At 39.8% G+C, this 70277-nt stretch overlaps 6 protein-coding genes and 2 long non-coding RNA genes across 16 annotated transcripts in view; 4 read left to right on the plus strand and 4 right to left on the minus strand.

The window, feature by feature from the left end:
• mbd2 (methyl-CpG binding domain protein 2) overlaps positions 1 to 9074 on the minus strand; it is a 32339-nt gene extending 23265 nt beyond the window's left edge. For all 3 annotated transcript variants that reach the window (XR_007485254.2, XM_049737231.2, XM_049737232.2), the window contains exons 1-3: positions 8637 to 9074; positions 5783 to 5942; positions 266 to 406 (exon numbers count right to left, since the gene is read on the minus strand). Coding sequence is in view for 2 of the 3 variants with exons in the window: in XM_049737231.2 (XP_049593188.1) it covers positions 266 to 406; positions 5783 to 5942; positions 8637 to 8746 (411 nt within the window). In the remaining variant the exon portion in view is untranslated. The remainder of the gene's footprint in view (positions 1 to 265; positions 407 to 5782; positions 5943 to 8636) is intronic.
• A 5018-nt stretch (positions 9075 to 14092) lies between these two features.
• c13h18orf54 (chromosome 13 C18orf54 homolog) lies at positions 14093 to 22327 on the plus strand. Of its 4 annotated transcripts, none has more exons than XM_049737207.2 (15): positions 14093 to 14233; positions 14852 to 14987; positions 16457 to 16607; positions 16852 to 17019; positions 17166 to 17289; positions 17363 to 17426; positions 17510 to 17696; positions 17820 to 17887; positions 18162 to 18258; positions 18345 to 18437; positions 18548 to 18599; positions 18686 to 18743; positions 19534 to 19683; positions 20416 to 20468; positions 21316 to 22327. In XM_049737207.2, the coding sequence occupies exons 2-15, from the start codon at positions 14853 to 14855 to the stop codon at positions 21497 to 21499; spliced, it is 1584 nt and encodes a 527-aa protein (XP_049593164.1). In that variant the 5' UTR covers positions 14093 to 14233; position 14852; the 3' UTR covers positions 21500 to 22327. The 4 variants fall into 4 exon arrangements, with proteins under 4 accessions (XP_049593164.1, XP_049593163.1, XP_049593165.1 ...); XM_049737206.2 differs by having other exon boundaries at positions 14146 to 14307; XM_049737208.2 differs by having other exon boundaries at positions 14146 to 14307; positions 18189 to 18258.
• An 814-nt stretch (positions 22328 to 23141) lies between these two features.
• On the minus strand, positions 23142 to 26900 carry LOC125979207 (sperm-associated antigen 16 protein). The gene is made up of 3 exons (XM_049737205.2): positions 25702 to 26900; positions 24269 to 24373; positions 23142 to 23976 (listed from the first exon to the last, which is right to left on the minus strand). Exons 1-3 carry the CDS (start codon positions 26626 to 26628, stop codon positions 23329 to 23331), a joined length of 1680 nt encoding a protein of 559 aa, XP_049593162.1. The 5' UTR covers positions 26629 to 26900; the 3' UTR covers positions 23142 to 23328.
• Positions 26901 to 27134: 234 nt separating this feature from the next.
• Positions 27135 to 41567, plus strand: wdr91 (WD repeat domain 91). The gene is made up of 18 exons (XM_049737196.2): positions 27135 to 27398; positions 28307 to 28442; positions 29239 to 29418; positions 29500 to 29706; positions 30020 to 30103; positions 30586 to 30695; positions 32981 to 33155; positions 33246 to 33440; positions 33580 to 33767; positions 34971 to 35025; positions 37010 to 37105; positions 37301 to 37395; positions 38027 to 38180; positions 38596 to 38704; positions 39529 to 39641; positions 39728 to 39835; positions 40979 to 41068; positions 41222 to 41567. The coding sequence occupies exons 2-18, from the start codon at positions 28320 to 28322 to the stop codon at positions 41384 to 41386; spliced, it is 2247 nt and encodes a 748-aa protein (XP_049593153.1). The 5' UTR covers positions 27135 to 27398; positions 28307 to 28319; the 3' UTR covers positions 41387 to 41567.
• Positions 33402 to 40979, minus strand: LOC125979234 (uncharacterized). Of its 3 annotated transcripts, XR_007485257.1 has the most exons (5): positions 40423 to 40979; positions 37973 to 38150; positions 35637 to 37102; positions 34770 to 34877; positions 33402 to 34356 (listed from the first exon to the last, which is right to left on the minus strand). It is a non-coding gene; the product is annotated as an uncharacterized lncRNA (long non-coding RNA). The 3 variants fall into 3 exon arrangements; XR_007485258.1 differs by lacking the exons at positions 33402 to 34356; positions 34770 to 34877 and adding an exon at positions 35385 to 35562; XR_007485256.1 differs by lacking the exons at positions 33402 to 34356; positions 34770 to 34877 and having other exon boundaries at positions 35385 to 37102.
• A 562-nt stretch (positions 41568 to 42129) lies between the features above and the next one.
• ccdc82 (coiled-coil domain containing 82) lies at positions 42130 to 45448 on the plus strand. Its single transcript, XM_049737236.1, has 2 exons — positions 42130 to 42969; positions 43099 to 45448. The coding sequence occupies exons 1-2, from the start codon at positions 42394 to 42396 to the stop codon at positions 43276 to 43278; spliced, it is 756 nt and encodes a 251-aa protein (XP_049593193.1). The 5' UTR covers positions 42130 to 42393; the 3' UTR covers positions 43279 to 45448.
• A 435-nt stretch (positions 45449 to 45883) lies between these two features.
• Positions 45884 to 50752, plus strand: thap1 (THAP domain containing, apoptosis associated protein 1). 2 transcript variants are annotated; one of them, XM_049737237.2, is made up of 3 exons: positions 45884 to 46097; positions 46841 to 47042; positions 49070 to 50752. In XM_049737237.2, the coding sequence occupies exons 1-3, from the start codon at positions 46027 to 46029 to the stop codon at positions 49466 to 49468; spliced, it is 672 nt and encodes a 223-aa protein (XP_049593194.1). In that variant the 5' UTR covers positions 45884 to 46026; the 3' UTR covers positions 49469 to 50752. The 2 variants fall into 2 exon arrangements, with proteins under 2 accessions (XP_049593194.1, XP_049593195.1); XM_049737238.1 differs by having other exon boundaries at positions 45886 to 46097; positions 46841 to 47033.
• Positions 47781 to 51925, minus strand: LOC125979238 (uncharacterized). The gene is made up of 3 exons (XR_007485262.2): positions 51700 to 51925; positions 50629 to 50714; positions 47781 to 48149 (listed from the first exon to the last, which is right to left on the minus strand). It is a non-coding gene; the product is annotated as an uncharacterized lncRNA (long non-coding RNA).
• Between the last annotated feature and the right edge of the window lie 18352 nt (positions 51926 to 70277).

A 70277-nucleotide genomic window follows, 5' to 3' on the forward strand; every position in this document is an offset into this window, starting at 1 on the left:
TTTACCAGACAACTTTCAGGGAGGGCGAAATATGTCTATAAAATGATAATCAAATGCAGGGAAAATTATGCATTGTGATGATTATTAGCGTTTCCATACATAACATTCTGGATGAGGAATAAGAAACATATACGGGTAGTCATGCAGTCAATAAAAAAAGATTTTTTTGATTTTTTTTTTATTCATGTTAACACATGCAGAAACTCGAATATGCCCTTAAACAAGTTTTTAAAATGAGTGAGCAAGTGCGTGTGTGCATTCTTACCTGTCTGGGCTGCTCAGACGCTCTCTGTAGGTCTGTCTTTACCTTGTTTCCTGGGTGATTTGTAATCTTGGTAACGGGCTGTTTAAAGATGGATGCCGTCTGTCTGATGGGCAAACTCGTGTTCAGGTCAGGCTTACCTCCCTATAGAGAATGAGGCAATGTTGATGTCTCTGAGAGTGTTACTTTACTTGCACATTTCCTGTTCTTCTTAAATCTATTTGGTTCTACCATCCTCACTCATCTAGATTTACACATCAAGTATCGGATCAGATCAACAATAAGTAAGACTATAAACCAACACTCAAGGTATAATAAACCAAAATATGCCCTATTGTTAGTTTTGCATTCTCAAAAAAATAATCCTGAAATTACATTAAGTAACTAAATACACATTTAATCATTAAATCAATAATATGGCACCTTAAAGCCTCTGTGCTTTTTTTTTGTTCTTTTTCTGCTCCTAAAATTTGACAGTGCGAGTCAATTTATCAACTTAAAAATATTGACAAGTAAATTTGCAGATTTTTTTTTTAATGTAATATTTGTGTGTGTGTGTGTGTGTGGGGGGGGGGGGGGGGTGCAGCAGACAAATTTCTGCTCGACAACATCGCCCATTTATTAGCAATACAATGAATATTCACTTTGCAATTTCAACTTAAAATTTACAGCCCCAAATTTTCTATTTTCTAAAATTTCAGGTCAGGGGCCACTGCGCTCCAAGTACAACTTAGTTTGGAGCCCTGCACCTATACCCCTGATGTAGTTTGTTAAACTAACTTCTGGACATAGATGATCTGCTCAACATCCAATGAGCAAGGAAAAATCCTTAAGTGCACAGTGGAGTAGTGCTGAGGTTATACCTAGAATAAAAACAATGATTTAAGTGTTCGTGTTTGATGTTTCTTTTTTCCTGAGGTGTCATATGTTACATATAACATAACGCATGTATAAACAACTCAATGTGGTCAGAATATGTTCTGAATGATATACTGTGCAAGTCCTTGCATTCCATGCGTGGCTCTCCTCTCAGTAGCGTACATTTTTTATTGTTGAGAATCTGTATCGACAGAGATAAATACACCATCGGGAAAAGTGCTCATGATTACCAAGCAAACTATAACTATAAAATATAAGATATAATCATATCTTGATGGGTGTCAGAAACATACTCATTTCCGTTTTTTAAGTTTTCAACTCCCTTATTGCTCATGTTTTGTTTCTGTGTGTGCATGTATACACACAAACACACACACACAGAGTCACACTGTGGTGCAGACAGAAAACAAAACACACCCAAAGCGTACGTGTTTAAAAGCACGTCAGCACACATGCCTGACATCAAAGTTGGAACCGGAAAAAAGTGACAGGAAGGCTGCTCTATAACCTTGTGTAATAACTTCTCAAGCAAGTAGAATGACCCCCAAGACAATCGTTTGGAACTTATACAATCAATTCCTGGACAATTTGTTTCGCTTGTTAAACCGTAAAGGCAATTTGCTTTTGAGCAATTGTTTTACATGGTTACTGTAACTCCTATACGAGTGTACCGTTTTTTCTATAAAACTATAAGCCGCTACTTTTTGCACAAGCTTTGAACCCTGCAGCTTGTAGTCCGGTGCGGCATATCTATGGATTTTTCGTGATTTTTGTGATATTGTACATACATACATCCATTTGCTATACCGCTTGTCCCCACAGGGGTCACGGGCGTGCAAGAGCCGATGCCTGCAGTCATTGAGCAGGCGGGGGGGGAACCCTGAACCGGTTGCCAGCCAATCGCAGGGCACACAGAGACGACCAAACATCCGCACTCGTACTCACACCTTCGGGTAATTTGGAGTGCTCGATCAGCCTACCAAGCATGTTTTGGGGAAGTGGGAGGAAACCGGAGTGCCCGGTGAAAACCCACGCAGGCACGGGGAGAACATGCAAACTCCACGCAGGGAAGGATATGTAACCAGACACACGATCACTGGGGTGAAAAGTGGTGTGTTGACTGCATGTCCATCCGCCAGGCAAATAGTGCCGCACAATTGACACGAACAAGGGACAGAACGAGATCAAGGTAGACATTCCTGGAGAAAGGAAGCTTTTATACACAAACCCTCATTATGGGGGACAAAAGAAATGCATATGATACCGCTTTTAAGTTAAAGGCAGTCGATTTGGCTCGATTTGGAAATGGACCTGCTACAGCTACTGTAGAGGTTTCCTCCTGCCACTAGAGGGCGCTATGACATTTTACATCCAGCATTACGAGGACAAATCAACAAAGATGTTAAAACAACTTAAAGTTGTGTTTTGTTTGTTTCCAACTAAAACGTACACTTTGGTACATTCAGTGTGCACTTCAAATCTTCTCAAGTAATTTTTGTTTCATAGTTACATTTACAAACTTGTGTATTTATTGCCAGTCTTAATAATAATAAAACATAATGGTGACGGTTGCTCAGGAGAGTTGTTGAAATCAATTACCCAAATCACAAACTTGACCATACTAGATCAGTTGGGGTCAGGGTAAAAAAAAAAGATCATTAAAAAGACTGTTGATCTGAAGGGTGCTGGTAGAAATTGGGCCATTGATGTTCAAACACAAATAAGCAGAGGTAGTAGTGTTGTAACAAAACCAATTTTGTACTTCATTATTATAATTGTATAAAGTATATTTACACCAATACTGAAACAAAACTGCAGCAAAAACCAAAAACCTTAGCAAGAACTACCGTAATTGCCAGACTATAAGGCGCACCGGATTATAAACCGCACCAGCTAAAATTTAGGGATATTTCATTTTTTTTCTTACATAAGCCGCACCAGACTATAAGACACACGTACACACGAGTTTTTTACAAAGAAAGACAGTACATAGAAAGCCTTTTTAACGTTTTAATAACATACTTGAACATGTCTTTCTTAACATTGCCTGTGATGCAGCAGTAGTACCGCAGCAACGCGGAAGTGTGCACGCGAGTTATTAGCGAAGAAAGACTGGACACAAAGTTTTTTTAAAGCTTTAATAACATACTTTAACATTTCTTTCCAAACACTGCCTGTGACGCGGCAGTAATACCGCAGCAACACGGAAGTAACACAGCAGCAACACGGTAGCACAGCACGAACAGGGCTGGTTAAAAAAAACATACCAGTAAAAGTAAAAAAAGAGCCGTCTTCATCTTCCTCCTGTGCACTGAAACTATCGAAGTCTTCCTCCTTAGTGTCCGATTGGAATAGCGTTAGATATCCTTCGCCTCGCACTTTCTCAGTCTCTCTTTCGTCGTCGGTTTTATGCATTTCTTCGAGTGTGAAGAGGTTCTGTTCATGGTAATGTTATTCATGCACGAAGCGCTAAATTATATTAAACTAGCGAGCGACACGTATTGCTTAAAAGCGGCATCATATGCATTTCTTTTATCCCCCATAATGACGGTTTGTGTATAAAAGCTTCCTGTCTTTGTGTGAATGCGGGTGTGTGCGTGATGCGCTCGTCTGTCTCGCTCTTGCTTCCTGCTAGAGCGCCCCCTGGAGAGCGGAGGCCCTAAAAATCCATAAGTACGCTCCAGAGTAGACACAAGATAATGTCATCAACATCGACTGTCTTTGGCTTAAAAGCGGCATCATATGCATTTCTTTTGTCCCCCATGATGACGGTTTGTGTATAAAGGCTTCCTTTCAGTAATGTCCGTCTTGATCGCGTGATGCGCGAAATGTAAACACAAACTAGCGTGTCTTCTTCGGCGCATTATCTCTTCTTCGCCTGTCCCGCTCTTGCTTCCTGCTAGAGCGCCCCCTGGAGGCCGGAGGCCGTAAAAATCCATAAGTACGCCACGCCGCCGTTTAAGGTTCAAAGTAACCTTCTGAATAAAATGCATTAAAAGTTCACATTCATTACAACTTGTTTTTGGTGAGCAAAATGTCAGAAGAATTGAATTTAAATGCTGATTGATTGGGTTTTAATACAATGCAGATTACTTCACTGGTTTCTTTTATTGATTTAAAAGAAACCAGTGAAGTGATTAAAAAAAGGAAAAACAAGATGAACTTAGTACAATTACAATGCAGATTGTCCAAACAGCGCCACTGCTTTGTGTAATCTCTGAGTGATATGGCAGAGTAAGAGAAAGGGTTTAGAGCACAGGTGTCAAACTCAAGGCCCGGGGGCCAGATACGGCCCGCCACATCATTCTATGTGGCCCGCGAAGACAAATTGTGCATCAAATTCGTGTGTCATTACTAGAATTGCAAATTATCTTCACTTTTAATAATAGCTTTTTTTTTTAATATTTGTCCAGTTTTTACTTGTCTGATTTGAAAACGAGTTATTTGTCAGTTTGTTTTGTAGCTTTTACTGCATATAATAGTGTTAAGAGTAAAAGTGATCAAGTCATCACAAAAATCTCGAAAAAAATCTTATATAAGCCACACCTGGCTATAAGCCGCAGGGTCCAAAATTTTGGAAAAAAGTCGCGGCTTATAGTCCGGAAATTACGGTATGTAATCATCCCTGACCCATCTGACACCATGGGGCAAATGGGTGTGAATGCCAAGCTGTCAACGATGCTGAACAAAGCGAGCCACCCTTCAAGGACACTCTGACAGCACTGCACAGCTCTTTCAGCACCAAGACTTTTACACCTGCGCTGTGTAAAGCAGGAATTTTGCTATTCCTTCCTGCCTGCAGCTGTCATGGCAATCAATGGGAATACTGGGATACAGTGCAAGAATAGATTTCACTCTCACATGACTATAAAATGGCTGTTGTGATTATTGTAGTGACGCATTTAAACGGCAGATCAGAATAGGAACATATAAAAGGCATTTTCAGCCTGTTCGGTCAGTTTCATTCTTATCTGAATATAAGGTTCCATGTTAACCATAACAGATTTCATATCAATCAGCTTGAGCGCAACCTTACACAGTTTTATCAGTCCACTGAGACACGTTCGGCAATTACATAAATCAGATGTGATAAAATAATAAGAAAATGTATTGTTGGCATGAGGCTCATGAGTAAAAATTAATGAATTAACAGTGTCACATTTTAAGACGCAGGGTTTAAAGCATGATAAAAGTGTAATGCCTTGTAATGCCGTTTACGGAAAATTATTTGAAATGTCGATTGTTTATGTGTACAATGACGAGTATGTTAATAATTTTGAATGATTTGTGGATTTAAACGGTATATCATTTCACACAGCCTTTTTAATATTGACGAGTCATGACCTTTCACCTGCTTGATGTCCTGGCCATAGATATCCAAAAGCCTTTGGCCACAAACTGCTCTGGGATCAAGCAGCACCTCTCTACAGTTTGAGTTTTATTTCTTTCCTGCAGGTGCGTGTCACACCAGTTGATAAATTTATCCACCAGAGCTTTTTCTTTAGTGTGTTGAGTAAGAATGATGTGTGATCATGTGTGATCAGAGAATGGTTTGGTTCAGCACTAAGAAAGTGCTAATCTGATAATCTGGTGACACGCAGCTATAGAACCACTCACAACAGCCAATTCAATCCGAATTACCTTTGCCAGGCTCAGTTGGTCATGTCGGAGTTTCTGTTTGTTCTTCTGCAGTTTGCCAGGCATCATCTTCCCCGTCCGGAAGTCGAAACACGCCAAATCTACTTTGTTTCCAAGGTAACGGGACAATTGAGGTTTACTCCGGAACTTTTTCCCTGTAGGACTAAATACATAAAGACAAATGGAGAATGTCAGAAGGACATTTTACTGGGTTAACTTTGATCTGGTGAACTGCTGAAATTGAATGGTTCACAAAATGGATATTAGAAACAAATTTCTTGATTATTTGTACGCAAAAATTCAAAAGCTGTAACATTAATAGATGCACAGCCTTCGAGCCTTTTTCTGCTTATTCCTTACAAAAAGGCATCGCCACCATATTGAGGTACCTCATCACATTGCCAACATTTCCCCCTTCAGAAGAGAATTTGGAAGAATGACCTATACGTAAATGCCAAATGTTGGAATGGCTGACCAGACAAATCCTAATGCTCAAGCATGGGACTGCCTTTTCCCACCTTGCAGTGTTTAAAGCACGATCACTGTCCCAACACTATTTTATAAATCACACTAGAGCTTGCGCTGACGTCACAATAAATCGTCTGCTTTCAGCAAAGAGTTGCTGTAATCCTCAATTGCGCTGGGTTCTGTGTAAAAAAAAAAAAAAAAAAAAAAATACAAATAAAAAAATAATGGAAAGGTAGCCTGTTGCCATATCGTATGTTGTGACTCAACACTTTTGTGGAATCTCTGTGTAAAAGAGGCCAGAGAGCCTCAATCATCTGAACTCTATTAAAGAACAAAAAACTCAGATCACAGATTGACATACAAGGTGGGACAATGGAACTCTGGTTAGCATGTCTGCCTCACAGTTCAGGGCGTGCAAGTTCAATTCCAGCTCTGGCCCTGCCTGTGGAGTTTGCATGTTCTCCCTGTGCCTGCCTGGGTTTACTCCGGGTGCTCCGGTTTCCTCCCATGTTTCAAAAACATGCATGGTAGGCCAATTGAACTCTTCAAATTGCCCGTAGGTGAGTGTGGATGTGTTCAATTGGCTGGCAACCACTTCAGGGTGTACAACTGCTGGGATAGGCCCCAACATGCCCGTCACCCCAATGGGGACAAGTGTGGCTCAGTGGTAGTGGGAGTGTTTGCCTCTCAACTCAAAGCTTGTAGAATCGATCCTCAACCCTGGTGACCAAAACACTGAAACCCAATTTGTTTCAAGTGTGGACCGGGTAGGTGCCTTGCATGGCAGCAGCCTCCCATTGGTGTATGAATGGGTGAATGTGAAGCCTTGTAAAGGTCTTTGGGCACCATGTGGTGTGGATAAAAAAAATAAGCGCTATATAAATTCAATTTATTTACAAGTGGTATAGAAAATGGATGGATGGATATCGACATACAAATATTCAAATTCTTATGAATGGCAATTTTGGAGCAGGAGTTACCAGGACCTGCTTTACAGATGGCTCACCAGTTATGTACATTATGGACGCCTAATAAGTGAGAGAAATCATGAACATGATTATTATCTTCACATAAATGATTATTAATAATCACAATAATAACATTAAAACAATAATTTAAACAAATGTGTTAATTCACAGACTTGAGCGTCAAAGCGGTACCCCCTTCGCATTAATCAGTCACTTGGTGACCAATTAGAGTTTCGAATTAACCTAACTTGTGTTCTGGGAAGGAAGCAAGAATCGTAAGCACAGGGAGAATATGGGCAGTGCACATGCCACATAGGAATTCCCGGGCCCAAATTCAACCCCCAAACCTATAAACTGTGAGGCAGACATGCCAGGCATGTCAAACACTGTGTTGCCCCATGTATGTTTCTTTTAAATTCATCAAATTTAACTAACCAATCAACAAGTATTAAAATGTTGCCGCATGTCATAGTTGTTTTTTTTTTGGACAAACTTATCTTCTCAATGAACAAAATAGCCCTAGAGGTAATCTTAACACTAAAACGTGAAAAAAAATCTGCCGACACCATGGGCTGTGGTTGAGTTTCACAGCTCTTCCAGTAAGTCAACCTGCTGACTGGAACTGATGAGTCATATTACAAACCAAACTGAAAGCAAAGCCAAGACACAGCTCATGAGCTACTTCAGGTTACAGGAAGTGACATAGCCCAGATGCTTTCAACTGAGCTGAGTCTGACAGGAAGTGATCGCAGCTGTTCCACACAGCGCTCCTTTGAATTCATTATTGCCCATGATGTTGTCGTTGTTTGGTAAATGTAATTTGTATTTGTATCAAGATCTACTTTTAATATTATAAAAGTAATGTCTAATTATAACTACATTACGTTTAGTTTACCTACAAAATGGTCAGCTGTTTTTGCTTTTTACTTGCTAGTAATACATGAGTGAGGAATTTGACACCACAAAATAATAGTGTTTAAAATAAAACCTTGCTGGATAATTGCAGTAGAGTTTTTGGAATCCATAAAGCTGGAGCAACATTTATGAGCTGGGCAAAAATTGGGTCGAAATGTCAGCAGCAGGAAGTATTCCACTTAGTCAGTGTATGACGCTAATACCAGGGTAGTGTGTACGGACAGTTTATGCAGTCATTCAATGACACCATGATAGGGAGTAGTGTAATACACAGTATATACGTGCATAATACACTCGACACGTGTTGATCCAGAAGGGGCAAGTAATAATATAGTTCAATAGTTACACGACTCATCATCATCCGCTGGGACAGTTCAGAATTTGAAACATTATGATGACTGAGACTTTACAGTAGATGTTAACTCGTAATAGCAGGTCATGGGGACCCAACACTTTGTCCGTGGCTGATAACTGACCAATACTTTAAGAAAGGCAGTCTAGTGTACCTGTAGTAATAGATGTCGCTTTTGCCGGCGCTCAAACCGGACTTCCTGATCACTTCTTCCTTCTTCCAGCCGGGTGGCAGAGCTGGACAGTCCGACCTCCTCTTCTCCATCAGTACACACTTGCAATCTCAGGATTCAGATACGTTCAAGTCAATTGATCTCGCTCAGTGGCCCTCCAGCCTAACTGTGGAGGTAAGACGGCAAACCCGGCGGAACAAGCGCTGACGTCACAGATGTTACGTTATGCCGGCTCGCCCTGCCTCCACCCTGGCTGCTTGTTTTGTGTTATGTGAAAGAAAAGTGCACCGCGTGGTCTGCTGCCGGGAATGAAACGACCTTCTCTCTATAATATACTTCAGTTTGCCTCCTGAAATAATAAATCAACGTCCGGTGAGGTCCGAAATGGGCTAACGGCAAGCTGCGAGCCTGTGACGTCTATCTTGCTCGATCGCTCCCTCTGAGATCTTCTATTGAAAAAGAACAATCACTTTGATCTCTTTCAAAGCAATTGCACAACAACCGCAGGACTTCAAACGCAAAACGGAAGAAAAACTGAGGCCTGCTGTTTTTATTAAAAAAAATACTTTTTTAGCCTATTAAAATGCAAATGCATTAACAGCTCTGAACCTTTTATGCATATATTAGGGGAAACGACAATAATATTACTATATTAAGACAAATTATTTGATGAATCAATAAATTGTAGACTGGCCAATAAGTGAGCATGGCATTAAATACATACATTTTTTGGGGGGGTCAATTGTTATGATTAGAGCAGAGATCAATGGTGCCTGGACAAATAGCCAGAGTGACCACACTTTCTTCATTTTTCTCATCTTTGCTTCAAACCCGTCACATTATGGGAGAGGTTAAAAGGGGCCTACAGCAGCCGAGGAACCTTGACAGGCAGGACTGTCCCATCAAGTTTGTACATGGAAAAATACTGTAAAAGTATGCACTAAAAACAAACAAACACACAAAAACCCCAAACTAAAACAAAATACAAATCCTATGTATTCCTCCACTATCGCAATTGAATAATTTTCATAGACATGATCCCTTAGCATTCATTTTGTAGTAATAAAATGTACTGTCCATAATTCATAGCATTATGTTCATTCTCACTCTCCATTTTTTGGCCTTTTTGTTTCCCTCTGCATAATCTTATTATTATCTCGTCTCCTACCACCCTAAAGGGCTTTGCATTTTGGATGCACCAAAGTATGTTATAGGCAACAAGCATTTTTTTTCCTGCATCGTTTACATGAACTGCCAATCTCTCAATAATTTTTTTATAAGAAAAATCTTATAGTATGGAAAACAATTTGTTTTTAAAAAGAAGGTTACATTGTGCAAAATTGGGCATTGTGAGCCTCCATACCAAACACCGTGCAGGCCACGATTATCAACATTATCTTTCCTGTGAATCCTGCACATGTGTATGACATATTCACGACTGCTCCCCCAAAACAGTCCAAAAGATCCAGTTGCTTCTCTATTGTTGTACTGGAACAACAGAATTTACAATGGAACCCTCGGTCAGCCAAGATGAAAAAAAACATCTACTGGCCAGCTACCTGCCACACGCGGCCAACCAATGGAGACAATAAAGACTGACAGTTGATGGTAACAAAGTAATGAAGTACAATTTCAAGCACCTCATCCCAATAAATCATATTTTATGGATGGCCTGGTTTGTGTATACCCAAAGTGCCAATGACACATGTATCCACAGAGGTTTGAAATCCATTTTCTATCAGGAACAGGTGGCATTCAGAACGCAAGATTGATCTTCATAAGAATGCTTTGAAAGTCCATCCATCCATCCATCCATCCATCTTCTTCCGCTTATCCGGGGTCGGGTCGCGGGGGCAGCAGCTTTAGGAGGGACTCCCAGACTTCCCTCTCCCCAGCCACTTCATCCAGCTCATCCCGGGGGATCCCAAGGCGTTCCCAGGCCAGCTGAGAGACATAGTCTCTCCAGCGCGTCCTGGGTCGTCCCCGGGCTCTCCTACCGGTGGGACATGCCCGGAACACCTCCCCAGGGAGGCGTCCAGGAGGCATCCTGATAAGATGCCCGAGCCACCTCATCTGGCTCCTCTCAACGTGGAGGAGTAGCGACTCTACTCCGAGTCTCTCCCGGATGACCGAGCTTCTCACCCTATCTCTAAGGGAGAGCCCGGACATCCTGCGGAGAAAACTCATTTCGGCCGCTTGTATCCGAGATCTCGTTCTTTCGGTCACGACCCATAGCTCGTGACCATAGGTGAGGGTAGGAGCGTAAATCGACCGGTAAATTGAGAGCTTTGCCTTTTGGCTCAGCTCTCTCTTCACCACAACGGACCGGTACAGGGTCCGCATTACTGCCGACGCTGCACCGATCCGCCTGTCGATCTCACGCTCCATCCTCCCCTCACTCGTGAACAAGACTCCAAGATACTTGAACTCCTCCACTTGGGGCAGGATCTCATCCCCGATCCGGAGAGGGCATTCCACCCTTTTCCGATCGAGGACCATGGACTCGGATTTGGAGGTGCTGACCCTCATCCCGACCGCTTCACACTCGGCTGCGAACCGTTCCAGCGAGAGCTGGAGATCACGGCCTGAAGAAGCCAACAGCACCACGTCATCTGCAAAAAGCAGAGACGCGATGCTGAGGTCCCCAAACCGGACCCCCTCAACGCCTCGGATGCGCCTAGAAATTCTGTCCATAAAAATTATGAACAGAATCGGTGACAAAGGGCAGCCTTGGCGGAGTCCAACCCTCACTGGAAACGAATCCGACTTACTGCCGGAAATGCGGACCAGACTCTGGCATCGGTGATACAGGGACCGAACCGCCCTTATCAGTTGGCTCTGCACCCCGTACTCCCGAAGCACCCTCCACAGAACCTCCCGAGGGACACGGTCGAACGCCTTCTCCAAGTCCACAAAACACATGTGGACTGGTTGGGCGAACTCCCATGCACCCTCAAGGATCCTGCCGAGGGTGTAGAGCTGGTCCACTGTTCCACGGCCAGGACGAAAGCCACACTGCTCCTCCTGAATCCGAGGTTCGACCTCCAGACGGACCCTCCTCTCCAGCACCCCTGAATAGACCTTACCAGGGAGGCTGAGGAGTGTGATTCCCCTGTAATTGGAACACACCCTCCGGTCCCCCTTCTTAAAGAGGGGAACCACCACCCCAGTCTGCCAATCCAGAGGCACTGTCCCCGATGTCCACGCAACGTTGTAGAGGCGTGTCAGCCATGACAGCCCCACAACATCCAGAGCCTTTAGGAACTCTGGGCGGATCTCATCCACCCCCGGGGCCTTGCCACCGAGGAGTTTTTTAACTACCTCAGTGACTTCGACCCCAGAGATTGGAGAATCCGCCTCAGAGTCTCCAGGCCCTGCTTCCTCAATGGAAGGCGTGTAGGTGGAATTGAGGAGGTCTTCGAAGTATTCTCCCCACCGACTCACGACGTCCCGAGTCGAGGTCAGCAGCACGCCATCCCCACTGTAAACAGTGTTGACGTTGCACTGCTTCCCCCTCCTGAGACGCCGGATGGTGGACCAGAATTTCCTCGAAGCCGTCCGAAAGTCATTCTCCATGGCCTCACCGAACTCCTCCCACGCCCGGGTTTTTGCCTCAGCAACCGCCGAAGCCGCGTTCCGCTTGGCCATCCGGTACCTGTCAGCTGCCTCCGGAGTCCCGCAGGCCAAAACGGCCCGATAGGACTCCTTCTTCAGCTTGACGGCATCCCTTACCGCCGGTGCTTTGAAAGTCTTGCATGAAAATGATAAAAAAACAATCTGGCAGGGAGGGGAGAGATGATTGTGACTGATGTAGTGGCTTGACTGCAAACTACAAAATGGCTGGAAGTGGCTGTCAGGTGGAGTGAGCTGAGAAAGGCAGTGCAGAGAGAGACAAAGGACAAGATATTGCACACAACATAAATTGTATATAAAAAAAATTAATAAAAAGAAAACACATATTTACATACTTTCCTCATTATATTTATGCACCTTTGGCAGCACGTACACATTTTATTATTGTTTATATGATGCCATGAGTTTGGCACGCCCAACTCTATGCTGGTTAGCCCATTTCTGATCACAGCACCTCTTGAGCCTAATCAGGTTGGATTTGGGGGCCTCGGTGGTAGGCCCATTTAAGCACATTCACAGAGATGTTACAGGCACAAGGGTACAGTAAGGAACCAAAAGGTGATGACAATTCTGAGTGGCCATGACTGACAGACACCCTTAGAAAAAAAGGTTTTTATATTTGCTGCACTGATGTGGCGAGGCCCACAGTGTTGTTTTTCACTGGCCCTGTAAGAGATTTTGCTATGTGCAATTTGATGAGAAGGACAAATACTCTGTGGCTGTACTTGAGTAGACTTCTCAGGTGTCTGTACTTATTTTTTTTTCTGACGTTATACTTTTACAATTGAAAACAAAAACAAAAATGGCTGCACATAACACGTCGTCATGCCATAATCATGTCTGTGAGCATATGAAAAAGACGGACGCTCGAGTGATTTCTTCAGCCCTGATATAAAGGTGTCAATGTGCGCCAATCATTCTTTATAACAGCTTTCGTGAACACATTCTGCTAAGATCTCAATTTGCCTTTAAATTAGTCTTGGGCATTTGTTGTTTACCTTAAGGAAGACTTATTTGGGATGACAAAATGCCGTTGTAGATTAAAAATTGACTTTGAAAAACGGCTTCATAAAAGACATACCGCTTTTTCTCCTTGAAGGATAAACATATAACCTTTTCATCTTGCTTCAAACAGTCTTCCATCGGCATCAAATTTAATCTAATTGGACATTTCGGGATCATTATTTGTAACTGTTTTTCAACTGAAAACCAAATTGATGTGGATACGTACAACGCACACTAGTGCCGTCACTTCTCACGTAACAGTCGGCATGCATTGTGGGAAATGTAGTTCATGTTCAATGCACGCTACAGCATCTAAATTAAGACAATCCTGTTAAACTCTCACGGCCCACGTTTACGTCTGACACGTGACCTACACAAAGCCTGTACTTTTACTTTAATTTACTTTTTTAAGAACATCTCGAAATTAAAAATCAGGAGAATAAACAGACAACGTTATTACACGCAGTAGAGAAGAAGAAAGAAGAGCCAAGGACATTAAAACCCCGATAAATACATTTCTTTATTATTATTATTATTATTATTATTATTATTATTATTATTATTATTATTATTATTATTATTATTATTATTAAAAACGATGTGGTACAGTTTGCATACTGTCTCAAATATGAAGAAAAACGCTTTTCAATTAGGATATTTAATGTCTCCCGCGACCCCCGTGGGGACTAAGCGGTTCAGAAAATGGATGGATGGATGGATATTTAATGTCTAAATATTGCACATGCGCGTGAAAGAGAAAATGACGTCATGGGTTTAGCAAACGACTCAGGGCGCTGAAATCTACCCAACGGATGGGGCAAGGGGTTGGAAATGACGAGACACTGAGCCAATGGGATACGTCACTAGTTAATCTGATTCTGGACCAGCCTCACCCGGGAGCCTTGAACGTGTGTGGCGGAGTCTGCTCGGAGCAGCAGGAAGTAGGCGGTTGTTGTTTTTTTGTTTTTTTTTTCTGTTGTTGTTCAAAAAGTTAGCACGCCAAATACAACTTAATGTAAGTTTGATTGTTAACTCAGTTAGTAATGTAATTAAATGTAACTTTTAACTGAACGCCATTCTATTATTCGTTTCAATAATCTATGCAAGTTTTACCAGTTCGTCGGTGTTAGCTAAACGATCATTAGCAAAACATCTACTCTAAAGTTCGTTTTTGTGCGGTAAACGGTTGAACAAATTCTAAACAAAATAAACACTTCAAATTGGACGGCCGGGGACAGTACCAGTCATTGTCATTATTTCAAATGCAGCGCTCAACGCGTTAGCATTTACAACGGGTTCCCTAATATTTTAATGCAACATCGCTGTCACCACAGTCTCACTTGGTTAGCACAGCAGTTACAAATTGGTCATTTGGAGCTATCAAATGAGATTAGAGAACTATGCACGTTTTTAGTATTTTGTTATGTGGCCTACGCAGTTTGAACTCACGACGTCGATCTCCACTATGAGGCGGACATTCTAACCAGTTAATCACCGTACCGCCCTGTCTTTGTTTCAATCATTTATAAATTTTAACCTTGGATTTTTTTTTTTGTCAGCATGGAGTCTACCAGCCCCTTGAGTGACATGGTTTCTCCAGAGTCAACAGTGACAACACTGCTGTCAAGTTCTGGCCACTTTAGGAGCAGCCTATTTTCATCCGAGTTCAACACAACATTCAGTTACAGAGATAAGGTAAAATACGTTTCTGGAACTCAAACATGACTTTTTTTTTTTTTTTAAATCAACTTTCATGACATAATACATCTAAAGACAGCCATTCATCACCAGAGTAATGGCAATGGCAAAATGTTTTAGACCATGTAGCACATGTGTCAAACTCAAGGCCCGGGGGCCAGGTATGGCCCGCCACATCATTTTATGTGGCCCGCAAAGGCAAATTGTGCATCAAATTCGTGTGTCATTACTAGAATTGCAAATTGTCTTCACTCTTAAATATTTGACCAGTTTTTACTCATCTGATTTGAAAATGAGTTATTTGTCAGTTTGTTTTGTAGTTTTTACTGTATATAATATCAGGTGCTCATTTATTTAGGTTGACAGTCATAATGGCCCTCCGAAAAAGAAGCTATGACTACAATGCGGCCCGTGAAAAAAATGAGTTTGACACCCCATGTAGAACACCTACATGTGTTGTGATGTGTTATTTTAAAAAGTTGTGGAGTCAAAAAGGAACTCGCATTGAGATGACGACTAGGAATTAAAATTGGAATAGCCGTGAACCAGTGGCTTGTGTATCAAACAATACCAAAACAATTAAATACAAACAAAATACAATCAACTCTTAACCAAAGGCCATAACAAAGCGAGTACAGTACTAGTCTGAACCCGAGTCAGTTTATAGTCTCCAAACAATATTCTGAAAGAAACAAACAAAAACATCACACTCCTTCGTGGCCTAAAGAATAAGGACAAAGAAAAGGAAGGGGCGGGGGCTTTGTTTTCTTGGGCAGAGGCTCTTGTGTTGAATACTTACTGGCCCTTTTTCTCATTGCAAAACTTTCCAAACATGTCTTTATTTTCTTATTTTTACAAACTTGTGGATTTACATGCCCCGTCCCATGACCCTGTGTTTGGTAACCACTGCACTATAGAACAAAGGCATAGCAAAACAATATCAAACTTTTAAAGCAAGCGTATTTCAATAAGCATACTGTCTATGAGCACAATCAACACAGTTTGAATATTTTGGTCAACTACTTGACAGACTGTTCACGTTAAATCATAGCTAGGTGGAGGGTGTTTCTTGCATTCAGTTATCTAGATGAGTGCCAGGCCAGCTCACTTAGCATTGTTTGTTAGGTCGTATCAGTAAAGAGAGGCACCAATGACAGAGGAGGTGGGAGCCAATCCTAAACAAGCACCAGGACACATTTTCATGCACGAGGTATATTGCAAGCAATCCAAACATACATTTTCTATTCTGTTTATTCTTATTCGGGTAAGGTGAGGCCTACCCCAGATGACTTTGGGCGAGAGTTGAGGTGAACCTTAAACTGGTTGCCAGCCACTTGAAGGCACGAGCAAATGCACTGCTATAAGTGATTTAAATAACATTTGTACATTCATAAGAAAAAAAAGATGGGTTAAAAAGGGAATTGTTCATTGTTTTTCATTAATTGTTCAACTTTTAATTTCCAAAGGAATATGACTCAGCCTCTGCAGCATTGGAAGCCTACATTGCAGACTTTGACAGAAGTCAAAACATTGAGTCATCGGAAAGGCTGATTTTGCCGCAGAGTCCATTGTCCAACCCAAGAAGACCTCGAATGAGCACACCCAGAAACAAATCTGGTAGGTAAATGCTAGATTGTTGTGTATTTGCTGAGTGTAGAGACAATCGGGAGACTTGACTTTCGGGAGACTTGACTTTTCCACTTCCTGGAAATAAAATTAGGTCACATTGAGTGGTCCTATCTTTACAGTCATAAGAACAACCACTCTTCTTGGAAGACTTTCTACAACATCTTGGAGTGGATAAAATTGAATGGATGGGTTTTCCTCTAAGATGCTTCATGTTTTGTGTTTCGACTTGTAGTTCTCAGGGAACGTTTAACAGACAGAGAGGTGGCGTATCTTACCCTCCCTGTCAGTTCCCTCCGTCACCGCGACAACCGCGACAGACTTTCGATGACAACAGACGAACTGCTGTCCATTCCTCGTGATGGTTCCATGCCTGTCACCCACACAACTGCCTTCATCCAAGGTTTTTAAAAACATATTCCACCACTTACATTGTGATATGTGTGAAACTTTGACTGGATCGTCAAACTAAATTGGTGATTTAATCACAGTGATATTTTGCGTTCTAACCTCAGGTGTGTTCCTCTCCTTGTTTGTTTGCTGGATCAGGTCACTTGTCTCAGTCTGTGGCCGCTCAGGCCTATGTGTCATCTAATGCAGGGCACAGAACAGGGGAACATACAGAACAGAACATATCCCACCCATACTTAAGCAGGAATTGCAGCAGCTGCAGGTTTGCACGCTTGTCCTTGTTATTACATTACGTGTATCATTTGGGATCTTGACCGATATATATCATCCACCAGATGTAAGGGAGAACCCAAAGTTTCCACTTTGAAACAAGATGTCCCTTTTGTCAGATGCTTAACGGTAATTTCCTGTCACTATTATCTTTGAGTCTTTAACTCTATTTTAGGAGCATACTCTAATTTAAGCCTGTCTTTATCTGTTAGTGTGCACACAGAGGAACAAGGGCAGAGCAGCTACTGCTGTCTTCGCCGTCCCGTTTACAATGCAGGTACAGCGGAAATAAGGCAGATCTGGGCCACACTGGGATCAGCAGTGTGTCTGACTGGATCCAAGATTGTGACCTTACTGAGCCACGACTCCCATCAGATGTCGACCTTTGTGACAAGCTTGGTATGGCATCATTCAGTCTCTCCAATCCATTTCCAACCATTCTTATTTCTTTTTCTTTTGTCGTGGCAAGGGAGAACCTTACCTAATAATGACAGAGCTTGTCCTTTTTTGTTCTACCACTAGCATCAATAACCAGAACATCCTCTTGGTTAGCAGATACAGAGGATAATCCTGGCAAGACAGCTCATCAGGTACAAGCTCAAAATGCCTTTTCCTGATCAACTGCTTCGTGTTTCAAAATACCTGATATTATATTATGTTATATTTCTTGGAGTGCTCGGGGATCTGTCATATGTCTGTGCACGGGCATTGATGGGATATTTCTCTACTTATTTGGCACACGCACGTGTGTGGAAAATTAATAATAATAAAATAAATAATTTTATGAATTAAGCTTGGACGTTTAGAAATTAAACAAAAAATAATGTCTTTTTGTATGGGGAAACAAATCTGGGTGTCACCCAGCTGAGTCTAAAAGATCTGAGGCTTCAGTTTGCTGAACAGATATCTTGGATCGCTTCAGAAAGAAAAAGCTCAGACGTCACAGAATCTCTTGTGAGAGGTAAATAATAGAAAGTGATTTAGTGACGCTTAAAGGACACACTGTCTGTGTTGACTCCTGTTTATGTTCTATTCTCCTTTTGTCAGATAACAGGCTAGAGTCACTAATCCAGAAAGCGGATGAAGTGCTGAACTCACTATCACAGCGTTTTGGAGGCGCAGAAAGTCTTGCAGATTCAGGTAGGCTTAGTGTTGGTTCTCATTACATGCAGTATCCTGAAGAAGCAAATCATCAGACTATGAGCTTAATGTTTACTCATTTTCATATGCATGTTTATTTGATTATATAGAATTGAATAGTGAGGAAAAGAAGCGCTGCTCGACTTCCCCGCCGCTCCCTATGTAAGATTGCAAACATTATTTACTTTTTTGTTTAACAACGGATTGCAATCCTAATCTCTATCTCTAATTGTTTAATAATGATGCAGACACTCAAAAGGCGCAGCAGAGGTCAATACTAGGACTCTGTCAGTGGAAACCAAGAAGGTAGGGCTGACACGTTGAGTCACTTTGAGTGGTTGGAGTAAATTAAACATAATAGACTAAAGAGTCTTGGTTGGAGTACCACACTATAGTGTAGTTCATGAAATGTAATGAAAAATTAAAAACCCTTTGGAACAATATTTAAGACACTTTCAAAATTTAGAAAGAATTTTAATCACAAAACATACCTCATAAACTGGACTGTGAGTGGTTTCTTAATTAATTGATGTGTATAAATGAAAACATTTAAAGGGGAAGTCAACCAGCTCAGTGACCTAGTGGTAGAGTGTCCACCCTAAGACTGGATGGTTGTGGGTTCAAACCCTGGCCGGGTCATACCAAAGACTATAAAAATGGGACCCATTGCCTCCCTGCTTGGCACTCAGCATTGACGGTTGGAATTGGGGGGTTAGATCACCAAATGATTCCCGGGCGCAGCACCGCTGCTGCCCACTGCTCCCTTCGGGGATGGGTTAAATGCAGAGACAAATTTCACCGCACCCAGTTGTGTGTGTGACAATCATTGGGACTTTAACTTTTTAACTTTAACCCAAAAAATGTCTTTGTAATAATATGTTCTGTGCAGTCCAACCGGTCAAAACACAGTGTTGATTAATGATTTGTTGGTGGAATATTAATTACACAGCCCAAATCCACCTGTTATTATCCATCTCGGGGCACCCATTTTCCCAACTGCTGTCGACTGAAAATGACATCACAGTTGCCAGGTCTCAGGTCACAACCAATCACGGCTCAGCATGTGTACACACTTCTCTCTTTCCTCTTGACTCAGGATTGCAGTCACGATAGCACCATCTCTCAGCAGCCTGGTCCATTGGAGGCTCTGAAGCAAATGATGTTTAGACTACAGGCTGTGGAGGTGGAGCTTCACCGACAACAGTATCCACCAGTTGGGCGGACCTGCAGTAAAGGAACTCAATCAGTATGTAATTTGTCTGCTCTCCCCATAAAGACCAAAAATGCTCAAATTGCATACAGATAAAGCACCCTTTCATTGACCTTTAAACCAGTAAACCTCAAACCCAAGTAAAACTGCGTAAAAATGAAGATATTTTTTTTCCATAGACACCCATGTTAAAATATTGCTAATACACACATTTGTGCTGGTTGATTAAGATTCTACCCTCTTGAATTCGTGGACAGGCGCTTAAGATAATAGCAAACCAGTATACCATTAAAACGATCATTTTGATACAAAAATTATATTTGCACCCATACAATAACACCACTTGCATAATCTAATGAGATCCCCCCCAAAAAATTGTGTTGTGCCCCAAAGAGAGGTTTGGTAGTTCATACCTCAAAAAAATGTCCCCATGAACGCTAATTTTGTTTGACACAGATAGTTGTCAACTGACGAATATGTTATTGCATTTTGTATGTGCTGTAAAACCTCAAAACATTTGACACAACTGTTTGTATGATGCCTTCATGAATTAATGAATTAATACTCCAGTGAGTGTCACTCAAATGTAGCAATTAGTACACTTTCAAATATAGCTCTTGTGCTGACTACTGAATTCACGAGATTGTGCTGGTGATAAAATTGTGATTGGATGGTGTGTTTTGTTCATTTGATGTGATCCCCTAATGGGACAATCACTGGCTTCTTTTCTCTAACCACTCTCTATTCTCTGGTCTATTTGTATTGCAGAGGCCTGAAAGTGAAGCAGAGCAGGCTTTATCTGGTGCAACATCACTACAAAGGTACTGTAACTAAATATGTCAATCATATGCCCTCCCACATAGATTGATCAGAGAAACCAAACTTAAAAAAAATACAAAAAAACAACGCCACACAGGGAGGGCCGGAGGTGGAATCAACAAATCCTGGTGCGGATTAAAGAAACGGACCGAGACCCACTTTTTCAAGTGGTCTCGGTTCGCTTCCAAACAAACTCTAGTGCGGTTCGCTTCCGGTCTGAATACAAACAGTGTAGATCCGAACCAACAGCACAAATATGCAGAGCAGGAATGCAGCACGTAGGACTTGCATGTTTTCTTCCATTTCCCGGTCTGTCTCTGTGTGCCGCCCTGGTCATTGCTGTCCAATGGGAGCACAGATCATCACAAGCGTGGTTGTGTTTAGAAAATATACTTCGCTTGTAAAATGTACAGTCTGAATAGGAACCACACCAAACAAAAAAAATTAAGAACGCTTTTTGGTCCGGACCAAACAAGCGGACTAAAGGACTTTTCTGGTCTGAATACACCTTTCATTTCTATCACAATCTGCGGCCACAGCTTGCTAAATAGTATCTTAGCAATTTAGCAACCACTGACCTTTTGCTTTTAGCCATGTGTACCACTATGACCTAGTTCAGACTAACTTAGAATATCATGCTGCTTTGTTTTTATATTGTCACAACCATGGAATTTAAAAAAAAAAAAGTTTCAAGCGGAACATAAATCTAAATGTTAATTCATCCTTTCCAGAAAATGAGTGAGCTGGTACACATTGTATGGAACTATTATTAAGGATGCAGTATTCTAACCACTGTAATTTAACCAATAATTTAACCAATTAATTTAAAACCACAGTTTCCACCCCCAGGGCTCTGCATCACCTCAGTCGCCTTAAGCTGCTGTTGGAGGAACCAAGAGAAAAACATGAGGAAGAAAAGGATATAGATGAAGGACGCTACTCTTCATCATCTGCTGACGTGCCATCAGCAGGATTTCCGTTAAATATGGAAACAATGTCAGATGGAGATTCTAGTCAGTGTCAGCATCCATGAAGCTTTTTCCACTGGTGTTTCTAGTGTTTGTTTAGCACAGTACGGTACTGTTTTGAAGAGTTATTGCCAAAAGGAACAGATGTTGAAATGTATTTCAATTTGTGGTCCAGATTGAAGTGTAATGCAGATCAGCAAATTTACAAGTACACTATATCAATAATGTATTAAGGCCTTGTTTGCCTTTGGCAAACAAGTGACAAAAATCATGAGGTCTGCAAATGGATTATTAGGATTTTCCAATTTAGCTTTTACTATTGTGTACGCTGAATTATTTCAGTGTACTGTAAGAGGAAGTAAGAAAATAATTGTTCGCTAAATACTTTTTTTAAGTCCTTTGGTGTGTTATGCGGGTTTCAAATATATCATTTTACAGCACAGTATTAATATGCTAATTTTTGTATGCTTCTATCAATGCAAATGGCTGCAATTACTCTTATACACAAAACTTGAAGCTGATGTCAAAAGGGTGTTTAGATGAATCAACAGAATGATTCATGAAATCGAGCTTCATTAATATTCAGAGACACAAGGAACCTGTGGTCTACAGATATATATACTCTGCTCGGACACCAAAAAGTGTCTTTGCATGTATTTTTTTTAAACAAATGACGTTTTTGTAGTTTTTTATATCGGTCAAGTAAGCATGATGTTTTATTTTTTTCAATGTTAGATATGATGCAAGTTGTATTGCATTGAAGCGCAGAGGTTTTGTACCATTTTTGTTACAGTAAACCACACCAAGCACTACTAACTGAAGCTCTGAAAGCTCTTCTAACCCAAATGTATTCTCAAATCCAAGTGAATAAAGCCTTTTAACTTGTCCATTTATTTATTTTACAAATTTTACTCTGCACTTTGCATCCATGCACACATACCTATTTACGTATAACAGAGCTATTGAATGCACATTCCTGGCATCACTGCAGTCCTTAAGAAAGATAATTTTTGGAACAAAATACATACATAAATGTAAGAGGAAGTAAGAAAATAATTGTTCGCTAAATACTTTTTTTAAGTCCTTTGGTGTGTTATGCGGGTTTCAAATATATCATTTTACAGCACAGTATTAATATGCTAATTTTTGTATGCTTCTATCAATGCAAATGGCTGCAATTACTCTTATACACAAAACTTGAAGCTGATGTCAAAAGGGTGTTTAGATGAATCAACAGAATGATTCATGAAATCGAGCTTCATTAATATTCAGAGACACAAGGAACCTGTGGTCTACAGATATATATACTCTGCTCGGACACCAAAAAGTGTCTTTGCATGTATTTTTTTTAAACAAATGACGTTTTTGTAGTTTTTTATATCGGTCAAGTAAGCATGATGTTTTATTTTTTTCAATGTTAGATATGATGCAAGTTGTATTGCATTGAAGCGCAGAGGTTTTGTACCATTTTTGTTACAGTAAACCACACCAAGCACTACTAACTGAAGCTCTGAAAGCTCTTCTAACCCAAATGTATTCTCAAATCCAAGTGAATAAAGCCTTTTAACTTGTCCATTTATTTATTTTACAAATTTTACTCTGCACTTTGCATCCATGCACACATACCTATTTACGTATAACAGAGCTATTGAATGCACATTCCTGGCATCACTGCAGTCCTTAAGAAAGATAATTTTTGGAACAAAATACATACATAAACATGTATTTGTTTATTTTATTAAAATACATAAATATGTATTTTATTAATCCCCAAATTCACTGGATCTTGTCTACTATACTTTCCAAAGTCCTACTTGAGTCCATTTAAATAACTAACATTTTAGCAATTTTTAACTCGCAAAAAGAAATCAACATTTCAGTATTCTAATGTGGTCTACATCCAAACATTAATGAGCCCATTACTCCCTGCAGACATAACAGTCTTACCCATGTGGTCAAAGGTGACACTTTGCACACTGTCCCTTTGTCCTGATAGACTGCTGACCTTGCAGGAATCCACATCTACCAGTCTGAGCAAACTGTCACTGCTCGCAATTGCCAGCATCTTCCTTGATGGACTGAACGCCACTTGATTGGCACTCAGGGGCCCTGCATCTATAGTGCGGAGAGCCGCGGTGGGCCTCCTGATGTCCCACAGGTTGACGATACCGTAGGTGTCACAGGAAGCAATGACTTCCTCATCGAGGCCTATGGTAGCATGGTTGCAAGGATGCTGGTGTCCAACAAAGGATGCGGTGCACACACCAAGCCTGATATCCCACATGGTGAGAGTTTTATCGGCCGAGGAAGTGAGGATAGTGTTGGAGAAGGACTGGAAGCAGACGCTGTTGACCGAGGCTGTGTGGCGACGCATTGTTAGCCGGCATCGCTGGCTGTTCAGATCCCACAGTTTGGCAGTTCTATCAGAGGAACAGGACACCAGGAAGTGACCACATGAGTGGAAGGAGCACGCCCAGGTGGGTTGGCTATGACCGGAGAATGTCAACACACAACGCCCAGATAATAAATCCCAGAGCTTTACCTGCAGGAAGAAAAATGTAAAAGTTAAGCTGTCAAGGTGAAGAAAGCACAAAAGGGTTAGACGTAGCTTAGTCTGATAAAAAAAAAAAAAGAAAATAATTTTTAATAAATAAAAGAGGACATTTCCTTTAAAAAAAATCGGACTACTTCACTAATTGTGAATGGCAAACCACAAATATAAAGGCTGAAAAATAAAAATGGCAAGTACTTTTTACAGAAATCCTGAATCCAATATAAAGATCATTTTAGTGGGGGTTATGATCCTTAAAGAGGAGAAGTGAATGTGAACTAACGGTAGTATCTCCGCTGGTTGTTGCCAGTTTAGTTCCTTCTGGATGAAAACTGCAGCTGGACAGCCAATTGGTGTGTCCTTCACCTGTCAGGACCATCTGGCCCACCTGATGACACAAAATATCATGAAATAGTAAACTAATCAATGAAAGTAAGTTCTGAATTTACGTGATACTATGCAGTAATCCCTCGCTATATCACGGTTCATTCACCTTTCTCGGCCTCGCTGCTCCATGTTTTTTTTTCGCAGTGCATGGTGTTATGGCTTCAGAAGAAAAAGACACTACAGAGCGGATTCAGGCAGCAGCGGCAGTCAGTAATACGCGTGAGTCACAATTGTCCAACTATATAGTACATACTTCGTATTGATGATTAAAATTATTATTTTACTGGAGTTATTTGTAAGAAAGCATGTACTTCTCTTTGCTTGGGCCTGAAAACAAGTTTTGTATGTATAATAATGGTAAAAAAATAAAGGTTTCTACTTCAAGGATTTCGCCTATCACGGATTCTTTTCGGAACGTAACCCCAGCGAAAATCGAGGGATTACTGTATATCAGTTTTTTTCTATAATTTCTCTTGTAAAAATTTCTTTAATGGAAATGCAGAGCGGAAGCAACAATTTGTAGTCTCAAAGTCTTCAGAGGTCCTACATTCTGTGTGTTTCTGCTAATCTGAATCCCCTGCCGTTGAACTGGCTTATTTTTATTTTATTTTTTCAAAAACTTATAAACTTATAAGCGATACAAGGCAGCATTTTAGAATAGTGATTAGCACGTCTGCCTTACAGGTCCGAGGTCATAGACTATAAATTGCCCATACATGTCATTGTGAGAATGAATGATGAGGTGTCTGTGGCAAAAACAGTCCCTCACCTTGCATAATTTGGGTTTGGCAGATTCACCACCAACAAACTTTTTTTTAAATAAAATCAAATGCCTTAAAAGGAAAATAAAACACCCAATGTGATGTATTTCAATGAGGATGGCAAACGCACCTTTCCTTACACGTGTTTTGCATTGCATTTGGTGCTATTGTATAGATTTGTGATTCTCAATGTGTACCATTATTTGTTACAGGGGCCCTCTCTACTGGTATACGACAGAATCATAGAATTGACCATTTTTATTTTACTTTTATGCACGATATTGTATATTTTAACAAAGTAATTTAAGCACTGTAAAGTTTTATTATGATCTAGAGTTGATATTTAAACTGCGTAAAATTACAGTGTCTTATAATAATATTAAATATACTTTTCAGGATGATAACAAACAAACACTTGGGCCACTTGTAATTTGGTCATTATAGTAGTGACGCTATGAGAGTATTTTTATGTTTTTATTTTAAGAATTTTAGGAGCGAGGGTAGTACTTGGTGTTTGAGAGGCTATGCTCCTGATCTATGTACACAGGCAGATATTTTATGACTGTACCTTTTCCCTGCTGACTGGCAGTGCCCACAATCTCCAACTGCAGTCGTCACTGGCACTTGCGAGGATTTTTCTATCTGGATGGAGGCTGATGCAGCTTATGGGAAGAGTGTGGGCTTTGATGGAATAGAACAAACTGAATGTCCTTTTCTGTTCACCAGAATTTCCCTGAGGGCGGTGAAGGTTCACTGGCCTGCTACACACAGGAAATTCTGTGTCCTTTGGGTGTCTGGCGGTGCTTCGCAATTGGGCTGTATTCTTTTTAACCTTTCTCTCTGTCTTTGTTTGGATTTTGTCCAGATTCAGACTGGCATTCAAGTTGTTCTGTATTCGTTCACCTTCTATATTGAGAAGCATCTTCTGCCTCATGGCTACCTCGTATTTGTCATCCAGCTGTCTCAGCGCTGGCTCATAGGCTGCCAGGCGTTTCTTCAGGCTTTTAATATCCTCAATCAGACGGCTTTTGTCGGCAACCAGTTTCTGGCAATGCAGCCGATGCAGATCTCTGTCCCTCTGCAGCCTTACTAGGCTGTCCCCTGCAGACAGCACTTGCTGTTTGAACTGGTCGGTCTCTCTGTAGACCTTCAGCAGTTCAGACTGAAGGAGCTGCTTGTGCGTGAGGGCATCAGAAAAGACAAGGACCCCCGGTGGTGGAGGAGCCGTCAACAATGGCTCTGTCAGGAGTTTGTGAGCTGAGCTATACCACTCTACCTCAAAACTGTCCAGAGTCCGACCCATCCCGATTTTCTGGAGGAAGTTCCTTATAAAGTCGTCTACCGCCTCTGGGATGGTGTTCTCTTCTTTGGACGTTCCAAGGAGAGTAGCGGAAGTGGAGGTAGCAGACGGTTCTTCTGCATTGCTCTGTTTGCCCTTGAGGGAAGAACTGTCACTCGTTCCCCCCATTTCTCTTTCTTTGGTTTTTGCTGACATGTTCTCCCTTCCGGCACCTTGTTTTGTGGTTGCTATAGTAACTGCACACTAATCAATTGATTATAGCCAGCGCTAGCAAATTCATAGAGCACATTTGTTACTTTAGCATCCTTTAACCTATTGAATATCCGTTGTAATAAGCGATCTTTATTAAGTTACAGAGATAATGTATAATCAACGCAGATTAGTTTTTATTCCAAACCTTGTCACTTGGTAACGTAATAAAGGGCTTGCGATTGACGTCACCGCATGTGGGCAGGGTACCAATTTCACAATGAGATGCGCGCAACTACTACAACCAACGTCTTGAAAGAAGGTGAAATAAATGACAGAACAGGAGTAATAGGCCATTGCGTTATATTCCCTCTTTTCCCAGCTACCAGTAATTGCATAAGTTGTCGCAGATACACCACATTTTTTAAAACGAATTGCGTATTTCATATTTTGTGTGGTGAAATGGTTTGATAATTCTACCGCCAGAGGGCAGCCTTGATTTAACCACTCGTGTGACGTCATGGCTCATCGTCACATGACTGTCGGGAGACAAAAACAGGAAGAGTTTGCTCCGTCGATGCGATAAATATACGGAGTATAAATGTATACTATGTGAATTAAAGACGTCATATATTCTTAGAGTTAATTGTACTTAAACCTTTCATTCCGGTTTTACGTCTTTCAACCATTGATTACACACTGGCATGCGTTGCTCCAGTCCAGAGGAACTACTTGAGATTTTGTTGAATTTGCGAAAGTCTGGTTCCTGCAATAAGGTACGTAGATGTTTTGCAACTGGCGTATGTCTTTTGGGATTATTCAAAAGGCATACGCAGTTCGGCGTACAACTGTTGCACTAAACTAAATGTGAATATGAGCATCTCGATCGGTATTCTTCCTTTCAGAATGTAAGCAACACTGTATTGCTAAAACAACCAAAACAACACTTAACGCTGTTGAGTTAAGATATGCTTGTGTTCCGATTCACATCATGATCATGTCAACTTTGGTATTGGGTTATTTTTTATGTGGATGGATAGTACATAAATAAATTCTGTGCCAACCAAGTCGTGCTAGTGACTCTGGCGATACTGGCAGGGAAAAGCCGAAAGTCTCGTTTTCTAGGCATTTACTCTGCAAGTATTATTGATATTTGCAATTGATTTTTCAAGTGTATTAACGCTATGAATAATGAAGCAAAGCGGACAGCTTCAGCTTCACACACAGTCATGTTTTTGGCTGTGATCCTCTGGAGGTCTGTATCGCAACACCTTTTTCAAAACTGGTGTCCTTGATGACTCCCTTCATCTTAGAAATTAGGCGGGGGAAAAATCACAAAGACACGTCCGGGTATTGTTGTATAATGTGTAGGTTGTGAGCAGGTGTGTTGTCATGGTGTCTCGCCTCAATTCTCACCTTTTCTTGCTCACTGAACAAGGATCTATTTTTTCATGTTAAAAAATGTTATGGAATATCTGTGTGGCGTTTGCTACTTTGGCTTCCTTCCACGTTAAAAAGAACTTAATCTTAGGTCAATTAAAGACTGGTCAGATTCAGAATATTAGTGGCATGCGATTGTCTGGTGATCAATTCAAGCCTCACCTGGAATAGAGTCAATTTACTTGTGATGCTTGGCAGTAAAGAAACAAATGCATTTATTTATTTATTTGGTACTTCATTTAAGGTGGGAGATCATCATGGGTTCTGCGGTGGAGAGAACAGATGAACATGTGAGGGAATATTTGATATATCGTGGCTTCACCAACACTCTGAAACACCTGGACACCGAGATAAAAGCTGACAAGGAGAAAGGCTTCAGGGTATGATTGATCTAATACAATGATTAGATTTTTTAATTTTTTTATTTTTATTTTGGCAAGTACATAAAATACACACTTATTACAGATTCATTTTACATTTGTTTGACTTGTCGTAAAGGGAAGCAGGGGAAGCAATTTTGCTTATCTAGTCCCGTCCTGATTACAACCAAGGTTTCACTGCCAGCCACACAATCTAAATTACAACAGTGAAACTTGTATACCACCATATACCATGAAAATGATGATCTGAATGTTTATTTAGTTATTCATTTTGTCCAGAAGCACAATTTGCAGCAGTAATCTGTCCTTACTACATTATTATTGTTGTTGTCATTATGCCTATCAACAAATTTTTACAAAATGTTTTTATCAGAGAATTTTTCAAGAGGATTCTGGCCCAGTTTGTTCCCTAGGCCTAGCATATCACTTTCATAATAATATAAATGACAATAATGTAAAATATATCTTAATATATTTTGTCATATTTATGAATCAAGGTTAGGTTCAAAAACAGGTGGATTTTTTTGGCTGAAATATCATAGCTAAAAATTACAACGTATGGTAAAATTGGTATAGCGCATCTTTTATAGGTCAAAAACCCAAATATATCATAAAAACCTGATGTGGTACAAAAAAAGAAAATATTCGTTTAAAAATCAACATAAAAATGCATTAAGGGGCACATAAAGCCATCTCTGATTATAATTTGTTGTTGATCAGTATTGTTATTTAGCATAAGAAAAGGAAGAGTGATTTTTTTTGGGGTGTGTTTTACAAATAAAATCACTTCCTTCAGGTGGACAAGATCATTGATCAGCTGCTTCAGTTTATCCACAGTTTTGAACTGTCTGGCCTGAAGGACTACTGGCTCTACTTAGACCGACGCCTTTTCTGCAGGCTGGAGGATGTTTACCGATCCACTGTGAATAAACTAAGAGCAAGTCTGTATAGATACTATGTCATCAACACCATCCAGGTAACACAAACGCAAAATTACATTTCGACTGTAGGTAAAAGTCTCGGAGTAACAAGTTTCTCTGTTCTTTTAACCTGCCAGAAAGGAAACTTGGAGAAGACTCAGGAGTTTTTCCAGAAGCAGGCTATGGAGCTGCAGGGTCAACCTGAGTGGCGTGATTGGTTCATCTTGCCGTTTATTCCTGCGCCTGAACAGAACCCAGCGTTCGCTCCATATTTCTCCCGCCAGTGGTCGGACACCTTCCTGGTTTCACTGCACAACTTCCTTTCTGTGCTCTTCCAGTGTATGCATATCCTTCAGTCAAATCCAGCCTTTCCCTGACAGTAGTGATTTGCTTTTAACTGTTAACAATAGCAGAATATTAATTATAAAACTTCCAAAGAGAAAGTTAGCTCGTGTGAAGTAGCACAGACATGTACATCAACTGCCCTTGGTGATAATGCAAATAATCTGTATAATTGTATGAAATCAGGAAGCATGGTGTTCTTACTAGCAGTATTGTTGACCAGCATGTCTATGACTCACAATCACAAGGCATTCTTTGTGATTGAGTACTTTAAACTTTTTATATAGTTTTTTTTAAGTCCTTAACTGGGGTTCACCCCAACCAGTGTTGCTGAGTTTTGATGCAGAGGTCCAGAAGACAACAAGTCTCTCTGAGGAGAATGAGCAGCTTCGACATCTGGTAAGAATGTGGGCCTGGCTGAATGTGTTCATGTTTTTCAGTAGTCACCAAAGAAAGCTAATTTTGTACCGTATTTTCCGCACTATAAGGCGCACCTAAAAACCTCCAATTTTCTCAAAAGCCGACAGTGTGCCTTATAATCAGGTGCCACTTATATATGGACCAATAATGAGCCACTACAACAGGCGTATCCAAAGTCCGGCCCGCGGGCCAAATGTATATATCTTATATATGGACAAAGTTTTAATATGGGCCATTCATTGAAGGTGCGCCTTATAATCCGGTGAGCCTTATATATGGCCATAGTTTTATAATGGGCCATTTCTTGAAGGTGCGCCTTATAATCCGGTGTGCCTTATAGTGCGGAAAATACGATAATAGAAGGGAGAGCATTTTATGTGACAGAACATGTACAGTATCAAGTAATATTAGTCAGAAATCAGGTTTAAAAAATTCTTACCATCTTACTTAATCTTTTCTAGGTCTTTGCCTTGCAAACAGAAAGTCGAGACCAGAGGGATGGAGACGAGGTGGTCCATCATAAACTTCCGCTGTATGTCCAGAACATGGACCGACTGGGAGATACTGAGCTGTGAGGCACAAACATCACTGTTTTTTTTTTTATTTTTATTTATGACTCCAAAACTGGCTGCCATTTTTCATCTTACGTTGTTCTAACATGTTTTAATTTGCATGAGACAACCTAATTTGGATAATAAATATGCATTTAAGTCGTAAATATTTGAGTGAATGTTAGGTTTATTAAAGTCCTGAAATAGAGAAATGGCAGCCATCATTTACATAAATGCTTATCGTTAATGTTTTGCTCTTTACAACCAAACATGCATTTCAACTGTGAGTAGTTTTAACAAATACTTACTTAAGAGTCACTTTATGATGTTTTTATGAGTAGTTTGTTTAACAATAGATTAGATGTATGATGTTGTTAAATGTAATTTAGTTGAAGTGATTGATTTGTGAGGGCAACTTTGTAGGATTTGCAAATCATCAGCGGTACCAAATCTGTATTAACACTATTCGCTCCAGAAAAACATGTGGAGTGAAGTTTGTCTTTTTGTACGAGGATTTTCTTAAGAAAGTCGTATACCTCTGAATCAGTTTCATAATAATTGTCACGCACTTTACAGCAGCATGCAAACGGCATTATTTTCTGTTTATACCAGAAATACTTTTAATGTTTTAATCACCTAAGTTATTTACTAAGTTAAATTACCAATAAGAGTCACATGCTGTGTTTACACTGTGCTGTGATGAGGTTGATGTTGCAAAATAAACAGTTCTAATGAATTATTGTTTTTTTTTTTTTTTTTTGGTCAGTAAATTCTTTAAGAACAAGATCATTATGGATCACCAAAGTAACTGATAAAATTTCAGTATATCTGCATATATCTTTTTGAGTGAATTATAAAAACAATTCTCAAAAAAAACCTGATTAGGCACAGGCTGATAGTAGATTCTAACGGTATGATAATCGTGAGCAAAAGTATCACGGTATTAAAATTACAGGTTTGAATTTATATACGTATATTTTTAATATTTGGGTAAATAAAAATGAAAACATTTTTTCCATTTTCCACTTTTGCACAGAGCAAAAGACATCAATTTTTATAGTTTTTCCTTCCTTTTTTCTGTGCATAATTGGTTGCTGTGAAGGGAAAAAAATGAATTGGAGGCAGTTAACTTCAAAGAGGTTGACTGTCAACCCAAATATTTTCTTTAAAATGGTATGTTGTATGCCCCCACTAGTCTAAACACAGCATTCTGATTAAAATTGAGTTTGTGGATTATGAGTCAAGTGGTAAAATCCACTTGTTTTTTTTATCCATATAAGGCGGTGGCCATTTTGACACCTGCTGTCAAGTGAAAATGACATCACTAAACACAGCATTCTGATTAAAATTGAGTTTGTGGATTATGAGTCAAGTGGTAAAATCCACTTGTTTTTTTTATCCATATAAGGCGGTGGCCATTTTGACACCTGCTGTCAAGTGAAAATGACATCACAGTTGTGAGACTCCAAGTCACAACCAATGACGGCTCAGCTTCAGAAAATTGGTGAACCGTGATTGGTTGTGGCCAGAGACTGATAACCGATGTCATTTTTAGTCGACAGCAAGTGGCAAAATGGGCACCTTCTGAGATAAATAAAAACAGGTGATTCGTTTGTGGAATAGTTATTAAACAGAATACTGTGTTTCAACAAATTGGGCTTCATAGAACATATTACAAAGACCATTTTTGGGTTGACTTTCTCTTTAAAACCATGCTAAACTGTCAATGTCTAGTGAGTGTGCTTGGGAACTCCCAATGTTCTGACACAAAATTAACTGTTTTAAATTTTAAAAATTTCAAACCACCCATTCTTAAAATGAATGAATGGCTTCGTAGAAGGACCTGCTTTATAAAAAACAAAAACAGCATTTTTTAACTGTTGGAACTTTTTATACATTCCTAAAATGTATGAATGGCTTTGTAGGACCTGCTTTACACAAAAACAGCATTTGGAAGTGTACCCCAAAGCAACACAAAGAAATTCAGGCTTCCAATGCTTTTGAGAAGAGCAGTCAAAACATTAAGGCAGCTTTGCTGACAGTTCAGCGCGTCTGCAGATTTGCACAAAAACCTGTTAGGATCAGTCAACCCAAATTTCAATACAAATTCTCAAACAAAAGCTAGAAAGAGCACAGACCTCCGTCAAGTTCCAATAATTTAACAAAAACAACCATTTGGATTTGTATTATAATTTCATTTAATGATATACACACGCACATGTCTGTAAAATGTAGGAAGTTCCTGCCCTAATTGTATTTTTTTTTCCCTCAATACCCAAATGGTGACCTATTCTTCTGCTCTCAGTGACTTAGTGTCAAGCCAGCGGGCTGTCAGTGTTACCACCACACCATCCAGGAACTTCTTCTCAACATTCCTACCACAAGGTCGGCGCACCCCTGGAGGGAAAACGCAGCAGGTAACTTTGGTATCTTCACCAAGCCAGGCAGCAGTCGGTAGAAAGGACCAACCAACAAGTCAGGTGAAAGTGCCAAATACTTTGAACACAACTGACATAATTTTACAGAATTGAATTCCAGAATGTCATGTCTATATCTGTACCTTTTTTTAGTCTTCAAAATCTAGGGATGCAGTCCAAGTGAAAGAAGCGAAACAAGCATCCAGTCAACCATCAATCAGTGAACCATCAAGTTTTCAATCCCAACATTCAAGCCAGCAGACAAACCAGCCAACACATTCACGGCATAAAAAAATCCAAACTCATGAAAAAGAGCGGAAGGAGCTTTTTTCAAAATCATTATCACAGGTACTTGAAAGTTACACATGCAAATTTAAAATTCTCCCTATAGTAAAAACATTACACTTAAGTAAAAAACTATGTTTCAGTTAATGTACATGGTAATCACAGAGCAATCAGTTTACACTGTCTTTACATTTCTCTTCAGTTTCAAGAGAAAAAGGGGGAGGTAGGACAGGTGGAGCCTCTTAATGAGACATCTGGCGATGCTCCTGTCTCCTCAAGCAGAAGCGGAGGAAGAGCACTAGAAGGTGTTGGAGTATCTGTAGAGCAGCCATTTATCAAACTCAGCCAGGAGGAATATGGAGAACATCATTCCTCCATCATGCACTGCAGGTACACATTTAGCAAAACACACCAAAGGAATTTTGACAACCCAACTTTTCATTCTCACAACAGTAGCTTTCTTTAAGTCTCAGTTGTTGTATGTATGTATGTATGTATGTATGTATGTATGTATTTATTGTACAATCTTTGACATAACACTTTTTGTAAAAAAAAAAAAAAAGTCCTCTTTTGGAATTATTAAAAGTCCATTGCTGGAGGATCCGATTGCTTGTGAGGGTTCATCCTGTAAAGGGAGTTCTGAGAGATGTGAAGGTTGGCTTGTACAATTAAGGACATTAAATAAAAAATTAAAAAATCGATTAAAAAAATCTATAAAAACTTGAAACACACGGGAAACACTTTTCAGTACTTGTGAGACCAGAAAACCAGACATTAATCAATGATGCATTCATTGGCATGTCCATGTTGACCTGATAAGAGAAAGCGGCGTAGTCTATCAGGGATGTGAAGTAACCTTTTACGCCCCTCCCCGAAACGCTTGTGCTTCAAACCAAAAAGGCAGATGACTTGAGACATTTTGGCAGATCTTCTCATTAGACATTCCCACCCAATGCGCAACCTTTCATGTAGTCTGGAGCTGTGGGCAAAAAATACACACATTTATTTCAGGGGGAGCGACAAAAAAGACTATTGTGAACATATATAGTGACATTTGTTTTTTGTCAATAAAATCATATTTTGAGATAAAATACAATAAAAAAAAAAACTTATCTTGTGAAAATGGTCAAATCTTCTGAGTTTGACATTAACATCCTTTTACAAGACAAATGTAAATATGAAAAGTTTTATTTTTTTGACAAACGTGTAACTGTACGAAAAAACTTAAGAGAGAAACACATTACATTTTCAACCAAAGAAAAATATATTTTTGGAGAAAACAATACACTTTATGGAGAGAATAAAAGAGATGTATTAGTAAAGTTCTACTCATAAAGTCCTTGTAATCTCTGGAAGATGAAAAGCTGTTCGTAAGGGGAAGGAACTACTCACTGATGCTATCAAAAGGTGGCGCTGGCACATAATGATTATCACTGGAGCAGGTCTTCTCATTTCCTTGACAACTTTGCCTTCCGTCGCAGTAACACTTCAGACCCTTTCCTAAACAAACATATTTGTCAGAATTTTATACTATTGTACATTTAAAATGGGTGATTTAAAGCTATTCTTTGTTTTATCTCTTCTTTTGTTTAGGGTTGATTGCTCTGGTCGCAGAGTTGCCAGTTTGGATATCGATGGCGTTATTAAGGTAAATATGAGTCATTCATCTTCAGTGCATATCAAATACAGTAATCCCTCGTTTATCACGGATGATTGGTTCCAAGACCACCCGGGATATGTGAAAATGCTCGAGGTAGTGTCGCCCTTTTTTCAACATATATACATTGTGTATCAATAAGGCCCATATAACGATATATAAATTAGATATCAAATAACTATTATATCAGCAATAATATCAAACCGTCTGTGCACTCTAAATCATTAAATCCATCGATCAAATTCCTCGTCCTTCGTCAACAACCCTGACGTCAGCCTCGTCGTTATTCCACAGATCTAGTATATAACTAACTATATTGTAGTGTTAACAAAGTACAAGAAAGACGTGGGTTTGGTAAACGGCTCTTTATTTAACGAAACAAACTTCCTGGCATGTGGCGGCGTGGACTTCCGGCCACGGAGGTGGAAGAGAGATCCATAGAATAGGACCGGGCGTGCGTAAAAGCCATGACCGAGCGCCATCCACCGTCCTCGGACAGCCACCTGGCCGAGCGCCGGCCCCCGACTTCTATCCACGGAGGTGAAAGAGAGCTCCGTAGAGTAGGACCGGGCGTGCGTAAAAGCCATAATAGTTTTTCAAACCTTCTGTGTCACTCCAAATCCTTAAATCCTTCAAACTCGTCGTCCTCCGTGTCACTTGGAAACAAAGCCGCTCCGGTAGTACGTGGGGCCCTTCGTCATCTTTGTCATCCCGTGATCAATCTTTGTCCTTTTTGTAAACAACCGCCGCGCCACGTCGCGCTGTGCTGCTGACGTCACTTGAAATTCAAATTACAGTAATCCCTTGCTACATCACGGTTTGTTTATCACGGTTTCACTTTTTTGGGGGAGGGAAATTTTTGAAAAAATTGACATATAAGTCGCTCCTCATTATAAATCGCCCCCCCCCCCCACCCAAACTATGAAAAAAAAACCCCCGCAATTTATAGTCCGAAAATTACGGTAAATATGATACGTGTGCGTGCGTGTGACATACGTATGTATATGTAGCTAAAGTATACATACTGTAAATATTTTTTTTAGAACTCTTATTATTATAACAACTTTTTTATAACAAGGTACAAGTGTACATACTATAAATATGTTTTTAGAACTCTTATTATTCTTATAACATTTTTTTTACAAGGTACAATACTCGTAAATGTTTTTAAGAACTCTTATTATACAAATGTACGTACAGTGGACCCTCGGTTTTCGAACACAATCCGTTCCAGAAGGCTGTTCGAGAAGTGAATCGTTCGAATTCCGAATCATATTTTCCCATTACAAATAATGGGGAAAAATTAATCCGTTGCAAGCCAAAAAAAGAAGGCTTTTTTAAGCATTTTTTCATTTGTACATTTTTTGTCCAATCGCGCAACTGCAGCGCACCGCCGAACGTGCAACTGCACCGCGCTGGTCGCATTACTGTGACAGAGCCGTCGCTGAAATTTAGAAAATATTTTTAAAGTCCTAATGTACTTTCCAAAATTTAAGTGCACCTCAGTGCGCAGGGAGCTTAATTTGGTCCGATCACGCACCCACAGCGCGCCGGGCGCTCAGTGTCGCATTGCTTTAGGAGTGTCTGTGTTTTAGGATGGCTTTACTGCTCCCACTTGCTTCCTTTGGAGGCATGATTAGAGTTGATGCAATTTGTAATAACGAACGGAGTCAGTTGGCATGCGGGTCCTCTCGGCTCATCTCGCGAGGTTTGACAACCGAATTTCGTCCGACATCCGAAGCAAAAAAATCTCGAATTTTTTGTTCGAATACCGATTTGTTCGAGAACCGGGACGTTCGAAAACCGAGGCTCCACTGTACTGCAATTGTGTGGACACTAACTGCCTTCTGCTTGGAAAAGAATCCACGGTGTACTGAAGCCACGATAATCGAACCGCAATGTAGTGAGGGATTACTGTAATGGATACAAATTGTTGAATTGATGACAAACCTTTCACACGCGCTGTACACTTCAGGTGTGGTCGTTCAATCCCATCATGCAGACCAAAGCCACCATCATGTCCAAGTCTCCTCTGCTGTCCCTTGAGTGGGCAACAAAACCTGACAGACTGGTATGCACAGACACATTACGTTAACATGCATCTAACTACAAATATTACAAAATGTGAAAAACCTTCACTCTCTCATTGATGATTATCTCAGTCTATAAAAGATTCAATAAAATAACCAATTGTGTGTGTGTGTGTGTGTGTATGTGCGTGTATGTGCGTGTATGTGCGCGTGCGTGCGTGTGTGCGTGTGTTTAGTTGTTACTAGGTAGTGGTGTTGGAACAGTACGGCTCTATGATACAGAAGCTAAGAAGAATCTATATGAGATGAACATTGATGAAACTCATCCACGGTAAACCTTTGTATCTTTTTGCCATTGGACAATTATAGTTTGGTCAATGGACAGTGACAAAGCTTTTTTGTTTTATACATTAATGCACAGGTGTCAAACTCAAGGCCCGGGGGCCAGATGCGGCCCGCGAAGACAAATTGTGCATCAAATTCGTGTGTCATTACTAGAATTGCAAATTGTCTTCACTTTTAATAATATCTTTTTTTTTAATATATTTGACCAGTTTTTACTCGTCAGATTTGAAAATGAGTTATTTGTCAGTTTGTTTTGTGGCTTTTACTGTATATACTATGAGGTGCTCATACATTTATTTGGGTTGACAGTCATATTGGCCCTCCGAAAGAAGCTATGACTACAATGCAGCCCGCGAAAAAAATGAGTTTGACACCCCTGCATTAATGGTTTGACAATGTCAATCAAAACTGAACTCTTCACGAATGCTGGATTTTGCTTTTTTTTTTATATATATCTACCAAGTGGCCATACAGTTAGCCGGTCGGTGTACTTTGTATATGAAGAAATACATTTTTATGGGTTTTAATTGGAGGATGCCCTATGGAACACTGTACAATGTTACCTGTTTTTCCAAAGTACACATTCTTTGCATTAACTTTTCTTAAATTCCTTGCAGTATCTTGTCATTGGCCTGCAGTCCCAGTGGTTCATCCTTTGTTTGTTCAGCTGCGGCTGTCAACAGGAGTGGACTTACTGAGCCTGCTCATCGTCTCCCCATGCAGGTGTCCGGACAGTTATTGCTTTGGGACACCAAGACAGTGAAACAACAGGTACGAGTTAAACTCGAACACAATCTTTACCAAGAGGTTATTTGACTGTTTATTTTTTGATACAGTAGTTGTCAGTGCAAAGATATTCAATGATAATGATCCTTGTCTCAGTCTTTGTCACAATTAAAAAATGCATAAAGGGGAACTACAAAAAACCTAAAATACAAACTCCCATCTTATTTTGCCCCAGTACTGGATTCTTATGAGTTGTATGACTTGAGTTTTATTGGTTAAAAAAAATTAGTGTTTCATTAAAAGGCACACTCACCTCCAAAGGATATTGCAAAGTTGCTGTTAACCATTTGTAAAGTCTATTTGTAATTCTCAAATACTCACGCACAACATGCGTGCGCGTGAGTATTTGAGAATTTGTTTTCTGTTGCTTTTGGCATAATCACTGCTGTCTTTTGCTTAGCTCCAGTTCTCTTTAGAACCTGATCCAGTAGCCATTAACTGTACAGCCTTCAACCACAATGGAAATTTGTTGGTAACCGGAGCTGCAGATGGAGTCATCAGACTCTTTGGTTAGTATTTGTTTTAAATTGCACATTTTGTTGATTAGCACTGTAAAATGTAAAATTTGTAATCTTATGAGAAAATGATTACATTCTCAGATTTTTATCAGAATAGCCGAGCAGTTCATATACTGCAAGACACCAAATTGGGCCTGTTTAATTAGTAGGCCAGTGGTTCCCAATTTTCTTTTCTGCCGCGGATTGATTCATACAAACCCATACCTTTCGAGTGGGCAGGTCCACCATGCATTTTATGCATACCTTTACGAGCAGCACGTAACAAGAATGCTTTAATGTGGTCACTATGGTAACACAACAGACACCACCGAACAAATATAAAGTGTCACTGTGGTAACATTTAAACATGCAACAGATACCACCGAACAAATATAAAGGGCTTGAATGATACGAGCGACAAAAAAAAACTGGGGTCTAAGACTTGAAACCATCTTTATATGTATAATTATATTTGCCCATATTTATTTGTGTGCCAACAAAGCGCCACAGAACAAAAATAAACTCCATGAATTGCCGATTAGCATATATGCATATTTCAAGTAAATTTCCTGCTATTGAATGTGAAATGCACCTTTTAATTTTTGGTTATAGGCTCTTAGGCGCTTGTGTAGTCTCATCATCAGACCTTTATCCTTTTTTTTTTTTTTTTTTGCTAGCTTGTGGGTTAAACTTTAGCATTATGCAACTAAGATTTGACATGCGCCAAGAGTCCGTCACTTTTCAAATTTTTTTTTTTTTTTTTTTTTTAGCCTTAGTACTGTTTAAGGTTTTTTATTTGGAATGTTATTTTGGGAATTCTCTTCTTTTCCCTGTAGACATGCAGCAGTATGAGAGCGCTATGAGCTGGAGAGCACATGATGGGGAGGTTTACAGTGTTGAGTTCAGCTACGATGAAAACACCGTCTTTAGCGTCGGAGAAGATGGCAAGGTACAACTCTTGTTTACAACTTTTTTTTTTTAAGAAATTAGTTCTGTTTATGAACTAAGTGATATGGGTTACTTTTGTATCTTCAGTTCATCCAGTGGAACATCCATCGGTGTGGAGTAAAGCAGTCAGAGCAAGTTTTACCTCAGGAGGCCACTGGGCCATTTGTCCTGGCCGGGTTCAGCGGATATAAACAGGTATGCAATTTTTAAAAAGAGGAAAGGAAAAAAAGGAGGAGGAGGGGTAGGACAAAAGTCTGGTTTTTGTACAGTTTTTTGCAGTTTTTCATGTAAATTAGTTTCATACACTTGAAAGGCTGCCTTTTACCATCCAAATGATTCTTCCACAAGTGTAACCTTGTGTAAATTTGGCACTTCCAAGTTCTCCTGACAGAATTTGCTCATATGCCCTTGTTTCCTTTTGACCTGAGGATTACTAATGGCTTGGGGTTGTCCCTCGACATTGAGCTTTAGTTTCGTCACCAAACTGACGATGTAGCGCAATCTTACCCTGTCCTAAGAACTTTAACAAGTTTAAAGTCTTCACGCTTATTTCTCCCGAATATTAATGGCAACAGTTCTCCACTTTTCTTTTTCAATGTGTAGGGAAGGTTAGTCCGACTAGCTCACACATTATCAACATTGTCCAACTCCTCCATGTATTCTGTCAGCCATTTCAATGCTGCAAGTAGTTACCTAGATTTAAGACCAGCCTGACTGAGGTATACCACAGCGATAGTGTAAGAATTTTTAAAATGTCACACCAAAAGCTTTTTTTGACTTACGGTATCCTTGGTCAGTTTTCATTGTAGACAACTCCTGATTAATTCTCTGGCCTGTCCGCATTTGTATTGCTCCATGAAGTACTATAGAGGTGGTCCTTGCTGCTCTCGGTTTGACTCTCCTCACCATGGTCAAATGTCATCATAAAGAGTCTATGATCCCTTTGTTTTACCCGAACAACTGTGTATGGAGTCTCTTTGTCGCTCTTTAGGACTTGCATTTTTCTGAGTTTTGGTGACTTTATTTTGGATTACAATTGGAACAGTTTCCCCAGGTTTGTTTGACTCATTCTACACATTTGAATGATTCTCACGTGACACAACACTTTTGTCATCCATTTGTGAAGTATTGGATCCTTCATAAAAACTCAACACTTTTAAAGCAGCCGCTAAAGGGGTCTTAATATCAAGCGCTTTTTCTACTTCAAGCTAAGCTTCCTCAAGTTTAGATTCTTGTTCTTCCAAAGTCCATCACTATTTTGACAGCGCTGCCTGTGCCAACAGAACAACCTTTTCTCATGGCTCAGAACCCAAATAAACATATATGAACTTTTTTCAGGTGCAGGTTCCCCGAGGTCGCCTCTTCACCTTTGACTCAGAAGGACAACATGTGCTGACTTGTTCAAGCTCTGGAGGAATCATTTACAAGGTAGACATCTACTTTTACATGCAAACGCTATTTTACATTATATTTCTTTTGTTTTGTTTTGAATATTTGTTTCTTTGCTTTTGATTGTTGAACAGATATTTGGAAAACTGATGTTTCTCTTTGGTGTTTCATTACCCCTTCACTTTTGTTCAGCTGACTAATGGAGAACCTGCCCTGGAAAGTTTGCTCTCCCTGGGTGGACACAAAGCACCTGTGGTGACAGTTGACTGGTGCTCAGCTTTGGATTGCGGTACCTGCCTCACAGCCTCTATGGATGGAAAGATCAAACTAAGCACGCTCCTTGCACAGAAGTCGTGATTCAAATCTTGGCTACTACACAAGGCCACAGGTTATACAATATATATTAAGTGGAATAGATTTAATAGATTAATAATTTCCTAACAGAGATTATTGCAGTCAGTGTTAGTAGTTTCACGATGCGATTCAAACCTGTTCAACATTAGTACAATATTAAAGTCCAAATGGATTTTCAAGATGAGTACCCTTGTCTTGAAATTGTGTGTGTGCGCGCGTGTGTGTGGCATAGAGGTGGACTTCTTTGGAAATGTGTTCCTGGTTTCCTGGATAAAACTCTGTTGTGAATTTTACTTTTGAGCTCCTTGTTAATAGAACAAGTTGTGAGAAAAAAACTGAAACATTGAACAGTTGGACACTCAAAGGTTCAGATAGAAGCTCCACTTAAATTCATTTGTAGATGTCAACGGGCACTTTGGGTCCATCTTTTAAGTTTTTGTTAATTGTGTATTTCAAAGTAGTAGGATGTTACTGAACACAAGTGGTATTAATTTACCAAATAACAAAAAACAACAATGGGACAGTAAAATCAGTGTGTATCACACTGATACACAATGTCAGTGATATTGATTGTCAATTTTCAATGATATTGAAATCATTATCAAGCAGGGAATTTCAGAAACAGATTTTGTTAATCTCATAATGAAGAGTCGTTTCCGCTCAAATGAACGGATCTTTGCTGTGTTGTGACTACCCTGCGCATGGTGGCGCTCTAACACTATATTTCTCAGCGAAGAAGAAGTCTGATCCATAACAATAACAGTGCTAGCTGCAAGGGAATGTGACGCTCTCTCTTAATCCAGCTGTAAATCATACCAAATGACAGCTGCTTTTTGCAAGTAACGTAAGACAAATTGTTATGCATGTTGAAAAAATTCCAATGTAGTGTGATTTTCAGCACAGCTATCGGCTTATATTTAGATGCGCGGGTGATAGTTAGCCTGTTCGAACTCTGCGGTACTCCTCGTCTTTTTGTTTAATGTCACTGGTCTCCGGCCCCGTGTGCAAACATGGAGAGCTTGTACAAGCGCAAAATGTTCGCTTCGATGCGCAAAACAAAAACGGACCTGTCCAAGAAGAGGCAGATTGGTCTTCCTGCCTCAATCCTGGACGACAGTGACGAGGGCTCTTTCTCCTCCTCCTCCTCGTCGTCCGGTTCCCAGTCCGACTTCCATAGCTCCCCGGAGGACGACAGTGACCAGGAGGAGTGGCAAAGGAGTGATTCCGGAGCTACATCCAGCGACGACAGCCGCTCCGTGACCCGCAGAAAGCGCTCTTTTCTGGTAGGAGACGAAACATCCTCGTCTTCAAGCACTGCGAAGGAGCGGGATGATGACGATGACGACGACCACGATGACAATGATGGGGGTAAGAAAGAGTTTACAAGTCAGCCGAAGAGGGTGGTGCAGCCCAAGAAGAGGTGCAGGGTTCAGCGACAGGACGATTCGGACTCGGACCGTGCCGATGAGAAGCGGAGAGAGGAGGAGGAGAAGGCGAAGAGGAGACAGAGACACAACAAGCTGCTGGCGCTGTCGCGTAGGATGAAGGCCCGCGTTCCAAGTCGGAGGAGGAACCGCGTGAAACAGGTATTACACTTGTGGAACGTCCTTGGTTTCCATTTACATTTGTAAACCTGACTTGACTTGGATTGTCTTACTAGTGAGGACAAATAACCCTAAGAAACACTGTAATATGTTTGTTGTTTGTTTTTTCAGGTTGAGGATGAATCAAAAGAAGTGGATGACCTGGCTCATGGTGATGAAGATGAAAATAATGGCAAAGCTGAGGTTTCAGGTGAAGATGGTGAAGAGAAGGAAGAAAAAGAGGAGCAAAAAGATGAGCAGAAAGAGGAGCAGGAAGAGGAGCAGGAAGAGGATGAGGCGGTGAAGGAATAGCTTCAGCCATGTGGTGAAGGGTACCAGATATCGGATTTTATTGTGGAAATATTGCAGTTTTATTTTCGATTTGAAATGGAACTGGCATTGGTAATAAGGACCAGTGAAGTGCACAAAGGTTTTGGGGAACCTTGCACACCTGACACGGCTCATCCTGCAATAGCAGTAGATTCTGAAATGGGACTGTAAGAGCATGGGTGGGTTGCTTCTTTTTAAATCAGGCCTACCGCACTCTGAAAGTACAGGCATGAGAGGTTTGTGTTCTTTTTTTTTTTTTTTTTTTTTTCTTCTCTCAAATCTTTCACTAGTTAATATCAAGACACCAAATTTAATTGATTCTGTAAATAAGAACAATCTTATTTCTATTGGGACAACTCTTCCTTTGACCTAATTCAAAAGACTCAAAAGGGTGCTTGTTCCCATGACAGTAAAAAGATTATCTGTTGAAGATATTTAAAATTAATTATAAGTGAACTTATTATGCAAATCATCAATTGCATACTTTAATTTGGGGTGAAATAAACATTTTCTTGCAAACCATTTTTTGTCATTTAGCCGCTAGTGCTGAAACTACAGTTTTTTGTATAGTGTCTGCTTTTACCACCCAAGATTCCCAGAACTGCAGTCAGATTGCATTTCAGTTTTGCGAACGTTTGAATTTGGCAAAATTCATGTTTAGTACATCTCAATTATTTTCCTTCAGATTGTAAATCAAAGAAGATCTGAACTTTTTGTAATGAGATGCAGGTTGGGAAATGCTTTAGCTTAACTGCCTCACATTGTGCCATTCTTCATTATAACCTCCTTGAATATACATCAACCTTATTTAGTTTAATCCTGGCACTTAAATTATAATGTATTCTAAATGCAGTGGAGGCCACATTAAGGTTTGCCAGGTTTTCTGTCTCTATGACCTAAGAGATGAAGCTTGCCTGAAAGGTAAATTCCTGTAAAGCAGCATTCATATTATGGAATCAACAGCTGCCAGTGGAACTGATCTCATCGCTGATTCTGAGGATCTACCCGATAGACATGTTCTGCAGTGTTGCATTTTATTAACCTCCAAATGAGTCATTTGTGTGAACAAAGAGAATGAGTTCTTTAACTGTGTGAAAATAACTATACTGTAGATCATTTGCCCATGATCATGTTACAGAAAAAAATCAATCATAGAGCTTTTCTGCAGTTGTGTGAGTGTGAGAGAATGAGCGTTGAACCTGCAGTATTAGAAGACACTTCAATACACGACTTGGACAAAATGTTTGTCTTTTGTTCCTTTAGTCTGTGTAAGAAAAAAAAGACTAGGCCTGCAATGTACATGTGTATTTTTCCACAGGCATATAAATCAAACCTTAACATTTGACTCAAGCTTTTTTTTGTCCTTAAAAGGATGCATCTTTTTTCAACATACTTTTCATTTGTTTGAATCAATCTGAATTGAATCTATTGTTTTTAATATATATTTTTCTGACAATGGTAGTTATTTAACAACAAATGCTTTGAACTGTGAGGCCAACAAATTATATTACTTATCACAGATACTTGAAGTAGTTTTGATGATAATGAATTAATGAGAATTATCTTGTCGAAAATTTGAGAAAATTCCAGTCCCATGTGTACTTTGTAGGACCTTACGGAACATTAGACACACATCCATGATTTAAAAAGCCACTGAATGTATTTGCTTCCTTTTATTTAAAAAGGTTTCACTTTTGGCTTATTTGGTTTTGTTTTAAACATCTATTATATAGAATCATTACCGGGTGCTTTTGGTGTGTTTTGTATTGTTGCCTCAATTCCTCCCTCCCACCATTTGTGCTATTGTATTCGTGTGCTTAACTCAATAACCAATACTTTATCTAATTAATAAGTTTTTTTTACCTTCTTAAAATTTAACCAGTACAAAATTTAAGTTTTGATTTATCTGCACATTGCCATATTAATTTGAGATAAACTGGACTAAATGTTATTGTTTCTTAAGCAACGTCAATGTTTTTCAGTCATAACATTTTGAGGCCTTGAGTGTCTTATTCATTATGTCACATGTTCCATCAGTGCTGTGTATATGTTTTCTGAGTGTGTTTCTGGTGGTGTCTGTATGACTTTGACAACCAGTCTGCTTTCTAAAAACAGCTTCATGATTAATAAATATTTTGGTTGATGACCAAAACAGTGTAGTGTTTACCGTATTTTCACACATAACAAAAGTATCAAATAAAGCATTTCAAAAGAAAATCTGCATGTTTCATATCAAGTCCATCTCTTGACTGAAAAAGGTGTCAATTTTATTGATGCATCTTTTCACAGTGAGGACAATGCTTCAAATAGTTCAAATACAGTCTTGTCTGTATATAAAATTCAAAATCACAACATTTTACAGTCAGTACAATCAACAAATTAAAAAAAAATCCATTCTAACGGTAAAGCCTGTTTAAACAAATATTTAAAAAGGGGGGGGGCTGGCTGTTTGTACCTTTTGTGACGTCACTACCGTGTTTTATTTACTGTACGTACCAGTAGGTTTTTTTTTTTTTTTTTTTTTTGTATGACTGAGTTTAAAACCAATTCATTGGATGTGGGAGAATCACGTACTCCCGAAACGTTTTCACGTGACTACAACGTCATCACGTTCTGGCCGCCATCATTGTTAGTGGCACTGAAGCTCGCGGAGAAAAACTGGCACTGTAACGCTGTCTTGTGAATCGTGGGTACGCTGTCCGAGTGTCAAGAGTTGCTGGGACAGCAGCTATGGTTCAGACTTGCTCAGCTTACGGCTGTAAAAACCGTTATCACAAAGATAAAGACATCTCCTTCCACAAGTGAGTTTACTTTAACTGTGCATTAGCATTAGCTATTCAGGCAAGATCATGGAAAAGCTTTGCGAACTACTTACTGGACATAATGACAGACGGCATCGTTTTCTCACAATAAACATGGAATTTAACATCATGCACTTATTTGTCTCACGCGGGTGTAGATACATAAACTGTATGTCGTTCTTGCAACTTGCCTGCATGATGTTGTTCGACTTCATACATCCACTCTTCATGGTTACTACAATTAAATACAATACTGTAATTTCTAGCCAACACCTCCAACTCCCTTAACTAAAATTAATGTCGTCATTGTCTTATTTGTCAACGGTTAGTAAAGACAGACCAGAGTTATAGACTATATTTGTCGTAACCAATCATTTTTGGATCAACAAAGCATAATTGGATAATTCCCCACAGTGTAACTGCTGATCTCACTGAACAATGGTTGAGAATAGTTAAATTATTTTGTCAACACTAAGCCAGTACATCAAGTTATAAATTTTTCGTTAGTGGAGATGCACAATATGTCTAAATTGTTGGTAGTTAAAATGTATTTGATACCTATAGGTCAAGCAGTAGCAAACGGAACATGAACATTTGCTGATTTTATTTTTACTCACAAAATATTAGAAACGCCCTTTAATATTGCACCGTGACGTTCTGCCCTACTTTACCCTCCTAGCATTTTGTAAAGAAGGCAAAGTTGAGTTGTACCTAATTCTCTGTAATTGTCATTGTTCATTCAGGTTTCCTCTTGCACGTCCAGACATCTGTGGTAAATGGGTGGCAGCAATGAGGAGGAACAATTTCAAGCCAACCAAGTACAGTAATATTTGTTCACAGCACTTCACTAAAGACTGCTTCAAGAGAGAGTGCAACAACCGCGTGCTGAAGGAGAATGCCGTGCCTTCACTTTTTGACTTTAACCTTGACATCAAGGTAAAGCAGGTTAGAAAAATTCGAAGTGTCCCTCCCCCCTTCTCTCTCATTTATATATGCAGGTGCATTTCAGTACACTAAGGTGTCATGAAAAACACACAGCAGCAGCAAAAAAAAAAAAAAAAATTAAGACCACCATGTTTCCTTCAATTTCTTGTCCATTTTAACACTTGGTGAGTGACATTTAAAGGTTATTTAAAGGGACTAACTGACACAAACAAAACACTATTTTAGATATTTATGTAAGTACTTATGAGGTAGTTTGGGTCATTATCAAGAAAAACTTAACTCTCACGAGCTATTTTTTTTCTCATTGATATATTGGTCCAAACAGCGACTGGGTAGCACGTCCGCCTCACAGTTAGGAGGGTGCGGGTTCGATTCCACCTCCGGCCCTCCCTGTGTGGAGTTTGCATGTTCTCCCCGGGCCCGCGTGGGTTTTCTCCGGGCACTCCGGTTTCCTCCCACATTCCAAAAACATGCTTGGTAGGCCGATTGAAGACTCCAAATTGTCCCTAGGTGTGAGTGTGATTGGTTGTCTGTCTCTGTGTGCCCTGCGATTGGCTGGCAACCAGTTCAGGGTGTCCCCCGCCTACTGCCCGATGACGGCTGGGATAGGCTCCAGCACGCCCGCGACCCCCCGTGGGGACTAAGCGGTTCAGAAAATGGATGGATGGATATTGGTCCAAACAAGTCCACCTTTAGTTGTACCAGGCATTTAAAATGAGCATTAAGATGAAGAAACAATGGTATTTTATTTATTTATTTGTTTATTTATTTTAGTAGATTCAAAAAGGGAAATTCATTCTTTAAGCGTGAACCTATTGAAATATTAATTTTTTTATACTGTTGTGGCATGGTTAGCATGTCCGCCTCATAGTTCTGAGGTGCAGGGTTTGATTCCGGCCTTCCTGCTTGGAGTTTGCATGTTCTCTTCGTGCTCCGGTTTCTTCCCACATTCCAAGAACATACATGGTAGGGCGATAGACCACTCCAAATTGCCTGTTGGTGCGAGTGCGGATGGTTGTTCGTATCTGTGTGCCCTGCGATTGGCTAGCAACCAGTTCAGGGTGTACCTTGATTGCCGCTGCTGGCATCGGCTCTCGCAGGCCCACCCTTGTGAGGACAAATGACAAAAAAGATGATTGAATGAGTTAATGTAATATTGTTGGCTTGCAGATAATAAACTCGAATTCACCATCTCCTAAAATTTCAACATTGTGAAAAAGTTCCAATACTATAAACTAATGGTTTGGCATTCTAATCAGCTAATTAACTCTAAACGTTTTGAATCTTCAAGTGGTCCTTAAGTCTGGTTCAGTAGCCTCCTTGATCATTAATCACCGCTAACTTGATAAGTGTCCAGAAGAAAGTCACTGACAGACACACACCACAACAAAGGCAAGCTAGCAAACGTTATTGCTCATGAAGATGGCTGTTGACAGAGTTCCATATCCAGGCGCAAGCAAGAAAAAAATGTGGATAAAAAGGATGCGCAAGTTGCAAAACAACTAGCCTTGCAAGGATTGTGAAACAAAATTCATCCATCCATTAGGCCAAAGGCGTAGACATACTGTATCAAGGAATTGGGCTTTTATTTTTGCATTCCTCCTTTCTACTACTACTCATGAACCAGCAACAATGTCGGAAGTATCTTTCCTGGACAAAGAAGGAAGAGAACTGGAGTGTTCATGGCCCAAGTGAGATTTTCAGTTGAATTTATATTTGGGATTGAAGGACCTACTTGAGCAGGCCTGAGCAACATACCACGTATAAAATACTTGACCTGGAAAAGTCTTCCTGAGGTTTAAATTAAAGTGTTGTCATTTTGATGTGTACACGTTGGGCACCTGCCCCGACTTTAAGATCAAACAAAAGCTTGTCAAATGACTGCAGTATTAATTGGGCCGGACAAATTGTGAAGTTCAAAAGAAGAATCGAAGCAAATTAAGGTTGTGTTCGAAATTGCAGAGCTCACAAGTGAAGTATTACATCACCAAGACAAAAATCCAGATTTTCTTTTTTCTATCTGACAGTCAGAGTGTCTGGAGGATCCCTTCCCATCTGAGATCCACTTCCCACTCTCATTTCCTCTGACCTCTGACAGTGTCATGGAGGAGGTGGAGTCTGAGCCTGTAAGGAGTCCACCTGACATCCGCAGTGACACAGTGATGGTCTCCTGCGACCATAACTACACAGCGGAGGACTCTGCACGGCAGAAGAAGCGCATCCAGCAGTTGGAGGAGCAGCTGGAACTACTGAGGAAGAAGCTGAAAACAACACAGCAAAAGTGTCGCCGTCAGGAGAGGCAACTCAAGAGCCTGAGGGTCTCTTGCAAGACTGGACGGGCACCGCGCGACGCACCGACTGCTTTCAGCGAGGGTTATGTCATCTTACCGAAACACATCTACCACACGCTCAAAGGCATCAAGTAACAGGATGAGACTTAAGTTGACTCAAATGTACTGCACATCTTGGAACAGTTAGTGGAGCTGTTGAGCAAAGCAGCAATGCTCCATGCTGTCAGCAGAAATTATGGAACAAATGGACTGGCTCGTTGTCACACGATTTTAGCTTTTGCAAACATGTTGCTGAGTGACTGCTAATGTCAAAGTGGCATTCCTTAGCAACTAGCGGTTTTGCACATACAAAAAAGTTTGGCAAGTTCTCGTCTGCTTATGTAGTATTTAACGTAACACATGCCTTTTAGTGTGTTAATTACCAGGAACACTGGTCAACATAGGTGTGAGAAGCCTCCAGTGGAACAATACAGTGCCTGGCAATGTAATGAGCTTTTATCCTGAATAATATAGCGTGGATTTTGGTGCTACCTGTATTTGTTTTTTGAGAATTTTGTATTGCGATAAAAGAAAATAACTTAATACTCCTGGGGACTATTTAGGGACTAATTAACAGAAAGGAATCAAGAACAACATGAAGAAGAATTCAATATTCCCAAGTCTTTTTTTACCAAATGTCATTTTTTCCTTATTGCGAACAGTGAATTCTCCTGCTTGACCATTTTCAAAGATAACATTTTTACGTAATCGTCTCCCAGATACAGACAAGATTGCTGGAATTGCATAGATTGCCGTTTGATTTGTTTTCTTTTTATCTGTATGATGATAGGATGATTTGACTTTGGATATACCAGCAAGGGTTAAAGGTGCGATTAACAGGGTAGATCACACTGCTCCAGATGCGGGATTTGCCGTAAGTGGTCACATGATTTTCTGGGTGCCATCTTGCAGCTCCTTGCTTGCTGGTGCTGAAATCTATTTTTATGAATCTTTCATAAATTTGGGAAAAATTACTGCATGTACATGGATTTTTCTGCATCTCACATTCATCATCAACTCTTCCAAAGCGATGCCACGTGTTTAAGTCAGCCTACAATTCCTGTTGAATTTTCTGGCGGAGTTTGTACGTGAAAAATGGACTCTTCAATTAGTAGATGGAAAAACACTAATATCACAGAATATTGACCAGCAGTATGTTTTCCTACTAGCTCGTTTACCTATTGGTTGATTTGTGGCTGAAACCAAACTCTGGCAGGGTTTTTACTTTCAAGACTAGGATTAGACAATGAACTCACCTGAAACCCTTTTGAGGGCCAGCACTTTAGAAAATATAGAATCATTTACTTTGCTTCATCCATTACATCTTGCTCCTCTCCTTGAGCTGTGAAAAAAATAAATTGAAAATGAGTGTTGAATTGATATTGTTTCCACCAAATGTGTGACAACTTAAATATAGATTTTACTCTTACAGGTACTTTTACAAGTACTTCAAGTATTTATATATATACAGTAATCCCTTGTTATATCGCGGTTCGTTTATTGCAATTTCACTACATCGCGGATTTTTTTTTTTTCCAAATTAAATTTTTTTTTTTTAAATAAAACTTATAATTGGGAGAATTTTGGCACGAAAGTTGCCCACACGCCAGCAGAAGGCAGGGAGTGCCCACACAATTGCAGTGCGTACACTTGTACCTTTTTATTAAAAAACCTGTTATAATAATAAGAGTTCTAAAACATATTTACAGTGTTGTACCTTGTTATAGAAATTTTTTATAATAACAAAAGAGTTCTAAAACATATTTACAGTATGTACACTTGTACCTTGTTATAAAAAAGTTATAATAATAAAAGCTGTTCTAAAACATTTACAGTATGTGTTAAGAATTTTCCATGTTATGTTATTCAGTCGTGCTTTGATTTGAGGTAGGGTGCTTTATTTTGAAGGCTGTTTTCAGGCGATACCACTTCCTGTTTCACGTTCGTGTACATATATGTTACAGTGGTACAGGCAGTCATTGACGATGTAAGTGGGTCTCCTAACAAGAGAAATGAACGATCACATACCTCTATCCTTTAGGACAGTGTAGTATTGCTCCAAATGTTGGTTTACATTCCTTTAGATGTCTGTTTTCGTGTGTTAGCACGATCGCAAATTCGTATCTTTCCGCTAACTCGTTAGCCTGCCCAGTACTTCTTGACATGTTACACGCACACACGTATAATATTTATATTTTCAATATTTATAAAACATTTTCTGTATGTTAATAATACTATTAATGTATTATTTACATGTTTAAAACAATAATTTAATCTTCTAATAAGACAATATTCACTTAAATGTACTGATGAGCGGGTGACCCTACCTCGTTTATCTTGTATACTCCGGTTTCCTCCCACATCCCAAAAACATGCTTGGTAGGCCGATTGATCACTCCAAATTGTCCCTAGGTGTGACTGCGAGTGCGAATGGTTGTTTGTCTCTGTGTGCCCTGCGATTGGCTGGCAACCGGTTCAGGGTGTTCCCCGCCTGCTGCCCGATGACGGCTGGGATAGGCTCCAGCACGCCCGCGACCCCCGTGGGGACTAAGCGGTTCAGAAAATGGATGGATGGAGATATATATATATATATATATATATATATATATATATATATATATATATATATATATATATATATATATATATATATATATATATATATATATGCATGTATGTATGTAGGTATGTATGTATGTATATGCGTATATGCTATATATGTATGTAGTATATATATATATATATATATATATATATATATATATATATATATATATATATATATATATATATATATATCCATATGTATATTGTATATACACATATACATATATACACATATATATGTATATATGTGTATATATGTGTGCGTATCGATAGATAGATAGATAGATAGATAGATAGATAGATAGATAGATAGATAGATAGATAGATAGATAGATAGATAGATAGATAGATAGATAGATAGATAGATAGATAGATAGATAGATATTGTTGCTTCAATTGTAATGACATTTTTGAACAGCAGGTAGCGGTGCAGACTAGGTGAGGAAATTGTCTTGCCACCAATATCGGGGTATTACAATGTTAACGTGGAAAATTCTCAGTCAATAAAAATAACTTTTTCTTTAAAAAATTTAGATGTGCAGTCAAAGAGGATCTGGGTTTGAAATACATTTGCTGTAAGATGGATGGTAGGAACCAGTCTCGGGAAACAAAATCAGTCACAATAGACTATTCTGGTTATCTTAGAAGATGTTTCACGTCTTATCCAATCAGACACTGTACAGTACTGGACAAAACCGAACAACCACTAAGAAGGTGCATGCCGAAACATAGATGGCGAGAACTGCCCTATCTAGCTAATACTGTGTGTATATGAACAGATGAAGCCTGTTTACCTGATAGTTTAAACATTCTAAGACAACCAGAACAGTTCAGTTTTGATCATTTAATTTTCCTGACTCCCGAGGATGAAAAGACCAGTATGAAAACTGTACTTCAGTAGCTGGTTATGTACCAGACATTGGAATGATGTGAATCTGTGTTTCAAAACCTTTATTGACCCAATCCACATTTGTTTTTACATTGGGAAAATCTTCAGCTCAAGACCAAATAAAAATGTTTCAAAATGTATGCAAAATAATGATGATGAATTACACAAATTTCACTCAGTGTAAAATCTTGGAGTTGAACACAATTATGTAATCGCAGGAAGCCATGACTTGTTTGGTTCTATAAATTGCAACAGGTATTATTATTCAGATATTCAGGTTATTTGTACCTTCTGCCATTATTTCTTCACGACACATTGCTGTCGTAGGTATATAGAGAACTACGTGACTATTTTTAGTCCATAAATAATCTTCTGATCAATTAAGTGACTTTAGATGATTTGTGGCAGCACACAGATTCTGACATTAATGTGCTGTGGCACAGTGGTTGCGATTGAATAAGACAGAAAATGTTTAAGTCAATTTATTTATTTATTTATTTATTTATTTATTTATTTATTTGTTCGCTTAGTTAGGTAGTTAGGTAGGTATTTATTTTGTTTAATATTCAGTGTCACAAAGATGTCTTAGCGAAGTGTGGAGCTGCCAATTTTGAGTTAACATTTGTTCACTCCCAAATACGTTCAAATGTCCTCAGAAATGCGTTCAAATGTACTTGAAGCTAAATGCTACAAACATTTTCCCAAAATGCCATGGGGTATTTACCTATGCATGCGCAAGTAAATATAAGCATTAGGCCTGCCTTATGCCAATTTTTTCAAAAGGTAAATAAGTAAAATTGTTTATTTGTATTTTTTTTTTTATTGCGACAACAATACATGATTGTCATTCTACATTTTTCTCCCTCCAAATTGCGCGAGGTATGCGCTTGCGGAAATGAACAGCTCGTATTATGTTCCAACGTGTTTGCCAGTGATTATTATTTTTTTTTTACCCCACATTGGCTGCTCACATCTAATTTTGTGAGGGAGAAAGTTTATTCCTTGGACTGACCACTTGTCAGTCATGGTTTATTAAGCCGTCACAATAAACCCCAATGGAAGCACCGGTAGCGCATATAACATTCATAATAATGCATTTAAAGAACCCTTCATATACACTCTTTTATTGCATTTACTATGATTTTGTATTTATTATTCCTGTAACACACTAACAAGATATTTCACAGTAAGAGTTACTTTTCTTTAGACGCCATTTCTCTGTTGCTGTTTTATTTTGCTGTAATTATATCCTCAAGTCAGATGTTCCGCTCTGGTCATTTTCACTTGAGCTGCAGTTTAGATGGGAGACTTCTCCTCTGTGACCTCCCCTCAGGTGAACTGACCTTTTATGGGATGAATCTGATCCAGGTGAACTGTTCTAGTCAAAACACAATACGTTGATTCACCTGCCCTCCCCTTGCTCTACCGTCCCGACAGTGTAGCATCAAGGTTATTGTGTCGTAACTGCAGGCTGCAGGCCGACTGCTCGAATGAGACAACACCTGGTAGACGTGATGCTCCCAGCATCTCCGCTCTCACTCGCCCGTAAAAACAATGATGTCATTTAAATATTGAGTAAAAAAGTAAATTCACTATTTTATAGTACTTTAAAATACATCTAAAAAATGTTTTTATTTTAATATGCATGAAAATAGTTTTTTTAAATTTTATTTTATTCTTATCTTTTTTCTCAATACTGAAAAAAATGTTGAGTTTACACTCTTTTATTTGATCAACTGGTTGCATAAAATAAAATAATCTGAATTCAGATATACTTTTAAAACAAGATTTGTTTTTGTGTACATGGCAAAGAATATACCAAACAATTTAGTTTGTTTAATTAATATTTGAACTCCAAAAGTCTTCAATTACTTGATCTTTTTCAAAAAGCATTTACTTTACAATGTTTAAAAATGCACAATTACCCTCATCACTGTCACTGCACTACTTTTGTAAAGCATCCTTGGGTTTTATGAGAACAGGTGATATGCAACCTTTATGCCAGCTGACCTTTAGCGAGAGTTACAACATGAAATCAATCACAGGCTATATTATCAGAAACAATCTTTCACTTATGTGTGGACAATTCAACAAATGGGGAGAGCATGCAAACTCCAAATATAGGCGAGCATGAACTGAAATTCGAACCCGGAAACTCTTCATTGTGAAGCAGACGTGCTAACCACTACCAATTATAGTAATCCCTCGTTTATCGCGGAGAATTGGTTCCAAATACCACCCGTGATAAGTGAAATCCGCGAAGTATGGTCACCAACAATAAGTACTGGGCAGGCTAATGAGTCAGCGGAAAGATGCTAATTCGCGATCGTTCTAACACGCGAAAACGGACTTCTAAAGGAATGTAAACGAACATTTGGAGCAATACTACATTGTCCTAAAGACTTTTAAATGATTTTTTAATTTGGAAGAAAAATCCGCGTTGTAGTGAAGCCGCGATAAATGAATTGTGAAGTAGCGAGGGGTCACTGTATTCGTATTTGGGAATGTGTCTCACTTTAGCTTTCGTTATGCTTTTATGTTTAAAGCAGTCATAGCTCACATAAGATTCAGAATGTAATGTTTTGTTGCATACACTGTATGCATTCACTTCTTATATAGTAAATAAATAAATTTATTTTCCAATTCATTTCCATGTCATAATGACTGTTTATGCTGTGTAAATAATATCATCACATCGTTTTTTGACAAGCCACTTAACATTCTAAATTGTGTGTTTAAATGGGATAGCAATGTTCACACATTGTGCATAATATCCCTTCTTCTATCACATCTCTTCTTCTATTCAGACTCCGCTGATGTAAATCGGATGCTGATGAATCTGTTCATCCTCTGACCCAGATAGAAACCACACAGCTTCACTTTTCATTCTCTTCACTTTGGACTCCCAGTATTTAGCCTGGAGCACAGAGCCAAGGATTGCTAGTAAGTGGAGGTTAGCAAACAAATGACGATGTGTATAAATAAAAACACGGCAATTATCTAAAATTTGCCTGGCAGCGTTTATCAGATCTATAACGCTGTCTGATCTCTCTGCCAATAATCGGCTACTTCCACAGAAAAAGCAGCAAAATGCCTGTGGGGGGGTGGGGTGTAAAGAGAGTGGGGGAGAAAAGAAAGCGCCGGGAAACCTACTTGAGCTTGAGATTCAGGGTTTAAACCTCAGGCAGGAAAAAAAAGTGTTCAGAGGTTGAATGAAGCTCTGATGATTACTCCTGAGGTGGTGCTGCGCAATATACTGTACGTGTGCGCAATTTATATGTAGTAATTTGTGCATACTCGCCCAAAAAGGACCTCCATTAAAAGCTTTCATTTTTCCTTTAATATTTTCTCATGTTTGAAACCAAAACTCTTAATCCAATATACCAAATAAATATGTCACAATTCCTGGTATGGGAACATGTTATTGTTTTGAGAATACAAAATGCGTAATGATTTGCGAATTACGTTATTCAGATGCATGATTCATGTGCACTAAATAGCAATTCATGTGGAAACTGCTCATTTTCTCAACACAGTTTATTAAGTGCAAAGCAGAAATATTATGTCAATAGAAGTCAATCCAATGCACTGGCTGTTTAGTCACTGACTAAATCCGTTTTTGTTGGGCTTACTAGAAATTCTGCTATGATCTATAGAATGTAGTTTACCTCCACCACAGTGTATGAATGTGAGTGTATGAATAATGTATCCACCTAATACGTCCAATATAAATCTGATACATTATCATTATTGTAATTATGAGAAATGGCTATAATGTTTGTAATGTCTCAGTATTTTTTGGATAGATTTGCGCAAATCAAGCATCATACACAAAAGCAAAATAGACTGTTGTCTACAGTGGAACCTCAGAATGCCCTAAGATTGTACAAATGCCAATTTGACCAAGAATCGGGGGGAAATATCCCCTTAAAATTTAAATAAAATATCCATTTTTATTTATTGGTCTCCTGGGTTTGCTTTTTTCCAGGAATTCACTTAAATATATGTGGAAAAACTTTGCAGTGGAAGGGCACTCGTCTAATGTAAGATCTAAGAGCATTTTTTTCTTCTTCATTTAATGCATCCTTGGTTCTTGATGGTAACAGTAAAAAGAATTGAGCTGATTCTTGCAAACCTTTGTCTTGTGAAATCTCTAAAGCCAATTCGGCCAGATGACTTTTGAGTTTTTCATGAGCTCTGTAAACAAATTTCTAACTGTTGACATCACCCTGAAGCGCACAGGGTGGAGGCTGTATGACATCACTCCTTTGGGGTTAAAGAGCGTCACTGTGACACGCTATAATCATAACGACGTGTTTTTTTTCCTGCATTTACACAGCTGAGGTGTGTGTTGTTGATTTGAGTCATGTCTGACACTTTAATTCCTTCCTTTCCTGTCCTGAAAGCTTATAAGAAAGCAGGCAGCCTGATTTTGACATACAGTCGCAGAGGATCATGTTTACCGAGCATCACTTGTTCATTACTAAAATGCATGAATTGCTTCATCATGCCCTAAATTATCTTTTTTTTTCGTATGTGAATTGACAGATTGATTTTCGTATTGCGTTATGTGACTCGGCAGACATTGAGTATTTTAATAAGATGCCGTATCTTTACATTATGAGTGAATATGAAGTGAAATATTAACGTTGACATGGTGTTCTAACTATAAATTGATGCGTGTGTTATCTGAAAAAATATCTTTAAAGACTTACAGTCTCTAAAATTATTTTAACCCAGAATGTGAAAATAATTTTTCCAAATATGTGAAAGGACAAATCGTTGTTAAGCTCTACAACTCAAGTGACCGTCACATCGAACATAATAAAACACTTCCTGTTAAACATCTTTACTTGTTGAACAAGCCACTAAACAAACAGCATGCATCTCAAATGTCAATTTGTAGGTTAGTTAAAATATGCGCTCCCTTCGGACATACAGTACGTTGATTAAAATATTCACTTCCTTTTGAGGCAGGTTTGTTTACTTTGCCACACTTAATTAAACATGATGTGACAGTTCTGTTTGGACTCATGTTTTGTGATTAAATATTTGAATAGTTTCCCTTGTTTGTATGTTCTTACTTCCTGTTTGTCAATCACCCAATCAGCTCTAAGCATACCCTTTTCAGTACTTCCCAGCTGCGTCTGTGAGATCAATCTGAGTGAAGAACACTCTAAAAGTCATATCATTTTTCAAGACAAAAATCTGCCCCAAAAGTTGCTCAAAAGCTTGAAACATCATCGTTACACCATACAGTGGATAAAAGTCTACACAGCTTGTTATATGTGATATAAAACAATAAGACCAAGCTGAGGCTTTTAAAACTTTTTCCATCGTTAATATAACCTATAACCTGTATAACAATTTAATTTTCTCAAAATCTTTTCTAAAAGGAAGTACGTATATACAAATAAGATAAATAACCTGTATAACAATGTAATTTTCGCAAAATCTTTTCTAAAAGGAAGTACGTATATACAAATAAGATAAATAACGTGGCTGCACAAATGTGCAAAAAAACTCCATCCATGCGCACAGTTAGACTGAAACAGTCGAAAGATGTACACGCACCCTGGCTGCTACGGCAAAACTTCCATCCATCCATCCATCCATCCATCCATCCATCCATCCATCCATCCATCCATCCATCCATCCATCCGTCCGTCCGTCCGTCCGTCCGTCCGTCCGTCCGTCCATCCATCCATCCATCCATCCATCCATCCACATCCATCCATCCATCCATCCATCCAGCCATCCATCCATCCATCCATCCATCCATCCATCCATCCATCCATCCATCCATCCATCCATCCATCCATCCATCCATCCATCCATCCATCCATCCATCCATCCATCCATCCATCCATCTTCTTCCGCTTATCCGGGGTCGGGTCGCGGGGGCAGCAGCTTTAGGAGGGACTCCCAGACTTCCCTCTCCCCAGCCACTTAATCCAGCTCATCCCGGGGGATCCCAAGGCGTTCCCAGGCTGGCTGAGAGACATAGTCTCTCCAGCGCGTCCTGGGTTGTCCCCGGTGTCTCCTACCGGTGGGACATGCCCGGAACACCTCCCCAGGGAGGCGTCCAGGAGGCATCCTAATGGGATGCCCGAGCCACCTCATCTGGCTCCTCTTAATGTGGAGGAGTAGCGACTCTACTCCGAGTCTCTCCCGGATGACCAATCTTCTCACCCTATCTCTAAGGGAGAGCACGGACATCCTGCGGAGAAAACTAATTTTGGCCGCTTGTATCCGGGATCTCATTCTTTCGACCCATAGCTCGTGACCATAGGTGAGGGTAGGAGCGTAAATCGACCGATAAGTTAAGAGCTTTGCCTTTTGGCTCAGCTCTCTCTTTACCACGACAGACCGGTACAGAGTCCGCATTACTGCCTGTCGATCTCGCGCGCCATCCTCCCCTCACTTGTAAACAAGACCCCAAGATACTTGAACTCTTCCACTTGGGGCAGGATCTCATCCCCGATCCAGAGAGGGCATTCCACCCTTTTCCGACCGAGCACCATGGACTCGGATTTGGAGGTGCTGACCCTCATCCCGACCGCTTCACACTCGGCACCCTCCACAGAACCTCCCGAGGGACACGGTCGAACGCCTTCTCCAAGTCCACAAAACACATATGGACTGGTTGGGCGAACTCCCATGCACCCTCGAGGATCCTGCCGAGGGTGTAGAGCTGGTCCACTGTTCTACAGCCAGGACAAAAGCCACACTGCTCCTCCTGAATCCGAGGTTCGACCTCCCGACGGACCCTCCTCTCCAGCACCCCTGAATAGACCTTACCAGGGAGGCTGAGGAGTGTGATTCCCCTGTAATTGGAACACACCCTCTGGTCCCCCTTCTTAAAGAGGGGAACCACCACTCCAGTCTGCCAATCCAGAGGCACTGTCCCCGATGTCCACGCAATGTTGTAGAGGTGTGTCAGCCATGACAGCCCCACAACATCCAGAGCCTTTAAGAACTCCGAGCGGATCTCATCCACCCCCGGGGCCTTGCCACCGAGGAGTTTTTTAACTACCTCAGTGACTTCGACCCCAGAGATTGGAGAGTCCGACTCAGAGTCCTGCTTCCTCAATGGAAGGCGTGTAGGTGGAATTGAGGAGGTCTTCGAAGTATTCTCCCCACCGACTCATGACGTCCCGAGTCGAGGTCAGAAGCACACCATCCCCACTGTAAACAATGTTGACGTTGCACTGCTTCCCCCCCGAAACGCCGTATGGTGGACCAGAATTTCCTCGAAGCCGTCCGGAAGTCATTCTCCATGCCCTCGCCAAACTCCTCCCACGCCCAGGTTTTTGCCTCAGCAACCGCCGAAGCCACGTTCCGCTTGGCCATCTGGTACCTGTCAGCTGCCTCCGGAGTCCCGCAAGCCAGAACGGCCCGATAGGACTCCTTCTTCAGCTTGACGGCATCCCTTACCACCGGTGTCCACCAGTGGGTTCGGGGATTGCCGCCATGACAGGCACCAACGACCTTACGGCCATAGCTCCGGTCGGCCGCCTCAACAATGGAGGCCACTCGTACTCAATGTCCCCCGCCTTCCCTAGGACGTGGGAAAAGCTCTACCGGAGGTGGGAGTTGAAGCTCTTCCTGACAGGGGATTTTGCCAGACGTTCCCAGCAGAAAACCCTCACAGAGCGTTTGGGTCTGCCAGGTCGGACCGGCAAAACTTAATTTATATTTATTACAGTTTATTACACAGCTGTAGTTAATTGCATTTATAGTGATTAATGTATTTTTACACTTGTTTAACATAGGAATGTTCAAAAGAAGAACATGAACCAGATTGCCTTCTTCAAAGCGGTATTTTGAGCGACATCAAAAGACATAATTTCATAATTTTATCATGCACATTTTTTCATACTTTTATGACAGTCAAAAAGTTTTCTTTTTGCCAATACAGTTAATTAAGGTTTCCTAATGGTGACAATTTTACTCTGGAAGTAATTTTTTCGAATGTTTGTTTTGGGATGAATTGTTTCGCCTTTGCAAACATTTCTTGTTGGTTTTAAAACCGACATTAAATTAATTGGTAACATGATGGGGTTTATGAAAATATTACCAAAACCACATAAAAGCCAACATAAAAGATATTTTTGTGTCTTCATCTGCTAAAAAAAGTAATAACTGACTGAAATGCGATCAGCAAGCATCACCATTTTGTGTTTTCTCTGCGGACCATGACTGTTAATTTGGTCACGCTCCAATTAACTGAAGTGGTTTCATTTAATTCGCGGAATTGCTCGATTGACGTATTTTCAATTTTAATTTTAATCTGTACTCGTACAAAACAACACAAATTTAATGACATCAAGAGAAACCCAAAGTACAGTACTTCTGCAATCATTTGACAATAAATGCCATTGTTAAAATACAGAAAAACTCCAAAAGTGAAGTCTAACAAATGTACACCCCCGCATCTGTTTGTCTCTTAATATTAATGTAAATTTGTACCTACCCAATTTATGAATTATTCATATGTTTGTGTGTGTGTGTGTGTGTGTGTGTGTGTGTGTGTGTGTGTGTGTGTGTGTGTGTGCGTGTGCATGTGTGCGTGTGTGCGTGTGTGTGTGTGTATAAGCCTTCTGGCTAATAATAATCTGAAGGTACAGACAGTGGAACAAATCAACACTGAGAGTATGTCACCATCACGCACATTCATGGATGTCAGTCAGTCTGTCGTTTTGGATTTGTCACATTGAATTGAAAGACTTATGTACAAACTGCATAGACTGAAAACTTACAAAACCGTGGTGTTGGCAATGTGGAGGAAACATTGCTCACAAATACGTTGGAACGTACTCACACTTGTTCGAAAGTACTTGGAGCTAAATGCTACAAACATAGTGGGGTGAAATGTTGAACATAGATTGTGAAATGTATCAATTGTTTTTAGCATTTGACTAACAAAAAAACAATGAAATTGGCAAAGTAAAATTGTTCATTTGTTAGTCAAATGCTAAAACCAATATAGCCTTACTCGCGCATGCACAAGTCAATTACCGTATTTTCCGCACTATAAGGCGCACCTAAAATCCTCAAATTTTCTCAAATGCCGACAGTGCGCCTTATAATCCGCTTTATATATGGACCAATATGGATTTGTGGATGAGGACTAACTTATTAAAGTAAGCTTTATGTGTTTATTTTGTGTGTTGTGTGATATTAACGTTTGAGCAACGTTGAGCTATTTATTCTATGCACTTTATAATCCGGTGCGCCTTACATATGGACAAAGTTGTAAAATGGGCCATTCATTGAAAGTGTGCTTTACAATCCGGTGCGCCTTACAGTGCGGAAAATACGGTACTCGCGCATGCTCAAGTCAATACCCAATGGCATTATGGGAAATGCTACGTTTGTAGCATTTTGCTCCAAGTTCCCTTTGAACATATTTGCAAGTATGTTTGAAAGTTTTTTTTTTCATATACATATTTGCTAGTTCAAAAATTTTACTCTACATTGGCAGCTCCATGTTTCTGTTAAAACTACATTTTTTAGGAGCACTTGTGATGGCTGCAACCTGATTAGTAAAGCATCCACAACCACCCATATTATATTTTTAACACTATTAGAAGTTCACAGCATAAAATAGCGCTCACTGGACCTAATCCAGTCTGCCCTCCAAAGCGTAAAGGTATCAATGTGGTGTGGTAAAAACAATGGAGAGACAGTTGGCACGTGTAGAGGAGAGGCAAGAGGCTACTGCACAGAGGTGAACTGTAGCTTTCATACACTTTTGCTGCAGGTCCAATCGTCCAACTCTGCCTGACCCCACAAAACTATTGTTTATGTAACAAATTAAAACTGTCTGGGCCGATGAGACAACCGGGCATGCCCTGCAAAAATACCTTCAATAACTGTAACAGAGTACAGCTCAACCAGTTCACCCTGAATGCATGGTATACCTAAAACTGTAGTTCGTGGATTTTTAGTGTATATGTTACGTCTATTTTAAATATATTGTGTTTAATAAAATGACGTCCATGACAAAAAAAAATTCTGGAATGAATTCTGAGTTTTTGAGTTTCCTCAAGGTACTGGTAGTACCAGGCACTCTGTTGTGCAATGTTGAAGTATGTCATTGAAATGAGCATAATAAATTGATCAAGCTAATTATATAAAGGATAGTACAGGTGATGTGAAGTAAGAGTCAGCACTTCTCACAGTCAAGAGTTCAAATTTCAGTTATTTATTATTATTATTATCATTATTATCCATCCATCCATTTTCTGTACCGCTTTGTCCCCACGGGGGTCGCGGGCGTGCTGGAGCCTATCCCAGCGGTCATCGGGCAGTAGGCGGGAGACACCCTGAACCGGTTGCCAGCCAATCGCAGGGCACACAGAGACGAACAACCATCCGCACTCGCACTCACACCTAAGGACAATTTGGAGTGCTGAATCGGCCTACCAAGCATGTTTTTGGGATGTGGGAGGAAACCGGAGTGCCCAGAGAAAACCCACGCGCACACGGGGAGAACATGCAAACTCCACACAGGGAGGGCCTGAGGTGGAATCGAACCCGCACCCTCCTAACTGTGAGGCGGACGTGCTAACCAGTGCTCCTCCGAGCAGCCCTATTATTATTATTATTATTATTATTATTATTATTATTATTATTATTATTATTATTATTATCCATCCATCCATCCATCCATCCATTTTCTGAACCGCTTAGTCCCCACGGGGTCGCGGGCGTGCTGGAGCCTATCCCAGCCGTCATCGGGCAGTAGGCGGGGGACACCCTGAACTGGTTGCCAGCCAATCGCAGGGCACACAGAGACAGACAACCAATCGTACTCACACCTAGGGACAATTTGGAGTCTTCAATCGGCCTACCAAGCATGTTTTTGGAATGTGGGAGGAAACCGGAGTGCCCGGAGAAAACCCACGCGGGCCCGGGGAGAACATGCAAACTCCACACAGGGAGGGCCGGAGGTGGAATCGAACCTGCACCCTCCTAACTGTGAGGCGGACGTGCTAGCCAGTGCGCCACCGAGCCGCCTATTATTATTATTATTATTATTATTATTATTATTATTATTATTATTATTATTATTATTATTATTATTACAACAATCACAAGAACCACAGGCCCAACATTTCTCCTATTTCTGTGAGGTCCACACTGGTGTGCTTGAGTTCCCTAATATGTCTCCATCAATTTGAGCATCCACTAGTTTTGGGCATTTAGCCTGATGGGTTTTGCTAAATACCATTTTCTGCCTGGACTGAGTAATTGGTGCCCAGCAGTCCAAGCAGACATATGATGACATTTGATTTCTTTGTCACTGTGAAATCTTCTCTTATTAAATCTAATGACATTATGAGAAAAATAAACTCTAAAAATGAAATACAAATATGCAGAAGTCATTGTATACAACGGTATATCAGTGTATCAACTAAAGCCATACAGTATATACATAGTATAACATATTAATACTAACATATGTTTCAGGTTTTATTTTTTTTCAAAAATTAAGAAGGACTGTTTCTGCTTGTTTAAATGTGACGTGAACTTAGAAAACAGTATTAAAAAACTGAAAAGCTCCTTCTAGATTCTGACGATAAAACATGTCAAACATTGTTTTACAACTGGATAAAATTATTTCATGGCTCTTTGAATGGGCCAATTCTCTCTCTCTCACACACACACACACACACACACACACACACACACACACACACACACACGCACATACACACGCACGCACAAACACACCGCACACATACAATCATGCACCGCTGGCCTCGTCCTGAAAATGACTCTGATCAGATGTGATCAGTTTCCGCTCAGCTTGCTCTCGCACAGCGTGAACGCAAAGAGGCAGCGGCATAAATTTCCTCGTCGTGCTTTTCTCTGTAATTTCATGCAGCACAGCAGCTGCGGGGGCTTTCTTCCGTCGTAGCTTCGTCTGACCATACTCGTAGTCCAAGTTGAGCAGGTCGCAAGACCAACATCATGAGCTGTTTCCAAAATGAAGCTTAAGCCAACCCAAACTGACATCACTGAGCTGCTCAAATAAATAACAGACTTTAACGGTTGCTTTTACACTCTGAGAGTGGGGTTAGTGTACTGTTCAACTGGGCTTTGTTTAATTTGAATGTCTCTGTCGTTTGTCATTTGATTCCATAACTTAGTGTTCAAACTTTAAAGGAAGTATTCCAGAACTTGAATACTTGGGAAAAAAAATGATTTAAACTGACAAAAACTGTTTACTTGAGGGCAAGCACAATTCACCCCACCCATAGTGACTGCATGTCTGGTAAAACGTACAAAAACTATTTTTATTTTTGTGTCAGTGGCCAATCAAAGTGTTTTTCGTGGCAGACATATTCATGGTAGCAGACGTTAAAGCTGATTGTTTTGGTTATATTTCACCCTTTCTGTGTTGAAGATATTATATGGATTGGCTTCCCGTCTAATTATAAATTTCCTGTTAACTTTAAAAGGATTTATCCATCCATCCATCATCTGTACCGCTTGTCCCTACAGGGGTTACGGGCGTGCCACCCTGAACCAGTTGCCAGCCAATCGCAGGGCACACAGAGACAAACAACCATTCGCACTCGCACTTACAAGCAATTTAAAGTGCTCAGTCGGCCTACCAAGCATGTTTTTGGGATGTGGGAGGAAACCGGAGTGCCTGGAGAAAACCCACGCAGGCACGGGGAGAACATGCAAACTCCACACAGGGAGGGCCGGAGGTGGAATCGAACCTGGACCCTCCTAATTGTGAGGTGGACGTGCTAACCAGTGCTCCTCCGAGCCACTAAAATGATTTAAATGATTTAAAAAAATATATATATATATTTTAAAAAAATTATGACTAACTTCAAGTTTCTGAAAACTCTTTTCCAATATGACTGATTATTGGTGGTGATGAAGGATGATGTGGAAGGAAATTCAACAGATCATTCTTGAAGTAATAATGCAATAATGTCTTTGCTGCCTTGCTCAAGGATAATTTTTCATTGTCACAGGAGAATTTGTGATCAAACATTCAACTCTCATGTTTTATGAGCTTAAGCGTGGTACAGTCTTACCAATATTTGAGGAAAATTGTTCAATGTTGCTTCGATGAAAGTCAAATCATCTGTGTCTGGTTTCTGTCATCTGTCTCTTTCCAATGTATCGATTCTTTACTGTGTTAAGGTCTGTGAGTCAACCAAACACAGCAAGACAATGGTTATTTAATCGAATTTTGGTAATTTCTGTAGTGGGGACAGGTGCAAAGTCCTGCTGGCGCATGAAATCAACACTGGACATCAACAGTCTTGATAGCAGAGGTTGGTGTATTAATACTAGCATTAAAGGTAACAGGGTGGCAAAATAGTGTTGTTTTTTACTAACTAGCTAAATATACTCAGTTGTGATGAAAATATTGAGTGTTGAATATACTGGCTATGTTTACATGAACATGAACATTTATTCAGATTAAAAACCTGATCAGAATAAAAATGCTTTATGTACACAGTCCATTTGAAATATTCGATCAAGTCCATTCCGATCAAATTTTTATTCCAAATGAGAGATGTGGTTTATGTCAATTGATAACCCAATCGGCGCACATAGAAAACACTTATTCTGGAAAAAAAAAAAAAAACATCTGTAGCGTGCATGTCTGTGATGTCGGTACGTGCATTTCCTTTATTCCTGGAAACTAAAAGAAGCAGAGTGAAAGACATGACGGGCTCAAGACCGAACAGGTCTGGTCAGAAACATTTTAGCTCCATTAGAAAGTGTTGACCCGGCGTAACAGCGTAAATGGGAAAAATACGAGAGATAACGCGAACGTAGAAATGGACAAAGTGATTCATCGCTTCGGCTTCATCTACGACAATTTCCGATATATTTGGTCAACCTGCGCATGTCAAAATTTTTAGTTCCAATCAAAAGTGTGATCCTTGGACACGCAAATCTAAATCATATTTCTATATTTTGTGTCCATGAAAACTGCATCTCATCATAATTCAAACTCTGATCGGACTAAAGAACTGTTGTACATGTAAACGTAGCCAACGACTTATTTAAATATAAATGCACATTTGTCCGTTTTACTGTGTTGATGCTGGGGGAAAATTAGTTAGTATTGTCATCCCGTGTCAACCAAATATTGACCCCAAAATATCCTAAATTCATCAAAGGATGAGAAAGCATGTTGGCCTCATGATGAGATGTTGAGTACCGATTAAGTGACAGTATGTACAGTGTATTAGACAATCCCAGTCGTCAAGTGTCCTGCTATGTCCCCATTTCACTCATCGGTGGGTTGATTGCTCCAAGGCCTTCCGAAGTATTCTTGGTGCTTTGACACGTTTAACTTTCTTCTGTTGCCTCCTCCCAAGAACATGCAGCTGGTGTTTGGCAACGCTGTGTGGATTTAGTTAGTGTCTACAGATTGATCACACTGGTTTGTATTTAACCTACTTAGGCAGGGAGTGAACGAGCTAAGCTGAGCCCCCTGCAGGATTTAACATTTCCAACTGTCAGGACGAATTAACCGGCACTAATACCGCTTTCATCCCTCACTGGGCTCCTTTACTGGAGTGACTCACGGCTCTGTAACGCCGAACAGGAGGATGTTGGAGCGTTTCTGAGAGTGATTCTTTAAAACATCCATGCTGATTAAAGTCTGATCTGCTCCCTGTGCCTTTGGGAGGAAAACAAAGCATCACGGGGTGATTTCTAATATAATAATTGAGGAAAGGACAATTAATTTGAGGTCAAATACTAGATATTATTATACTTGATTATTTAAAGACAGGTTTTGAAAGCCTGGTACCTCCTATTTAATGGTTTAAATTATTCCATTATTTCTTGAAATTTTCAAAAATAATACAGTGCAGCAAAAAAGTATTGAAAAGTATTTTTTGCATAGTTTCTGCTCTTAGTAAACATTTATGATCATAAAAAAAATGTAGATCTCAAACAAGGATAACTTGAGTGAAGAAAGAATGAAGTGCTGCACTCTGACACTAATGCTCATGACAGACTTACTAATGACTATTCATGCTGGTGTGTTTGTGTTATTCGATTCAAATGTACAAAAAGAAAATAATTTAAAAGGCCAATTTTTTCACATCCATCAAATCACATTTTATTGTCCTACATTGTGCACAAAGCAATGAAGCGTGATGAAGCTATAACCAAAGACACGTTATTTCAAACAATACATTGCGTTAAATGATCAATTTAAAAAAACTGATCAAATGAGTTACTATGTTGCCTTGTTTTGATGGAACTCGTTTGGAAGTGCAAATATGGAAAGTGAGCAACGTGAACATTCATCTTTTTTTATGCAGTGGCAGATTAAATACACAATTTTTACTTATCAGATTTATGTGGAGCAAAGAGCTTCTCTAATTTAACTCACAACAAAGCTGCGGATAGCTTCAGACGATGTTTAATATTTATGAACGCTCAATGAAAAGCCTGAAAGGACTTTTAACTGTTTTGCAACTTTAATCAGAATCAGATCTAAAAGACATAATGTTGTTTGTGCGAATTTAGGGCTTTATTATTCTGTATTGTATTTTTCTATGCAAATATGTTCCAGAGGTCAGGAGTATGTAAAACATTGGATGACAAAAAAAGTTCAACATTTTAATTTTTAATCAAGTCTCTCTTTTGCAACTACGATGTTCCTAATATAGTGTACAATTCAAATAAGCTCCTCTCTTTCCTCCAAATCCACGAAAAAACACCTCCATGAATTATAGATGAGCGTGACAAGGATTAATTATAGCGCAGTAAAACCTGTAGTTAATATGCCGCACTCAGACCGACACTAATGCTCATGACAGACTTACAGAAACCTTGCATATTCACACTGGAAACTCCCAAAATAGTTTCAGTTTTCTCTGCAGGGATTTGATTTTATCCGAGCAGACAACAGCGTCTATCAATCATCATTGCAATGTTGAGAACTGACCAGTTTCACTCCAATTCAATTGATTCCAGTTTCCCCTTAGTAGAGAATCAGCAGTGAGGATTTCAAGCGGGATTTGAATTCAAGTGGGAGAGTTGGCTTTTATCATGCTCCCAAATTCTGTATTTTATAGACATAAAATGTGTAAGTAGTATACATACATGTTAGTCAAATATACCAAAGGTGCTCTTTTTTTTTTAAAGTCCCAATGATCATCACACACACATCTGGGTGTGGTAAAATTTGTCCTCTGTATTTAACCCATCCCTGTGTGATTTTGATCCATCCCCTGGGTGAGAATGGAGCAGTGAGCAGCAGCGGTGCCGCACTCGGGAATCATTTGGTGATCTAACCCCCCAATTCCAACTCTTAATGCTGAGTGCCAAGCAGGGAGACAATGGGTCCCATTTTTATAGTTTTTGGTAAGACCCGGCGGGGGTTTGAACCCATAACCTTCCAGTCTCAGGGAGGACACTCTACCACTAGGCCACTGATATGGATGACAGCACTGGTGGCATTTCATCACCAAAGTGTGATCTGGCTGACATGATTCTAGACTGCATGTAAAACTCCAAATGTAGGACTGCATAGTGTGATTCTCCTCTTAATTGCTCAATCACGCTTTCTTCTTCTGCAAGCCCTGTTTTCCTTGTATGACTCATCAGCCCAACCATATGTTGCTTATAAATTATCAGTGGCATAGTTACAGATACCAAGCCATCAAAGTGATTTTTATTTAAGTTTTGAGCACGGTTGCCCACTTTGTTAGTCATCTGACACCACAAGTTGTTCTGCAGACTTTGATTGTATTTATAGTAAGTGAGCATGCATTTGTAAAGAACAATTACCTCTTCAGCGAGGTTTAACCAAATACCGTATTTTCTGGACTATAAGTCACAGGTTTTTTTCATAGTGTGACTTTTACTCAGGAGCGACTTATATGTGAATTAATTAACACATTATTACATGATCATTAACACATTGATTACTTACAAGTATATCACTTCACATGTTATTTTCACACTAAACTGCAAAAGGGCCCTCTAGGCCAGTGGAATAATTGGAACTGCATATAACAATGAGTCTGACGTCAGTACCACATATACTTCCGGAGTGAGCGGAGTTGTTTATAAGTAACACAGAGGATGAAGATTTCGATGGATTTAATGATTTTGAGTGACACGGATGGGTCGATAAACTTGTTATCTATGTTATAGTTATTTGAATTACTGTTAATATGTGATGTCAGGCACGTTCTCATGTCCTCGTTTGTGTTTATGTCGCGTTTAGCCTGTTGTTGCCTATTGAAGAGAGAGCAACAGCAATGTGTACATATTCTGTTAGGTTAGACATTTTCGTGTTCATATGTGTGCAAATCTTTTTTTTTTAATTATTTTATAAAAAAACTTAACTGCTCAATCTGAACATGGATACAGTACACAGAACTGTGTAACCTT

This window comes from Syngnathus scovelli, chromosome 13 (assembly GCF_024217435.2).
Source record: "Syngnathus scovelli strain Florida chromosome 13, RoL_Ssco_1.2, whole genome shotgun sequence".
Classification (NCBI taxonomy): Eukaryota; Metazoa; Chordata; class Actinopteri; order Syngnathiformes; family Syngnathidae; genus Syngnathus; species Syngnathus scovelli.

What these genes read in the sequence shown, in the direction of transcription:
- ccdc82 (XM_049737236.1), top strand. Translation starts at nt 42,394, where the DNA reads ATGGAGAGCTTGTACAAGCGCAAAATGTTCGCTTCGATGCGCAAAACA. An exon ending in GGAGGAACCGCGTGAAACAG is followed by an intron (nt 42,970 to 43,098) that starts GTATTACACTTG and finishes TTGTTTTTTCAG; the next exon opens with GTTGAGGATGAATCAAAAGA.
- wdr91 (XM_049737196.2), top strand. Translation starts at nt 28,320, where the DNA reads ATGGGTTCTGCGGTGGAGAGAACAGATGAACATGTGAGGGAATATTTG. An exon ending in ACAAGGAGAAAGGCTTCAGG is followed by an intron (nt 28,443 to 29,238) that starts GTATGATTGATC and finishes CACTTCCTTCAG; the next exon opens with GTGGACAAGATCATTGATCA. An exon ending in CTGGAGGAATCATTTACAAG is followed by an intron (nt 41,069 to 41,221) that starts GTAGACATCTAC and finishes ACTTTTGTTCAG; the next exon opens with CTGACTAATGGAGAACCTGC.
- c13h18orf54 (XM_049737207.2), top strand. Translation starts at nt 14,853, where the DNA reads ATGGAGTCTACCAGCCCCTTGAGTGACATGGTTTCTCCAGAGTCAACA. An exon ending in CACAACTGCCTTCATCCAAG is followed by an intron (nt 17,020 to 17,165) that starts GTTTTTAAAAAC and finishes TTGCTGGATCAG; the next exon opens with GTCACTTGTCTCAGTCTGTG. An exon ending in CTGGCAAGACAGCTCATCAG is followed by an intron (nt 17,888 to 18,161) that starts GTACAAGCTCAA and finishes GGTGTCACCCAG; the next exon opens with CTGAGTCTAAAAGATCTGAG.
- thap1 (XM_049737237.2), top strand. Translation starts at nt 46,027, where the DNA reads ATGGTTCAGACTTGCTCAGCTTACGGCTGTAAAAACCGTTATCACAAA. An exon ending in AAAGACATCTCCTTCCACAA is followed by an intron (nt 46,098 to 46,840) that starts GTGAGTTTACTT and finishes TTGTTCATTCAG; the next exon opens with GTTTCCTCTTGCACGTCCAG. An exon ending in TTGACATCAAGGTAAAGCAG is followed by an intron (nt 47,043 to 49,069) that starts GTTAGAAAAATT and finishes TCTATCTGACAG; the next exon opens with TCAGAGTGTCTGGAGGATCC.
- LOC125979207 (XM_049737205.2), bottom strand. Translation starts at nt 26,628, where the DNA reads ATGTCAGCAAAAACCAAAGAAAGAGAAATGGGGGGAACGAGTGACAGT. An exon ending in TGCCAGTCAGCAGGGAAAAG is followed by an intron (nt 24,374 to 25,701) that starts GTACAGTCATAA and finishes TTGTGTCATCAG; the next exon opens with GTGGGCCAGATGGTCCTGAC. An exon ending in CAACCAGCGGAGATACTACC is followed by an intron (nt 23,977 to 24,268) that starts GTTAGTTCACAT and finishes TTCTTCCTGCAG; the next exon opens with GTAAAGCTCTGGGATTTATT.